Source organism: Telmatherina bonti, assembly GCF_933228915.1.
Source record: "Telmatherina bonti genome assembly, chromosome: 24".
NCBI lineage: Eukaryota > Metazoa > Chordata > Actinopteri > Atheriniformes > Telmatherinidae > Telmatherina > Telmatherina bonti.
Window position 1 is genome coordinate 31,827,183 of NC_136633.1, and position 72,089 is coordinate 31,899,271.

Here is a 72,089-nt window from a genome sequence, read left to right on the forward strand (position 1 = left end):
CAGAAGATCAACCAGCAGACTAACCAGCAGGTCAACCAGCAGACTAACCAGCAGATCAACCAGCAGACTAACCAGCAGGTCAACCAGCAGACTAACTAGCAGACTAACCAGCAGGTCAACCAGCAGATCAACCAGCAGACTAACCAGCAGGTCAACTAGCAGACTAACCAGCAGATCAACGAGCAGACTAACCAGAAGGTCAACTAGCAGACTAACCAGCAGATCAACCAGCAGACTAACCAGTAGGTCAACTAGCAGACTAACCAGCAGACTAACCAGCAGGTCAACCAGAAGACTAACCAGCACGTCAACCAGCAGACTAACCAGAAGATTAACCAGCAGACTAACCAGCAGGTCAACCAGCAGACTAACCAGCAGATCAACCAGCAGACTAACCAGCAGACTAACCAGCAGGTCAACTAGCAGACTAACCAGCAGACTAACCAGCAGGTCAACCAGCAGGTCAACCAGCAGACTAACAAGCAGACTAACCAGAAGATCAACCAGCAGACTAACCAGCAGGTCAACCAGCAGACAAACCAGAAGATCAACCAGCAGACTAACCAGCAGGTCAACCAGCAGACTAACCAGAAGATCAACCAGCAGACTAACCAGCAGGTCCACCAGCAGACTAACCAACAGGTCAACTAGCAGACTAACCAGCAGACTAACCAGCAGGTCAACTAGCAGACTAACCAGCAGGTCAACCAGCAGACTAACCAGCAGACTAACCAGCAGGTCAACCAGCAGACTAACAAGCAGACCAACCAGAAGATCAACCAGCAGACTAACCAGAAGATCAACCAGCAGACTAACCAGGAGGTCCACCAGCAGACTAACCAACAGGTCAACTAGCAGACTAACTAGCAGGTCAACTAGCAGAATAACCAGCAGGTCAACTAGCAGACTACCCAGCAGACTAACCAGCAGCTCAACTAGCAGACTAACCAGCAGGTCCACCAGCAGACTAACCAGCAGGTCAACTAGCAGACTAACCAGCAGATCAACCAGCAGACTAACCAGCAGACTTACAAGCAGACTAACCAGCAGATCAACCAGCAGATCAACCAGCAGACTAACCAGCAGACTAACCAGCAGATCAACCAGCAGACTAACCAGAAGATCAACCAGCAAACTAACCAGCAGGTCAACTAGCAGACTAACCAGCAGATCAACGAGCAGACTAGCCAGCAGGTCAACCAGCAGACTAACCGGCAGGTCAACTAGCAGACTAACCAGCAGGTCAACCAGCAGACTAACCAGAAGATCAACCAGCAGACTAACCAGCAGGTCAACTAGCAGACTAACCAGCAGACTAACCAGCAGGTCAACTGGCAGACTAACCAGCAGACTAACCAGCAGATCAACCAGCAGACTAACCGGAAGATCAACCAGCAGATCAACCAAGAGACTAACCAGCAGGTCAACCAAGAGACTAACCAGCAGACTAACCCGCAGGTCAACGAGCAGACAAACCAGCAGACTAACCAGCAGGTCCACCAGCAGACTAACCAACAGGTCAACTAGCAGACTAACCAGCAGACTAACCAGCAGGTCAACTAGCAGACTACCCAGCAGACTAACCAGCAGCTCAACTAGCAGACTAACCAGCAGGTCCACCAGCAGACTAACCAGCAGGTCAACTAGCAGACTAACCAGCAGATCAACCAGCAGACTTACAAGCAGACTAACCAGCAGATCAACCAGCAGACTAACCAGCAGGTCAACCAGCAGACTAACCAAAAGATCAACCAGCAGACTAACCAGCAGGTCAACTAGCAGACTAACCAGCAGGTCAACCAGCAGACTAACCAGAAGATCAACCAGCAGTCTAACCAGCAGGTCAACTAGCAGACTAACCAGAAGATCAACCAGCAGACTAACCAGCAGGTCCACCAGCAGACTAACCAACAGGTCAACCAGCAGACTAACCGGCAGATCAACCAGCAAAACTAACCAGCAGATCAACGAGCAGACTAACCAGCAGGTCAACCAGACGACTAACCAGCAGGTCAACTAGCAAACTGACCAACAGACTAACAAGCAGACTAACCAGCAGACTAACTAGCAGGTCAACTAGCAGACTAACCAGCAGACTAACCAGCAGATCAGCCAGCAGACTAACCAGCAGGTCAACCAGCAGATCAACCAGCAGACTAACCAGCAGATCAACCAGCAGACTAACCAAAAGATCAACCAGCAGACTAACCAGCAGGTCAACTAGCAGACTAACCAGCAGGTCAACCAGCAGACTAACCAGAAGATCAACCAGCAGGTCAACTAGCAGACTAACCAGCAGGTCAACCAGCAGACTAACCAGCAGATTAACCAGCAGGTCAACCAGCAGACTAACCAGCAGGTCAACCAGCAGACTAACCAAAAGATCAACCAGCAGACTAACAAGCAAACTAACCAGAAGATCAACCAGCAGGTCAACCAGCAGACTAACCAGAAGATCAACCAGCAGACTAACCAGCAGGTCCACCAGCAGACTAACCAACAGGTCAACTAGCAGACTAACCAGCAGACTAACCAGCAGGTCAACTAGCAGACTAACCAGCAGGTCAACCAGCAGACTAACCAGCAGACTAACCAGCAGGTCAACCAGCAGATCAACCAGCAGACTAACCAGCAGGTCAACTAGCAGACTAACCAGCAGATCAACGAGCAGACTAACCAGCAGGTCAACCAGCAGACTAACCAGAAGGTCAACTAGCAGACTAACCAGCAGATCAACCAGCAGACTAACCAGTAGACTAACCAGCAGGTCAACCAGAAGACTAACCAGCACGTCAACCAGCAGACTAACCAGAAGATTAACCAGCAGACTAACCAGCAGGTCAACCAGCAGACTAACCAGCAGATCAACCAGCAGACTAACCAGCAGGTCAACTAGCAGACAAACCAGCAGGTCATCCAGCAGACTAACCAGCATGTCAACCAGCAGACTAACAAGCAGACTAACCAGAAGATCAACCAGCAGACTAACCAGCAGGTCAACTAGCAGACTAACCAGAAGATCAACCAGCAGACTAACCAGCAGGTCCACCAGCAGACTAACCAACAGGTCAACCAGCAGACTAACTAGCAGACTAACCGGCAGATCAACCAGCAAAACTAACCAGCAGATCAACGAGCAGACTAACCAGCAGGTCAACCAGACGACTAACCAGCAGGTCAACTAGCAGACTAACCAGCAGACTAACCAGCAGGTCAACCAGAAGACTAACCAGCACGTCAACCAGCAGACTAACCAGAAGATTAACCAGCAGACTAACCAGCAGGTCAACCAGCAGACTAACCAGCAGATCAACCAGCAGACTAACCAGCAGACTAACCAGCAGGTCAACTAGCAGACTAACCAGCAGACTAACCAGCAGGTCAACCAGCAGGTCAACCAGCAGACTAACAAGCAGACTAACCAGAAGATCAACCAGCAGACTAACCAGCAGGTCAACCAGCAGACAAACCAGAAGATCAACCAGCAGACTAACCAGCAGGTCAACCAGCAGACTAACCAGAAGATCAACCAGCAGACTAACCAGCAGGTCCACCAGCAGACTAACCAACAGGTCAACTAGCAGACTAACCAGCAGACTAACCAGCAGGTCAACTAGCAGACTAACCAGCAGGTCAACCAGCAGACTAACCAGCAGACTAACCAGCAGGTCAACCAGCAGACTAACAAGCAGACCAACCAGAAGATCAACCAGCAGACTAACCAGAAGATCAACCAGCAGACTAACCAGCAGGTCCACCAGCAGACTAACCAACAGGTCAACTAGCAGACTAACCAGCAGGTCAACTAGCAGAATAACCAGCAGGTCAACTAGCAGACTACCCAGCAGACTAACCAGCAGCTCAACTAGCAGACTAACCAGCAGGTCCACCAGCAGACTAACCAGCAGGTCAACTAGCAGACTAACCAGCAGATCAACCAGCAGACTAACCAGCAGACTTACAAACAGACTAACCAGCAGATCAACCAGCAGACTAACCAACAGGTCAACTAGCAGACTAACCAGCAGGTCAACTAGCAGAATAACCAGCAGGTCAACTAGCAGACTACCCAGCAGACTAACCAGCAGCTCAACTAGCAGATTAACCAGCAGGTCCACCAGCAGACTAACCAGCAGGTCAACTAGCAGACTAACCAGCAGATCAACCAGCAGACTAACCAGCAGACTTACAAGCAGACTAACCAGCAGATCAACCAGCAGATCAACCAGCCGACTAACCAGCAGACTAACCAGCAGATCAACCAGCAGACTAACCAGTAGATCAACCAGCAAACTAACCAGCAGGTCAACTAGCAGACTAACCAGCAGACTAACCAGCAGATCAACGAGCAGACTAGCCAGCAGGTCAACCAGCAGACTAACCGGCAGGTCAACTAGCAGACTAACCAGCAGGTCAAGCAGCAGACTAACCAGAAGATCAACCAGCAGACTAACCAGCAGGTCAACTAGCAGACTAACCAGCAGACTAACCAGCAGGTCAACTGGCAGACTAACCAGCAGACTAACCAGCAGATCAACCAGCAGACAAACCGGAAGATCAACCAGCAGATCAACCAAGAGACTAACCAGCAGGTCAACCAAGAGACTAACCAGCAGACTAACCCGCAGGTCAACGAGCAGACAAACCAGCAGACTAACCAGCAGGTCCACCAGCAGACTAACCAACAGGTCAACTATCAGACTAACCAGCAGACTAACCAGCAGGTCAACTAGCAGACTACCCAGCAGACTAACCAGCAGCTCAACTAGCAGACTAACCAGCAGGTCCACCAGCAGACTAACCAGCAGATCAACCAGCAGATCAACCAGCCGACTAACCAGCAGACTAACCAGCAGATCAACCAGCAGACTAACCAGTAGATCAACCAGCAAACTAACCAGCAGGTCAACTAGCAGACTAACCAGCAGACTAACCAGCAGATCAACGAGCAGACTAGCCAGCAGGTCAACCAGCAGACTAACCGGCAGGTCAACTAGCAGACTAACCAGCAGGTCAAGCAGCAGACTAACCAGAAGATCAACCAGCAGACTAACCAGCAGGTCAACTAGCAGACTAACCAGCAGACTAACCAGCAGGTCAACTGGCAGACTAACCAGCAGACTAACCAGCAGATCAACCAGCAGACAAACCGGAAGATCAACCAGCAGATCAACCAAGAGACTAACCAGCAGGTCAACCAAGAGACTAACCAGCAGACTAACCCGCAGGTCAACGAGCAGACAAACCAGCAGACTAACCAGCAGGTCCACCAGCAGACTAACCAACAGGTCAACTATCAGACTAACCAGCAGACTAACCAGCAGGTCAACTAGCAGACTACCCAGCAGACTAACCAGCAGCTCAACTAGCAGACTAACCAGCAGGTCCACCAGCAGACTAACCAGCAGGTCAACTAGCAGACTAACCAGCAGATCAACCAGCAGACTTACAAGCAGACTAACCAGCAGATCAACCAGCAGACTAACCAGCAGGTCAACCAGCAGACTAACCAAAAGATCAACCAGCAGACTAACCAGCAGGTCAACTAGCAGACTAACCAGCAGGTCAACCAGCAGACTAACCAGAAGATCAACCAGCAGACTAACCAGCAGGTCAACTAGCAGACTAACCAGCAGGTCAACCAGCAGACTAACCAGCAGATCAACCAGCAGACTAACCAGCAGACTAACCAGCAGACTAACCAGCAGCTCAACCAGCAGACTAACCAGCAGATCAACCAGCAGACTAACCAACAGGTCAACCAGCGGACTAACCAGCAGGTCAACCAGCAGACTAACCAGAAGATCAACCAGCAGACTAACCAGCAGGTCAACTAGCAGACTAACCAGCAGACTAACCAGCAGGTCAACTGGCAGACTAACCAGCAGACTAACCAGCAGATCAACCAGCAGACTAACCGGAAGATCAACCAGCAGATCAAACAAGAGACTAACCAGCAGACTAACCCGCAGGTCAACGAGCAGACAAACCAGCAGACTAACCAGCAGGTCAACTAGCAGACTAACGAGCAGATCAACCAGCAGACTAACCAGCAGGTCAACCAGCAGACTAACCAGCAGGTCAACTAGCAGACTAACCAGCAGATCAACGAGCAGACTAGCCAGCGGGTCAACCAGCACACTAACCAACAGGTCACCTAGCAGACTAACCAGCAGACTAACCAGCAGATCAACCAGCAGACTAACCAGCAGGTCAACCAGCAGACTATCAAGCAGACTAACCAGCAGATCAACCAGCAGACTAACCAGCAGGTCAACCAGCAGACAAACCAGAAGATCAACCAGCAGACTAACCAGCAGGTCAACCAGCAGACTAACCAGCAGATCAACCAGCAGACTAACCAGCAGATCAACCAGCAGACTAACAAGCAGACTAACCAGCAGATCAACCAGCAGACTAACCAGCAGGTCAACCAGCAGACTAACCAGAAGATCAACCAGCAGACTAACCAGCAGGTCAACCAGCAGACTAACCAGCAGATCAACCAGCAGACTAACCAGCAGGTCAACCAGCAGACTAACTAGCAGACTAACCAGCAGGTCAACCAGCAGATCAACCAGCAGACTAACCAGCAGGTCAACTAGCAGACTAACCAGCAGATCAACGAGCAGACTAACCAGAAGGTCAACTAGCAAACTAACCAGCAGATCAACCAGCAGACTAACCAGTAGGTCAACTAGCAGACTAACCAGCAGGTCAACCAGAAGACTAACCAGCACGTCAACCAGCAGACTAACCAGAAGATTAACCAGCAGACTAACCAGCAGGTCAACCAGCAGACTAACCAGCAGATCAACCAGCAGACTAACCAGCAGGTCAACTAGCAGACTAACCAGCAGACTAACCAGCAGGTCAACCAGCAGGTCAACCAGCAGACTAACAAGCAGACTAACCAGAAGATCAACCAGCAGACTAACCAGCAGGTCAACCAGCAGACAAACCAGAAGATCAACCAGCAGACTAACCAGCAGATCAACCAGCAGACTAACCAGCAGATCAACCAGCAGACTAACAAGCAGACTAACCAGCAGATCAACCAGCAGACTAACCAGCAGGTCAACCAGCAGACTAACCAGAAGATCAACCAGCAGACTAACCAGCAGGTCAACCAGCAGACTAACCAGCAGATCAACCAGCAGACTAACCAGCAGGTCAACCAGCAGACTAACTAGCAGACTAACCAGCAGGTCAACAAGCAGATCAACCAGCAGACTAACCAGCAGGTCAACCAGAAGATTAACCAGCACGTCAACCAGCAGACTAACCAGAAGATTAACCAGCAGGTCAACCAGCAGACTAACCAGCAGGTCAACTAGCAGACTAACCAGCAGGTCAACCAGCAGACTAACCAGCAGACTAACCAGCAGGTCAACCAGCAGACTAACTAGCAGACTAACCAGCAGGTCAACCAGCAGATCAACCAGCAGACTAACCAGCAGGTCAACTGGAAGACTAACCAGCAGTCTAACTAGCAGATCAACCAGCAGACTAACCGGAAGATCAACCAGCAGATCAACCAAGAGACTAACCAGCAGGTCAACCAAGAGACTAACCAGCAGACTAACCCGCAGGTCAACGAGCAGACAAACCAGCAGACTAACCAGCAGGTCCACCAGCAGACTAACCAACAGGTCAACTAGCAGACTAACCAGCAGACTAACCAGCAGGTTAACTAGCAGACTACCCAGCAGACTAACCAGCAGCTCAACTAGCAGACTAACCAGCAGGTCCACCAGCAGACTAACCAGCAGGTCAACTAGCAGACTAACCAGCAGAACAACCAGCAGACTAACCAGCAGACTAACCAGCAGATCAACCAGCAGACTTACAAGCAGACTAACCAGCAGATCAACCAGCAGACTAACCAGCAGGTCAACCAGCAGACTAACCAAAAGATCAACCAGCAGACTAACCAGCAGGTCAACCAGCAGACTAACCAGAAGATCAACCAGCAGACTAACCAGCAGACTAACCAGCAGACTAACCAGCAGCTCAACCAGCAGACTAACCAGCAGATCAACCAGCAGACTAACCAACAGGTCAACCAGCGGACTAACCAGCAGGTCAACCAGCAGACTAACCAGAAGATCAACCAGCAGACTAACCAGCAGGTCAACTAGCAGACTAACCAGCAGACTAACCAGCAGGTCAACTGGCAGACTAACCAGCAGACTAACCAGCAGATCAACCAGCAGACTAACCGGAAGATCAACCAGCAGATCAAACAAGAGACTAACCAGCAGACTAACCCGCAGGTCAACGAGCAGACAAACCAGCAGACTAACCAGCAGGTCAACTAGCAGACTAACGAGCAGATCAACCAGCAGACTAACCAGCAGGTCAACCAGCAGACTAACCAGCAGATCAACCTGCAGACTAACCAGCAGGTCAACTAGCAGACTAACCAGCAGATCAACGAGCAGACTAGCCAGCGGGTCACCCAGCAGACTAACCAACAGGTCACCTAGCAGACTAACCAGCACATCAACCAGCAGACTAACCAGCAGGTCAACCAGCAGACTAACAAGCAGACTAACCAGCAGATCAACCAGCAGACTAACCAGCAGGTCAACCAGCAGACAAACCAGAAGATCAACCAGCAGACTAACCAGCAGGTCAACCAGCAGACTAACCAGCAGATCAACCAGCAGACTAACAAGCAGACTAACCAGCAGATCAACCAGCAGACTAACCAGCAGGTCAACCAGCAGACTAACCAGAAGATCAACCAGCAGACTAACCAGCAGGTCAACCAGCAGACTAACCAGCAGGTCAACCAGCAGACTAACCAGAAGATCAACCAGCAGACTAACCAGCAGGTCAACCAGCAGACTAACCAGCAGATCAACCAGCAGACTAACCAGCAGGTCAACCAGCAGACTAACTAGCAGACTAACCAGCAGGTCAACCAGGAGATCAACCAGCAGACTAACCAGCAGGTCAACTAGCAGACTAACCAGCAGATCAACGAGCAGACTAACCAGAAGGTCAACTAGCAGACTAACCAGCAGATCAACCAGCAGACTAACCAGTAGGTCAACTAGCAGACTAACCAGCAGACTAACCAGCAGGTCAACCAGAAGACTAACCAGCAGGTCAACCAGCAGACTAACCAGCAGACTAACCAGCAGGTCAACCAGCAGACTAACCAGAAGATCAACCAGCAGACTAACCAGCAGGTCAACTAGCAGACTAACCAGCAGACTAACCAGCAGCTCAACCAGCAGACTAACCACCAGATCAACCAGCAGACTAACCAACAGGTCAACCAGCAGACTAACCAGCAGGTCAACCAGCAGACTAACCAGCAGATCAACCAGCAGACTAACCAAGAGACTAACCAGCAGACTAACCAAGAGACTCACCACCAGACTAACCAGCAGATCAACGAGCAGACTAACCAGAAGATCAACCAGCAAACTAACCAGCAGGCCAACTAGCAGACTAACCAGCAGACTAACCAGCAGGTCAACCAGCAGACTAACCAGTAGGTCAACTAGCAGACTAACCAGCAGACTAACCAGCAGGTCAACCAGAAGACTAACCAGCACGTCAACCAGCAGACTAACCAGCAGGTCAACTAGCAGACTAACGAGCAGATCAACCAGCAGACTACCCAGCAGGTCAACCAGCAGACTAACCAGCAGATCAACCTGCAGACTAACCAGCAGGTCAACCAGCAGACTAACCAGCAGATCAACCAGCAGACTAACCAGCAGGTCAACTAGCAGACTACCCAGCAGACTAACCAGCAGATCAACCAGCAGACTAACCAGCAGGTCAACCAGCAGACTAATTAGCAGACAAACCAGCAGGTCAACCAGCAGATCAACCAGCAGACTAACCAGCAGGTCAACTAGCAGACTAACCAGCAGATCAACGAGCAGACTAACCAGAAGGTCAACTAGCAGACGAACCAGCAGATCAACCAGCAGACTAACCAGTAGGTCAACTAGCAGACTAACCAGCAGACTAACCAGCAGGTCAACCAGAAGACTAACCAGCACGTCAACCAGCAGACTAACCAGAAGATTAACCAGCAGACTAACCAGCAGGTCAACCAGCAGACTAACCAGCAGATCAACCAGCAGACTAACCAGCAGAATAACCAGCAGGTCAACTAGCAGACTACCCAGCAGACTAACCAGCAGCTCAACTAGCAGACTAACCAGCAGGTCCACCAGCAGACTAACCAGCAGGTCAACTAGCAGACTAACCAGCAGATCAACCAGCAGACTAACCAGCAGACTTACAAGCAGACTAACCAGCAGATCAACCAGCAGACTAACCAACAGGTCAACTAGCAGACTAACCAGCAGGTCAACTAGCAGAATAACCAGCAGGTCAACTAGCAGACTACCCAGCAGACTAACCAGCAGCTCAACTAGCAGATTAACCAGCAGGTCCACCAGCAGACTAACCAGCAGGTCAACTAGCAGACTAACCAGCAGATCAACCAGCAGACTAACCAGCAGACTTACAAGCAGACTAACCATCAGATCAACCAGCAGATCAACCAGCCGACTAACCAGCAGACTAACCAGCAGATCAACCAGCAGACTAACCAGTAGATCAACCAGCAAACTAACCAGCAGGTCAACTAGCAGACTAACCAGCAGACTAACCAGCAGATCAACGAGCAGACTAGCCAGCAGGTCAACCAGCAGACTAACCGGCAGGTCAACTAGCAGACTAACCAGCAGGTCAAGCAGCAGACTAACCAGAAGATCAACCAGCAGACTAACCAGCAGGTCAACTAGCAGACTAACCAGCAGACTAACCAGCAGGTCAACTGGCAGACTAACCAGCAGACTAACCAGCAGATCAACCAGCAGACAAACCGGAAGATCAACCAGCAGATCAACCAAGAGACTAACCAGCAGGTCAACCAAGAGACTAACCAGCAGACTAACCCGCAGGTCAACGAGCAGACAAACCAGCAGACTAACCAGCAGGTCCACCAGCAGACTAACCAACAGGTCAACTAGCAGACTAACCAGCAGGTCAACTAGCAGACTACCCAGCAGACTAACCAGCAGCTCAACTAGCAGACTAACCAGCAGGTCCACCAGCAGACTAACCAGCAGGTCAACTAGCAGACTAACCAGCAGATCAACCAGCAGACTTACAAGCAGACTAACCAGCAGATCAACCAGCAGACTAACCAGCAGGTCAACCAGCAGACTAACCAAAAGATCAACCAGCAGACTAACCAGCAGGTCAACTAGCAGACTAACCAGCAGGTCAACCAGCAGACTAACCAGAAGATCAACCAGCAGACTAACCAGCAGGTCAACTAGCAGACTAACCAGCAGGTCAACCAGCAGACTAACCAGCAGATCAACCAGCAGACTAACCAGCAGACTAACCAGCAGACTAACCAGCAGCTCAACCAGCAGACTAACCAGCAGATCAACCAGCAGACTAACCAACAGGTCAACCAGCGGACTAACCAGCAGGTCAACCAGCAGACTAACCAGAAGATCAACCAGCAGACTAACCAGCAGGTCAACTAGCAGACTAACCAGCAGACTAACCAGCAGGTCAACTGGCAGACTAACCAGCAGACTAACCAGCAGATCAACCAGCAGACTAACCGGAAGATCAACCAGCAGATCAAACAAGAGACTAACGAGCAGACTAACCCGCAGGTCAACGAGCAGACAAACCAGCAGACTAACCAGCAGGTCAACTAGCAGACTAACGAGCAGATCAACCAGCAGACTAACCAGCAGGTCAACCAGCAGACTAACCAGCAGGTCAACTAGCAGACTAACCAGCAGATCAACGAGCAGACTAGCCAGCGGGTCAACCAGCAGACTAACCAACAGTTCACCTAGCAGACTAACCAGCAGACTAACCAGCAGATCAACCAGCAGACTAACCAGCAGGTCAACCAGCAGACTAACAAGCAGACTAACCAGCAGATCAACCAGCAGACTAACCAGCAGGTCAACCAGCAGACAAACCAGAAGATCAACCAGCAGACTAACCAGCAGGTCAACCAGCAGACTAACCAGCAGATCAACCAGCAGACTAACAAGCAGACTAACCAGCAGATCAACCAGCAGACTAACCAGCAGGTCAACCAGCAGACTAACCAGAAGATCAACCAGCAGACTAACCAGCAGGTCAACCAGCAGACTAACCAGCAGATCAACCAGCAGACTAACCAGCAGGTCAACCAGCAGACTAACTAGCAGACTAACCAGCAGGTCAACCAGCAGATCAACCAGCAGACTAACCAGCAGGTCAACTAGCAGACTAACCAGCAGATCAACGAGCAGACTAACCAGAAGGTCAACTAGCAAACTAACCAGCAGATCAACCAGCAGACTAACCAGTAGGTCAACTAGCAGACTAACCAGCAGGTCAACCAGAAGACTAACCAGCACGTCAACCAGCAGACTAACCAGAAGATTAACCAGCAGACTAACCAGCAGGTCAACCAGCAGACTAACCAGCAGATCAACCAGCAGACTAACCAGCAGGTCAACTAGCAGACTAACCAGCAGACTAACCAGCAGGTCAACCAGCAGGTCAACCAGCAGACTAACAAGCAGACTAACCAGAAGATCAACCAGCAGACTAACCAGCAGGTCAACCAGCAGACAAACCAGAAGATCAACCAGCAGACTAACCAGCAGATCAACCAGCAGACTAACCAGCAGATCAACCAGCAGACTAACAAGCAGACTAACCAGCAGATCAACCAGCAGACTAACCAGCAGGTCAACAAGCAGACTAACCAGAAGATCAACCAGCAGACTAACCAGCAGGTCAACCAGCAGACTAACCAGCAGATCAACCAGCAGACTAACCAGCAGGTCAACCAGCAGACTAACTAGCAGACTAACCAGCAGGTCAACAAGCAGATCAACCAGCAGACTAACCAGCAGGTCAACCAGAAGACTAACCAGCACGTCAACCAGCAGACTAACCAGAAGATTAACCAGCAGGTCAACCAGCAGACTAACCAGCAGGTCAACTAGCAGACTAACCAGCAGGTCAACCAGCAGACTAACCAGCAGACTAACCAGCAGGTCAACCAGCAGACTAACTAGCAGACTAACCAGCAGGTCAACCAGCAGATCAACCAGCAGACTAACCAGCAGGTCAACTGGCAGACTAACCAGCAGTCTAACTAGCAGATCAACCAGCAGACTAACCGGAAGATCAACCAGCAGATCAACCAAGAGACTAACCAGCAGGTCAACCAAGAGACTAACCAGCAGACTAACCCGCAGGTCAACGAGCAGACAAACCAGCAGACTAACCAGCAGGTCCACCAGCAGACTAACCAACAGGTCAACTAGCAGACTAACCAGCAGACTAACCAGCAGGTTAACTAGCAGACTACCCAGCAGACTAACCAGCAGCTCAACTAGCAGACTAACCAGCAGGTCCACCAGCAGACAAACCAGCAGGTCAACTAGCAGACTAACCAGCAGAACAACCAGCAGACTAACCAGCAGACTAACCAGCAGATCAACCAGCAGACTTACAAGCAGACTAACCAGCAGATCAACCAGCAGACTAACCAGCAGGTCAACCAGCAGACTAACCAAAAGATCAACCAGCAGACTAACCAGCAGGTCAACCAGCAGACTAACCAGAAGATCAACCAGCAGACTAACCAGCAGACTAACCAGCAGACTAACCAGCAGCTCAACCAGCAGACTAACCAGCAGATCAACCAGCAGACTAACCAACAGGTCAACCAGCGGACTAACCAGCAGGTCAACCAGCAGACTAACCAGAAGATCAACCAGCAGACTAACCAGCAGGTCAACTAGCAGACTAACCAGCAGACTAACCAGCAGGTCAACTGGCAGACTAACCAGCAGACTAACCAGCAGATCAACCAGCAGACTAACCGGAAGATCAACCAGCAGATCAAACAAGAGACTAACCAGCAGACTAACCCGCAGGTCAACGAGCAGACAAACCAGCAGACTAACCAGCAGGTCAACTAGCAGACTAACGAGCAGATCAACCAGCAGACTAACCAGCAGGTCAACCAGCAGACTAACCAGCAGATCAACCTGCAGACTAACCAGCAGGTCAACTAGCAGACTAACCAGCAGATCAACGAGCAGACTAGCCAGCGGGTCAACCAGCAGACTAACCAACAGGTCACCTAGCAGACTAACCAGCAGATCAACCAGCAGACTAACCAGCAGGTCAACCAGCAGACTAACAAGCAGACTAACCAGCAGATCAACCAGCAGACTAACCAGCAGGTCAACCAGCAGACAAACCAGAAGATCAACCAGCAGACTAACCAGCAGGTCAACCAGCAGACTAACCAGCAGATCAACCAGCAGACTAACCAGCAGATCAACCAGCAGACTAACAAGCAGACTAACCAGCAGATCAACCAGCAGACTAACCAGCAGGTCAACCAGCAGACTAACCAGAAGATCAACCAGCAGACTAACCAGCAGGTCAACCAGCAGACTAACCAGCAGATCAACCAGCAGACTAACCAGCAGGTCAACCAGCAGACTAACTAGCAGACTAACCAGCAGGTCAACCAGGAGATCAACCAGCAGACTAACCAGCAGGTCAACTAGCAGACTAACCAGCAGATCAACGAGCAGACTAACCAGAAGGTCAACTAGCAGACTAACCAGCAGATCAACCAGCAGACTAACCAGTAGGTCAACTAGCAGACTAACCAGCAGACTAACCAGCAGGTCAACCAGAAGACTAACCAGCAGGTCAACCAGCAGACTAACCAGCAGACTAACCAGCAGGTCAACCAGCAGACTAACCAGAAGATCAACCAGCAGACTAACCAGCAGGTCAACTAGCAGACTAACCAGCAGACTAACCAGCAGCTCAACCAGCAGACTAACCACCAGATCAACCAGCAGACTAACCAACAGGTCAACCAGCAGACTAACCAGCAGGTCAACCAGCAGACTAACCAGCAGATCAACCAGCAGACTAACCAAGAGACTAACCAGCAGACTAACCAAGAGACTCACCACCAGACTAACCAGCAGATCAACGAGCAGACTAACCAGAAGATCAACCAGCAAACTAACCAGCAGGCCAACTAGCAGACTAACCAGCAGACTAACCAGCAGGTCAACCAGCAGACTAACCAGTAGGTCAACTAGCAGACTAACCAGCAGACTAACCAGCAGGTCAACCAGAAGACTAACCAGCACGTCAACCAGCAGACTAACCAGAATATTAACCAGCATACTAACCAGCAGGTCAACCAGCAGACTAACCAGCAGATCAACCAGCAGACTAACCAGCAGACTAACCAGCAGGTCAACCAGCAGACTAACCAGCAGACTAACTAGCAGGTCAACTAGCAGACTAACCAGCAGATCAACCAGCAGACTAACCGGAAGATCAACCAGCAGATCAACCAAGATACTAACCAGCAGGTCAACCAAGAGACAAACCAGCAGACTAACCAGCAGGTCAACTAGCAGACTAACGAGCAGATCAACCAGCAGACTAACCAGCAGGTCAACCAGCAGACTAACCAGCAGATCAACCTGCAGACTAACCAGCAGGTCAACTAGCAGACTAACCAGCAGATCAACGAGCAGAATAGCCAGCGGGTCAACCAGCAGACTAACCAGCAGGTCAACTAGCAAACTAACCAGCAGACTAACCAACAGGTCACCTAGCAGACTAACCAGCAGACTGACCAGCAGATCAACCAGCAGACTAACCAGCAGGTCAACCAGCAGACAAACAAGCAGACTAACCAGCAGATCAACCAGCAGACTAACCAGCAGGTCAACCAGCAGACTAACTAGCAGACTAACCAGCAGGTCAACCAGGAGATCAACCAGCAGACTAACCAGCAGGTCAACTAGCAGACTAACCAGCAGATCAACGAGCAGACTAACCAGAAGGTCAACTAGCAGACTAACCAGCAGATCAACCAGCAGACTAACCAGTAGGTCAACTAGCAGACTAACCAGCAGACTAACCAGCAGGTCAACCAGAAGACTAACCAGCAGGTAAACCAGCAGACTAACCAGCAGACTAACCAGCAGGTCAACCAGCAGACTAACCAGAAGATCAACCAGCAGACTAACCAGCAGGTCAACTAGCAGACTAACCAGCAGCTCAACCAGCAGACTAACCACCAGATCAACCAGCAGACTAACCAACAGGTCAACCAGCAGACTAACCAGCAGGTCAACCAGCAGACTAACCAGCAGATCAACCAGCAGACTAACCAAGAGACTAACCAGCAGACTAACCAAGAGACTCACCACCAGACTAACCAGCAGATCAACGAGCAGACTAACCAGAAGATCAACCAGCAAACTAACCAGCAGGCCAACTAGCAGACTAACCAGCAGACTAACCAGCAGGTCAACCAGCAGACTAACCAGTAGGTCAACTAGCAGACTAACCAGCAGACTAACCAGCAGGTCAACCAGAAGACTAACCAGCACGTCAACCAGCAGACTAACCAGAATATTAACCAGCATACTAACCAGCAGGTCAACCAGCAGACTAACCAGCAGATCAACCAGCAGACTAACCAGCAGGTCAACCAGCAGACTAACCAGCAGATCAACCTGCAGACTAACCAGCAGGTCAACTAGCAGACTAACCAGCAGATCAACGAGCAGAATAGCCAGCGGGTCAACCAGCAGACTAACCAGCAGGTCAACTAGCAAACTAACCAGCAGACTAACCAACAGGTCACCTAGCAGACTAACCAGCAGACTGACCAGCAGATCAACCAGCAGACTAACCAGCAGGTCAACCAGCAGACAAACAAGCAGACTAACCAGCAGATCAACCAGCAGACTAACCAGCAGGTCAACCAGCAGACTAACCAAGAGACTAACCAGCAGACTAACCAGCAGATCAACCAGCAGACTAACTAGAAGATCAACCAGCAAACTAACCAGCAGGTCAACTAACAGACTAACCAGCAGACTAACCAACAGGTCAACTGGCAGACTAACAAGCAGACTAACCAGCAGATCAACGAGCAGACTAGCCAGCAGGTCAACCAGCAGACTAACCAGAAAATCAACCATCAGACTAACCAGCAGGTCAACCAGCAGACTAACCAAGAGACTAACCAGCAGACTAACCAAGAGACTCACCACCAGACTAACCAGCAGATCAATGAGCAGACTAACCAGAAGATCAACCAGCAAACTAACCAGCAGGCCAACTAGCAGACTAACCAGCAGACTAAAAAGCAGACTAACCAGCAGATCAACGAGCAGACTAGCCAGCAGGTCAACCAGCAGACTAACCAGCAGATCAACCAGCAGACTAACCAGCAGGTCAACCAGCAGACTAACTAGCAGACTAACCGGCAGATCAACCAGCAAAACTAACCAGCAGATCAACGAGCAGACTAACCAGCAGGTCAACCAGACGACTAACCAGCAGGTCAACTAGCAAACTGACCAACAGACTAACAAGCAGACTAACCAGCAGACTAACCAGCAGGTCAACTAGCAGACTAACCAGCAGATCAACGAGCAGACTAACCAGCAGGTCAACCAGCAGACTAACCAGAAGGTCAACTAGCAGACTAACCAGCAGATCAACCAGCAGACTAACCAGAATATTAACCAGCATACTAACCAGCAGGTCAACCAGCAGACTAACCAGCAGATCAACCAGCAGACTAACCAGCAGACTAACCAGCAGGTCAACCAGCAGACTAACCAGCAGACTAACTAGCAGGTCAACTAGCAGACTAACCAGCAGATCAACCAGCAGACTAACTGGAAGATCAACCAGCAGATCAACCAAGAGACTAACCAGCAGGTCAACCAAGAGACAAACCAGCAGACTAACCAGCAGGTCAACCAGCAGACTAACCAGCAGATCAACCTGCAGACTAACCAGCAGGTCAACTAGCAGACTAACCAGCAGATCAACGAGCAGAATAGCCAGCGGGTCAACCAGCAGACTAACCAGCAGGTCAACTAGCAAACTAACCAGCAGACTAACCAACAGGTCATCTAGCAGACTAACCAGCAGACTGACCAGCAGATCAACCAGCAGACTAACCAGCAGGTCAACCAGCAGACTAACAAGCAGACTAACCAGCAGATCAACCAGCAGACTAACCAGCAGGTCAACCAGCAGACTAACCAAGAGACTAACCAGCAGACTAACCAGCAGATCAACCAGCAGACTAACCAGAAGATCAACCAGCAAACTAACCAGCAGGTCAACTAACAGACTAACCAGCAGACTAACCAACAGGTCAACTAGCAGACTAACAAGCAGACTAACCAGCAGATCAACGAGCAGACTAGCCAGCAGGTCAACCAGCAGACTAACCAGATGATCAACCAGCAGACTAACCAGAAAATCAACCATCAGACTAACCAGCAGGTCAACCAGCAGACTAACCAAGAGACTAACCAGCAGACTAACCAAGAGACTCACCACCAGACTAACCAGCAGATCAACGAGCAGACTAACCAGAAGATCAACCAGCAAACTAACCAGCAGGCCAACTAGCAGACTAACCAGCAGACTAACCAGCAGGTCAACCAGCAGACTAACCAGTAGGTCAACTAGCAGACTAACCAGCAGACTAACCAGCAGGTCAACCAGAAGACTAACCAGCACGTCAACCAGCAGACTAACCAGAATATTAACCAGCATACTAACCAGCAGGTCAACCAGCAGACTAACCAGCAGATCAACCAGCAGACTAACCAGCAGACTAACCAGCAGGTCAACCAGCAGACTAACCAGCAGACTAACTAGCAGGTCAACTAGCAGACTAACCAGCAGATCAACCAGCAGACTAACCAGCAGGTCAACCAGCAGACTAACCAGCAGATCAACCTGCAGACTAACCAGCAGGTCAACTAGCAGACTAACCAGCAGATCAACGAGCAGAATAGCCAGCGGGTCAACCAGCAGACTAACCAGCAGGTCAACTAGCAAACTAACCAGCAGACTAACCAACAGGTCACCTAGCAGACTAACCAGCAGACTGACCAGCAGATCAACCAGCAGACTAACCAGCAGGTCAACCAGCAGACTAACAAGCAGACTAACCAGCAGATCAACCAGCAGACTAACCAGCAGGTCAACCAGCAGACTAACCAAGAGACTAACCAGCAGACTAACCAGCAGATCAACCAGCAGACTAACTAGAAGATCAACCAGCAAACTAACCAGCAGGTCAACTAACAGACTAACCAGCAGACTAACCAACAGGTCAACTAGCAGACTAACAAGCAGACTAACCAGCAGATCAACGAGCAGACTAGCCAGCAGGTCAACCAGCAGACTAACCAGAAAATCAACCATCAGACTAACCAGCAGGTCAACCAGCAGACTAACCAAGAGACTAACCAGCAGACTAACCAAGAGACTCACCACCAGACTAACCAGCAGATCAACGAGCAGACTAACCAGAAGATCAACCAGCAAACTAACCAGCAGGCCAACTAGCAGACTAACCAGCAGACTAAAAGGCAGACTAACCAGCAGATCAACGAGCAGACTAGCCAGCAGGTCAACCAGCAGACTAACCAGCAGATCAACCAGCAGACTAACCAGCAGGTCAACCAGCAGACTAACTAGCAGACTAACCGGCAGATCAACCAGCAAAACTAACCAGCAGATCAACGAGCAGACTAACCAGCAGGTCAACCAGACGACTAACCAGCAGGTCAACTAGCAAACTGACCAACAGACTAACAAGCAGACTAACCAGCAGACTAACCAGCAGGTCAACTAGCAGACTAACCAGCAGATCAACGAGCAGACTAACCAGCAGGTCAACCAGCAGACTAACCAGAAGGTCAACTAGCAGACTAACCAGCAGATCAACCAGCAGACTAACCAGAATATTAACCAGCATACTAACCAGCAGGTCAACCAGCAGACTAACCAGCAGATCAACCAGCAGACTAACCAGCAGACTAACCAGCAGGTCAACCAGCAGACTAACCAGCAGACTAACTAGCAGGTCAACTAGCAGACTAACCAGCAGATCAACCAGCAGACTAACTGGAAGATCAACCAGCAGATCAACCAAGAGACTAACCAGCAGGTCAACCAAGAGACAAACCAGCAGACTAACCAGCAGGTCAACCAGCAGACTAACCAGCAGATCAACCTGCAGACTAACCAGCAGGTCAACTAGCAGACTAACCAGCAGATCAACGAGCAGAATAGCCAGCGGGTCAACCAGCAGACTAACCAGCAGGTCAACTAGCAAACTAACCAGCAGACTAACCAACAGGTCATCTAGCAGACTAACCAGCAGACTGACCAGCAGATCAACCAGCAGACTAACCAGCAGGTCAACCAGCAGACTAACAAGCAGACTAACCAGCAGATCAACCAGCAGACTAACCAGCAGGTCAACCAGCAGACTAACCAAGAGACTAACCAGCAGACTAACCAGCAGATCAACCAGCAGACTAACCAGAAGATCAACCAGCAAACTAACCAGCAGGTCAACTAACAGACTAACCAGCAGACTAACCAACAGGTCAACTAGCAGACTAACAAGCAGACTAACCAGCAGATCAACGAGCAGACTAGCCAGCAGGTCAACCAGCAGACTAACCAGATGATCAACCAGCAGACTAACCAGAAAATCAACCATCAGACTAACCAGCAGGTCAACCAGCAGACTAACCAAGAGACTAACCAGCAGACTAACCAAGAGACTCACCACCAGACTAACCAGCAGATCAACGAGCAGACTAACCAGAAGATCAACCAGCAAACTAACCAGCAGGCCAACTAGCAGACTAACCAGCAGACTAACCAGCAGGTCAACCAGCAGACTAACCAGTAGGTCAACTAGCAGACTAACCAGCAGACTAACCAGCAGGTCAACCAGAAGACTAACCAGCACGTCAACCAGCAGACTAACCAGAATATTAACCAGCATACTAACCAGCAGGTCAACCAGCAGACTAACCAGCAGATCAACCAGCAGACTAACCAGCAGACTAACCAGCAGATCAACCAGCAGACTAACCAGCAGACTAACTAGCAGGTCAACTAGCAGACTAACCAGCAGATCAACCAGCAGACTAACCAGCAGGTCAACCAGCAGACTAACCAGCAGATCAACCTGCAGACTAACCAGCAGGTCAACTAGCAGACTAACCAGCAGATCAACGAGCAGAATAGCCAGCGGGTCAACCAGCAGACTAACCAGCAGGTCAACTAGCAAACTAACCAGCAGACTAACCAACAGGTCACCTAGCAGACTAACCAGCAGACTGACCAGCAGATCAACCAGCAGACTAACCAGCAGGTCAACCAGCAGACTAACAAGCAGACTAACCAGCAGATCAACCAGCAGACTAACCAGCAGGTCAACCAGCAGACTAACCAAGAGACTAACCAGCAGACTAACCAGCAGATCAACCAGCAGACTAACTAGAAGATCAACCAGCAAACTAACCAGCAGGTCAACTAACAGACTAACCAGCAGACTAACCAACAGGTCAACTAGCAGACTAACAAGCAGACTAACCAGCAGATCAACGAGCAGACTAGCCAGCAGGTCAACCAGCAGACTAACCAGAAAATCAACCATCAGACTAACCAGCAGGTCAACCAGCAGACTAACCAAGAGACTAACCAGCAGACTAACCAAGAGACTCACCACCAGACTAACCAGCAGATCAACGAGCAGACTAACCAGAAGATCAACCAGCAAACTAACCAGCAGGCCAACTAGCAGACTAACCAGCAGACTAAAAAGCAGACTAACCAGCAGATCAACGAGCAGACTAGCCAGCAGGTCAACCAGCAGACTAACCAGCAGATCAACCAGCAGACTAACCAGCAGGTCAACCAGCAGACTAACTAGCAGACTAACCGGCAGATCAACCAGCAAAACTAACCAGCAGATCAACGAGCAGACTAACCAGCAGGTCAACCAGACGACTAACCAGCAGGTCAACTAGCAAACTGACCAACAGACTAACAAGCAGACTAACCAGCAGACTAACCAGCAGGTCAACTAGCAGACTAACCAGCAGATCAACGAGCAGACTAACCAGCAGGTCAACCAGCAGACTAACCAGAAGGTCAACTAGCAGACTAACCAGCAGACTGACCAGCAGGTCAACCAGAGGACTAGCCAGCACGTCAACCAGCAGATCAACCAGCAGGTCAACCAGCAGACTAACCAGAAGATCAACCAGCAGACTAACCTACAGGTCAACTAGCAGACTAACCAGCAGACTAACCAGCAGCTCAACCAGCAGACTAACCACCAGATCAACCAGCAGACTAACCAACAGGTCAACCAGCAGACTAACCAGCAGGTCAACCAGCAGACTAACCAGCAGATCAACCAGCAGACTAACCAAGAGACTAACCAGCAGACTAACCAAGAGACTCACCACCAGACTAACCAGCAGATCAACGAGCAGACTAACCAGAAGATCAACCAGCAAACTAACCAGCAGGCCAACTAGCAGACTAACCAGCAGACTAACCAGCAGGTCAACCAGCAGACTAACCAGTAGGTCAACTAGCAGACTAACCAGCAGACTAACCAGCAGGTCAACCAGAAGACTAACCAGCACGTCAACCAGCAGACTAACCAGAATATTAACCAGCATACTAACCAGCAGGTCAACCAGCAGACTAACCAGCAGATCAACCAGCAGACTAACCAGCAGACAAACCAGCAGGTCAACCAGCAGACTAACCAGCAGACTAACTAGCAGGTCAACTAGCAGACTAACCAGCAGATCAACCAGCAGACTAACCGGAAGATCAACCAGCAGATCAACCAAGATACTAACCAGCAGGTCAACCAAGAGACAAACCAGCAGACTAACCAGCAGGTCAACTAGCAGACTAACGAGCAGATCAACCAGCAGACTAACCAGCAGGTCAACCAGCAGACTAACCAGCAGATCAACCTGCAGACTAACCAGCAGGTCAACTAGCAGACTAACCAGCAGATCAACGAGCAGAATAGCCAGCGGGTCAACCAGCAGACTAACCAGCAGGTCAACTAGCAAACTAACCAGCAGACTAACCAACAGGTCACCTAGCAGACTAACCAGCAGACTGACCAGCAGATCAACCAGCAGACTAACCAGCAGGTCAACCAGCAGACAAACAAGCAGACTAACCAGCAGATCAACCAGCAGACTAACCAGCAGGTCAACCAGCAGACTAACCAAGAGACTAACCAGCAGACTAACCAGCAGATCAACCAGCAGACTAACTAGAAGATCAACCAGCAAACTAACCAGCAGGTCAACTAACAGACTAACCAGCAGACTAACCAACAGGTCAACTGGCAGACTAACAAGCAGACTAACCAGCAGATCAACGAGCAGACTAGCCAGCAGGTCAACCAGCAGACTAACCAGAAAATCAACCATCAGACTAACCAGCAGGTCAACCAGCAGACTAACCAAGAGACTAACCAGCAGACTAACCAAGAGACTCACCACCAGACCAACCAGCAGATCAACGAGCAGACTAACCAGAAGATCAACCAGCAAACTAACCAGCAGGCCAACTAGCAGACTAACCAGCAGACTAAAAAGCAGACTAACCAGCAGATCAACGAGCAGACTAGCCAGCAGGTCAACCAGCAGACTAACCAGCAGATCAACCAGCAGACTAACCAGCAGGTCAACCAGCAGACTAACTAGCAGACTAACCGGCAGATCAACCAGCAAAACTAACCAGCAGATCAACGAGCAGACTAACCAGCAGGTCAACCAGACGACTAACCAGCAGGTCAACTAGCAAACTGACCAACAGACTAACAAGCAGACTAATCAGCAGACTAACCAGCAGGTCAACTAGCAGACTAACCAGCAGATCAACGAGCAGACTAACCAGCAGGTCAACCAGCAGACTAACCAGAAGGTCAACTAGCAGACTAACCAGCAGATCAACCAGCAGACTAACCAGAATATTAACCAGCATACTAACCAGCAGGTCAACCAGCAGACTAACCAGCAGATCAACCAGCAGACTAACCAGCAGACTAACCAGCAGGTCAACCAGCAGACTAACCAGCAGACTAACTAGCAGGTCAACTAGCAGACTAACCAGCAGATCAACCAGCAGACTAACTGGAAGATCAACCAGCAGATCAACCAAGAGACTAACCAGCAGGTCAACCAAGAGACAAACCAGCAGACTAACCAGCAGGTCAACCAGCAGACTAACCAGCAGATCAACCTGCAGACTAACCAGCAGGTCAACTAGCAGACTAACCAGCAGATCAACGAGCAGAATAGCCAGCGGGTCAACCAGCAGACTAACCAGCAGGTCTACTAGAAAACTAACCAGCAGACTAACCAACAGGTCATCTAGCCGACTAACCAGCAGACTGACCAGCAGATCAACCAGCAGACTAACCAGCAGGTCAACCAGCAGACTAACAAGCAGACTAACCAGCAGATCAACCAGCAGACTAACCAGCAGGTCAACCAGCAGACTAACCAAGAGACTAACCAGCAGACTAACCAGCAGATCAACCAGCAGACTAACCAGAAGATCAACCAGCAAACTAACCAGCAGGTCAACTAACAGACTAACCAGCAGACTAACCAACAGGTCAACTAGCAGACTAACAAGCAGACTAACCAGCAGATCAACGAGCAGACTAGCCAGCAGGTCAACCAGCAGACTAACCAGATGATCAACCAGCAGACTAACCAGAAAATCAACCATCAGACTAACCAGCAGGTCAACCAGCAGACTAACCAAGAGACTAACCAGCAGACTAACCAAGAGACTCACCACCAGACTAACCAGCAGATCAACGAGCAGACTAACCAGAAGATCAACCAGCAAACTAACCAGCAGGCCAACTAGCAGACTAACCAGCAGACTAACCAGCAGGTCAACCAGCAGACTAACCAGTAGGTCAACTAGCAGACTAACCAGCAGACTAACCAGCAGGTCAACCAGAAGACTAACCAGCACGTCAACCAGCAGACTAACCAGAATATTAACCAGCATACTAACCAGCAGGTCAACCAGCAGACTAACCAGCAGATCAACCAGCAGACTAACCAGCAGACTAACCAGCAGGTCAACCAGCAGACTAACCAGCAGACTAACTAGCAGGTCAACTAGCAGACTAACCAGCAGATCAACCAGCAGACTAACCAGCAGGTCAACCAGCAGACTAACCAGCAGATCAACCTGCAGACTAACCAGCAGGTCAACTAGCAGACTAACCAGCAGATCAACGAGCAGAATAGCCAGCGGGTCAACCAGCAGACTAACCAGCAGGTCAACTAGCAAACTAACCAGCAGACTAACCAACAGGTCACCTAGCAGACTAACCAGCAGACTGACCAGCAGATCAACCAGCAGACTAACCAGCAGGTCAACCAGCAGACTAACAAGCAGACTAACCAGCAGATCAACCAGCAGACTAACCAGCAGGTCAACCAGCAGACTAACCAAGAGACTAACCAGCAGACTAACCAGCAGATCAACCAGCAGACTAACTAGACGATCAACCAGCAAACTAACCAGCAGGTCAACTAACAGACTAACCAGCAGACTAACCAACAGGTCAACTAGCAGACTAACAAGCAGACTAACCAGCAGATCAACGAGCAGACTAGCCAGCAGGTCAACCAGCAGACTAACCAGAAAATCAACCATCAGACTAACCAGCAGGTCAACCAGCAGACTAACCAAGAGACTAACCAGCAGACTAACCAAGAGACTCACCACCAGACTAACCAGCAGATCAACGAGCAGACTAACCAGAAGATCAACCAGCAAACTAACCAGCAGGCCAACTAGCAGACTAACCAGCAGACTAAAAAGCAGACTAACCAGCAGATCAACGAGCAGACTAGCCAGCAGGTCAACCAGCAGACTAACCAGCAGATCAACCAGCAGACTAACCAGCAGGTCAACCAGCAGACTAACTAGCAGACTAACCGGCAGATCAACCAGCAAAACTAACCAGCAGATCAACGAGCAGACTAACCAGCAGGTCAACCAGACGACTAACCAGCAGGTCAACTAGCAAACTGACCAACAGACTAACAAGCAGACTAACCAGCAGACTAACCAGCAGGTCAACTAGCAGACTAACCAGCAGATCAACGAGCAGACTAACCAGCAGGTCAACCAGCAGACTAACCAGAAGGTCAACTAGCAGACTAACCAGCAGATCAACCAGCAGACAAACCAGTAGGTCAACTAGCAGACTAACCAGCAGACTGACCAGCAGGTCAACCAGAGGACTAACCAGCACGTCAACCAGCAGACTAACCAGCAGGTCAACCAGCATACTAACCAGAAGATCAACCAGAAGATCAACCAGCAGACTAACCAGCAGGTCAACCAGCAGACTAACCAGCAGATCAACCAGAAGATCAACCAGCAGACTAACCAGCAGGTCAACCAGCAGACTAACCAGCAGATCAACCAGCAGACTAACCAGCAGATAAACCAGCAGACTAACCAAAAGATCAACCAGCAGACTAACCAGCAGGTCAACTAGCAGACTAACCAGCAGGTCAACCAGAAGACAAACCAGCAGGTCAACCAGCAGACTAACCAGAAGATCAACCAGCAGGTCAACTAGCAGACTAACCAGCAGGTCAACCAGCAGACTAACCAGCAGATCAACCAGCAGACTAACCAGCAGACTAACCAGCAGGTCAACCAGCAGACTAACCAGCAGGTCAACCAGCAGATCAACCAGCAGACTAACCAGCAGGTCAACCAGCAGACTAACAAGCAAACTAACCAGAAGATCAACCAGCAGACTAACCAGCAGGTCAACCAGCAGACTAACCAGAAGATCAACCAGCAGACTAACCAGCAGGTCCACCAGCAGACTAACCAACAGGTCAACTAGCAGACTAACCAGCAGACTAACCAGCAGGTCAACTAGCAGACTAACCAGCAGGTCAACCAGCAGACTAACCAGCAGGTCAACCAGCAGATCAACCAGCAGACTAACCAGCAGGTCAACCAGCAGACTAACAAGCAGACTAACCAGAAGATCAACCAGCAGACTAACCAGCAGGTCAACCAGCAGACTAACCAGAAGATCAACCAGCAGACTAACCAGCAGGTCCACCAGCAGACTAACCAACAGGTCAACTAGCAGACTAACCAGCAGACTAACCAGCAGGTCAACTAGCAGAATAACCAGCAGGTCAACTAGCAGACTAACCAGCAGGTCAACTAGCAGACTAACCAGCAGACTAACCAGCAGGTCCACCAGCAGACTAACCAGCAGGTCAACTAGCAGACTAACCAGCAGAACAACCAGCAGACTAACCAGCAGATCAACCAGCAGACTAACCAGCAGGTCAACTAGCAGACTAACCAGCAGACTAACCAGCAGGTCAACTGGCAGACTAACCAGCAGACTAACCAGCAGATCAACCAGTAGACTAACCGGAAGATCAACCAGCAGATCAAACAAGAGACTAACCAGCAGACTAACCCGCAGGTCAACGAGCAGACAAACCAGCAGACTTACCAGCAGGTCAACCTGCAGACTAACCAGCAGGTCAACTAGCAGACTAACCAGCAGATCAACGAGCAGACTAGCCAGCGGGTCAACCAGCAGACTAACCAACAGGTCACCTAGCAGACTAACCAGCAGATCAACCAGCAGACTAACCAGCAGGTCAACCAGCAGACTAACCAGCAGATCAACCAGCAGACTAACCAGCAGATCAACCAGCAGACTAACAAGCAGACTAACCAGCAGATCAACCAGCAGACTAACCAGCAGGTCAACCAGCAGACTAACCAGCAGGTCAACCAGCAGACTAACCAGCAGATCAACCAGCAGACTAACCAGCAGGTCAACCAGCAGACTAACCAGCAGGTCAACCAGCAGATCAACCAGCAGACTAACCAGCAGGTCAACTAGCAGACTAACCAGCAGATCAACGAGCAGACTAACCAGAAGGTCAACTAGCAGACTAACCAGCAGATCAACCAGCAGACTAACCAGTAGGTCAACTAGCAGACAAACCAGCAGACTAACCAGCAGGTCAACCAGAAGACTAACCAGCAGGTCAACCAGCAGACTAACCAGCAGACTAACCAGCAGGTCAACCAGCAGACTAACCAGAAGATCAACCAGCAGACTAACCAGCAGGTCAACTAGCAGACTAACCAGCAGACTAACCAGCAGCTCAACCAGCAGACTAACCACCAGATCAACCAGCAGACTAACCAACAGTTCAACCAGCAGACTAACCAGCAGGTCAACCAGCAGACTAACCAGCAGATCAACCAGCAGACAAACCAGTAGGTCAACTAGCAGACTAACCAGCAGACTAACCAGCAGGTCAACCAGAAGACTAACCAGCACGTCAACCAGCAGACTAACCAGAATATTAACCAGCATACTAACCAGCAGGTCAACCAGCAGACTAACCAGCAGATCAACCAGCAGACTAACCAGCAGACTAACCAGCAGGTCAACCAGCAGACTAACCAGCAGACTAACTAGCAGGTCAACTAGCAGACTAACCAGCAGGTCAACCAGCAGACTAAACAGCAGACTAACCAGCAGGTCAACCAGCAGACTAACAAGCAGACCAACCAGAAGATCAACCAGCAGACTAACCAGAAGATCAACCAGCAGACTAACCAGCAGGTCCACCAGCAGACTAACCAACAGGTCAACTAGCAGACTAACCAGCAGGTCAACTAGCAGAATAACCAGCAGGTCAACTAGCAGACTACCCAGCAGACTAACCAGCAGCTCAACTAGCAGACTAACCAGCAGGTCCACCAGCAGACTAACCAGCAGGTCAATTAGCAGACTAACCAGCAGATCAACCAGCAGACTAACCAGCAGACTTACAAGCAGACTAACCAGCAGATCAACCAGCAGATCAACCAGCAGACTAACCAGAAGATCAACCAGCAAACTAACCAGCAGGTCAACTAGCAGACTAACCAGCAGACTAACCAGCAGATCAACGAGCAGACTAGCCAGCAGGTCAACCAGCAGACTAACCGGCAGGTCAACTAGCAGACTAACCAGCAGGTCAAGCAGCAGACTAACCAGCAGGTCAACTAGCAGACTAACCAGCAGACTAACCAGCAGGTCAACTGGCAGACAAACCAGCAGACTAACCAGCAGGTCCACCAGCAGACTAACCAACAGGTCAACTAGCAGACTAACCAGCAGACTAACCAGCAGGTCAACTAGCAGACTACCCAGCAGACTAACCAGCAGCTCAACTAGCAGACTAACCAGCAGGTCAACTAGCAGACTAACCAGCAGATCAACCAGCAGACTTACAAGCAGGTCAACTAGCAGACTAACCAGCAGACTAACCAGCAGGTCAACTGGCAGACTAACCAGCAGACTAACTAGCAGATCAACCAGCAGACTAACCGGAAGATCAACCAGCAGATCAACCAAGAGACTAACCAGCAGGTCAACCAAGAGACTAACCAGCAGACTAACCCGCAGGTCAACGAGCAGACAAACCAGCAGACTAACCAGCAGGTCCACCAGCAGACTAACCAACAGGTCAACTAGCAGACTAACCAGCAGACTAACCAGCAGGTCAACTAGCAGACTACCCAGCAGACTAACCAGCAGCTCAACCAGCAGACTAACCAGCAGGTCAACTAGCAGACTAACCAGCAGATCAACCAGCAGACTTACAAGCAGACTAACCAGCAGATCAACCAGCAGACTAACCAGCAGGTCAACCAGCAGACTAACCAAAAGATCAACCAGCAGACTAACCAGCAGGTCAACTAGCAGACTAACCAGCAGGTCAACCAGCAGACTAACCAGAAGATAAACCAGCAGACTAACCAGCAGATCAACTAGCAGACTAACCAGCAGGTCAACCAGCAGACTAACCAGCAGATCAAACAGCAGACTAACCAGCAGACTAACCAGCAGCTCAACCAGCAGACTAACCAGCAGATCAACCAGCAGACTAACCAACAGGTCAACCAGCGGACTAACCAGCAGGTCAACCAGCAGACTAACCAGAAGATCAACCAGCAGACTAACCAGCAGGTCAACTAGCAGACTAACCAGCAGACTAACCAGCAGGTCAACTGGCAGACTAACCAGCAGACTAACCAGCAGATCAACCAGCAGACTAACCGGAAGATCAACCAGCAGATCAAACAAGAGACTAACCAGCAGACTAACCCGCAGGTCAACGAGCAGACAAACCAGCAGACTAACCAGCAGGTCAACTTGCAGACTAACGAGCAGATCAACCAGCAGACTAACCAGCAGGTCAACCAGCAGACATACCAGCAGGTCAACTAGCAGACTAACCAGCAGATCAACGAGCAGACTAGCCAGCGGGTCAACCAGCAGACTAACCAACAGGTCACCTAGCAGACTAACCAGCAGACTAACCAGCAGACTAACAAGCAGACTAACCAGCAGATCAACCAGCAGACTAACCAGCAGGTCAACCAGCAGACAAACCAGAAGATCAACCAGCAGACTAACCAGCAGGTCAACCAGCAGACTAACCAGCAGATCAACCAGCAGACTAACAAGCAGACTAACCAGCAGATCAACCAGCAGACTAACCAGCAGGTCAACCAGCAGACTAACCAGAAGATCAACCTGCAGACTAACCAGCAGGTCAACCAGCAGACTAACCAGCAGATCAACCAGCAGACTAACCAGCAGGTCAACCAGCAGACTAACTAGCAGACTAACCAGCAGGTCAACCAGCAGATCAACCAGCAGACTAACCAGCAGGTCAACTAGCAGACTAACCAGCAGATCAACGAGCAGACTAACCAGAAGGTCAACTAGCAGACTAACCAGCAGATCAACCAGCAGACTAACCAGTAGGTCAACTAGCAGACTAACCAGCAGACTAACCAGCAGGTCAACCAGAAGACTAACCAGCACGTCAACCAGCAGACTAACCAGAAGATTAACCAGCAGACTAACCAGCAGGTCAACCAGCAGACTAACCAGCAGATCAACCAGCAGACTAACCAGCAGACTAACCAGCAGGTCAACTAGCAGACTAACCAGCAGACTAACCAGCAGGTCAACCAGCAGGTCAACCAGCAGACTAACAAGCAGACTAACCAGAAGATCAACCAGCAGACTAACCAGCAGGTCAACCAGCAGACAAACCAGAAGATCAACCAGCAGACTACCCAGCAGATCAACCAGCAGACTAACCAGCAGATCAACCAGCAGACTAACAAGCAGACTAACCAGCAGATCAACTAGCAGACTAACCAGCAGGTCAACCAGCAGACTAACCAGCAGATCAACCAGCAGACTAACCAGCAGATCAACCAGCAGACTAACTAGCAGACTAACCAGCAGGTCAACCAGCAGATCAACCAGCAGACTAACCAGCAGGTCAACTAGCAGACTAACCAGCAGATCAACGAGCAGACTAACCAGAAGGTCAACTAGCAGACAAACCAGCAGGTCAACCAAGAGACTAACCAGCAGACTAACCCGCAGGTCAACGAGCAGACAAACCAGCAGACTAACCAGCAGGTCCACCAGCAGACTAACCAACAGGTCAACTAGCAGACTAACCAGCAGACTAACCAGCAGGTCAACTAGCAGACTACCCAGCAGACTAACCAGCAGCTCAACCAGCAGACTAACCAGCAGGTCAACTAGCAGACTAACCAGCAGATCAACCAGCAGACTTACAAGCAGACTAACCAGCAGATCAACCAGCAGACTAACCAGCAGGTCAACCAGCAGACTAACCAAAAGATCAACCAGCAGACTAACCAGCAGGTCAACTAGCAGACTAACCAGCAGGTCAACCAGCAGACTAACCAGAAGATAAACCAGCAGACTAACCAGCAGGTCAACTAGCAGACTAACCAGCAGGTCAACCAGCAGACTAACCAGCAGATCAACCAGCAGACTAACCAGCAGACTAACCAGCAGCTCAACCAGCAGACTAACCAGCAGATCAACCAGCAGACTAACCAACAGGTCAACCAGCGGACTAACCAGCAGGTCAACCAGCAGACTAACCAGAAGATCAACCAGCAGACTAACCAGCAGGTCAACTAGCAGACTAACCAGCAGACTAACCAGCAGGTCAACTGGCAGACTAACCAGCAGACTAACCAGCAGATCAACCAGCAGACTAACCGGAAGATCAACCAGCAGATCAAACAAGAGACTAACCAGCAGACTAACCCGCAGGTCAACGAGCAGACAAACCAGCAGACTAACCAGCAGGTCAACTAGCAGACTAACGAGCAGATCAACCAGCAGACTAACCAGCAGGTCAACCAGCAGACATACCAGCAGGTCAACTAGCAGACTAACCAGCAGATCAACGAGCAGACTAGCCAGCGGGTCAACCAGCAGACTAACCAACAGGTCACCTAGCAGACTAACCAGCAGACTAACCAGCAGACTAACAAGCAGACTAACCAGCAGATCAACCAGCAGACTAACCAGCAGGTCAACCAGCAGACAAACCAGAAGATCAACCAGCAGACTAACCAGCAGGTCAACCAGCAGACTAACCAGCAGATCAACCAGCAGACTAACAAGCAGACTAACCAGCAGATCAACCAGCAGACTAACCAGCAGGTCAACCAGCAGACTAACCAGAAGATCAACCTGCAGACTAACCAGCAGGTCAACCAGCAGACTAACCAGCAGATCAACCAGCAGACTAACCAGCAGGTCAACCAGCAGACTAACTAGCAGACTAACCAGCAGGTCAACCAGCAGATCAACCAGCAGACTAACCAGCAGGTCAACTAGCAGACTAACCAGCAGATCAACGAGCAGACTAACCAGAAGGTCAACTAGCAGACTAACCAGCAGATCAACCAGCAGACTAACCAGTAGGTCAACTAGCAGACTAACCAGCAGACTAACCAGCAGGTCAACCAGAAGACTAACCAGCACGTCAACCAGCAGACTAACCAGAAGATTAACCAGCAGACTAACCAGCAGGTCAACCAGCAGACTAACCAGCAGATCAACCAGCAGACTAACCAGCAGACTAACCAGCAGGTCAACTAGCAGACTAACCAGCAGACTAACCAGCAGGTCAACCAGCAGGTCAACCAGCAGACTAACAAGCAGACTAACCAGAAGATCAACCAGCAGACTAACCAGCAGGTCAACCAGCAGACAAACCAGAAGATCAACCAGCAGACTACCCAGCAGATCAACCAGCAGACTAACCAGCAGATCAACCAGCAGACTAACAAGCAGACTAACCAGCAGATCAACTAGCAGACTAACCAGCAGGTCAACCAGCAGACTAACCAGCAGATCAACCAGCAGACTAACCAGCAGATCAACCAGCAGACTAACTAGCAGACTAACCAGCAGGTCAACCAGCAGATCAACCAGCAGACTAACCAGCAGGTCAACTAGCAGACTAACCAGCAGATCAACGAGCAGACTAACCAGAAGGTCAACTAGCAGACTAACCAGCAGATCAACCAGCAGACTAACCAGTAGGTCAACTAGCAGACTAACCAGCAGACTAACCAGCAGGTCAACCAGAAGACTAACCAGCACGTCAACCAGCAGACTAACCAGAAGATTAACCAGCAGACTAACCAGCAGGTCAACCAGCAGACTAACCAGCAGATCAACCAGCAGACTAACCAGCAGACTAACCAGCAGGTCAACTAGCAGACTAACCAGAAGACTAACCAGCAGGTCAACCAGCAGGTCAACCAGCAGACTAACAAGCAGACTAACCAGAAGATCAACCAGCAGACTAACCAGCAGGTCAACCAGCAGACAAACCAGAAGATCAACCAGCAGACTAACCAGCAGATCAACCAGCAGACTAACCAGCAGATCAACCAGCAGACTAACCAGCAGACTAATCAGCAGATCAACTAGCAGACTAACCAGCAGGTCAACCAGCAGACTAACCAGAAGATCAACCAGCAGACTAACCAGCAGGTCAACCAGCAGACTAACCAGCAGATCAACCAGCAGACTAACCAGTAGGTCAACTAGCAGACTAACCAGCAGACTAACCAGCAGGTCAACCAGAAGACTAACCAGCACGTCAACCAGCAGACTAACCAGAAGATTAACCAGCAGACTAACCAGCAGGTCAACCAGCAGACTAACCAGCAGATCAACCAGCAGACTAACCAGCAGACTAACCAGCAGGTCAACTAGCAGACTAACCAGCAGGTCAACCAGCAGGTCAACCAGCAGACTAACAAGCAGACTACCCAGAAGATCAACCAGCAGACTAACCAGCAGGTCAACCAGCAGACAAACCAGAAGATCAACCAGCAGACTAACCAGCAGGTCAACCAGCAGACTAACCAGAAGATCAACCAGCAGACTAACCAGCAGGTCCACCAGCAGACTAACCAACAGGTCAACTAGCAGACTAACCAGCAGACTAACCAGCAGGTCAACTAGCAGACTAACCAGCAGGTCAACCAGCAGACTAACCAGCAGACTAACCAGCAGGTCAACCAGCAGACTAACAAGCAGACCAACAAGAAGATCAACCAGCAGACTAACCAGAAGATCAACCAGCAGACTAACCAGCAGGTCCACCAGCAGACTAACCAACAGGTCAACTAGCAGACTAACCAGCAGGTCAACTAGCAGAATAACCAGCAGGTCAACTAGCAGACTACCCAGCAGTCTAACCAGCAGCTAAACTAGCAGACTAACCAGCAGGTCCACCAGCAGACTAACCAGCAGGTCAACTAGCAGACTAACCAGCAGATCAACCAGCAGACTAACCAGCAGACTTACAAGCAGACTAACCAGCAGATCAACCAGCAGATCAACCAGCAGACTAACCAGCAGACTAACCAGCAGATCAACCAGCAGATCAACCAGCAGACTAACCAGCAGACTAACCAGCAGATCAACCAGCAGACTAACCAGAAGATCAACCAGCAAACTAACCAGCAGGTCAACTAGCAGACTAACCAGCAGATCAACGAGCAGACTAGCCAGCAGGTCAACCAGCAGACTAACCGGCAGGTCAACTAGCAGACTAACCAGCAGGTCAAGCAGCAGACTAACCAGCAGGTCAACCAGCAGACTAACCAGCAGGTCAACTAGCAGACTAACCAGCAGACTAACCAGCAGGTCAACTGGCAGACTAACCAGCAGACTAACCAGCAGATCAACCAGCAGACTAACCGGAAGATCAACCAGCAGATCAACCAAGAGACTAACCAGCAGGTCAACCAAGAGACTAACCAGCAGACTAACCCGCAGGTCAACGAGCAGACAAACCAGCAGACTAACCAGCAGGTCCACCAGCAGACTAACCAACAGGTCAACTAGCAGACTAACCAGCAGACTAACCAGCAGGTCAACTAGCAGACTACCCAGCAGACTAACCAGCAGCTCAACTAGCAGACTAACCAGCAGGTCCACCAGCAGACTAACCAGCAGGTCAACTAGCAGACTAACCAGCAGATCAACCAGCAGACTTACAAGCAGACTAACCAGCAGATCAACCAGCAGACTAACCAGCAGGTCAACCAGCAGACTAACCAAAAGATCAACCAGCAGACTAACCAGCAGGTCAACTAGCAGACTAACCAGCAGGTCAACCAGCAGACTAACCAGAAGATCAACCAGCAGACTAACCAGCAGGTCAACTAGCAGACTAACCAGCAGGTCAACCAGCAGACTAACCAGCAGATCAACCAGCAGACTAACCAGCAGACTAACCAGCAGACTAACCAGCAGCTCAACCAGCAGACTAACCAGCAGATCAACCAGTAGACTAACCGGAAGATCAACCAGCAGATCAAACAAGAGACTAACCAGCAGACTAACCCGCAGGTCAACGAGCAGACAAACCAGCAGACTTACCAGCAGGTCAACTAGCAGACTAACGAGCAGATCAACCAGCAGACTAACCAGCAGGTCAACCTGCAGACTAACCAGCAGATCAACCTGCAGACTAACCAGCAGGTCAACTAGCAGACTAACCAGCAGATCAACGAGCAGACTAGCCAGCGGGTCAACCAGCAGACTAACCAACAGGTCACCTAGCAGACTAACCAGCAGATCAACCAGCAGACTAACCAGCAGGTCAACCAGCAGACTAACCAGCAGATCAACCAGCAGACTAACAAGCAGATCAACCAGCAGATCAACCAGCAGACTAACCAGCAGGTCAACCAGCAGACTAACCAGCAGGTCAACCAGCAGACTAACCAGCAGATCAACCAGCAGACTAACCAGCAGGTCAACCAGCAGACTAACCAGCAGGTCAACCAGCAGATCAACCAGCAGACTAACCAGCAGGTCAACTAGCAGACTAACCAGCAGATCAACGAGCAGACTAACCAGAAGGTCAACTAGCAGACTAACCAGCAGATCAACCAGCAGACTAACCAGTAGGTCAACTAGCAGACAAACCAGCAGACTAACCAGCAGGTCAACCAGAAGACTAACCAGCAGGTCAACCAGCAGACTAACCAGCAGGTCAACCAGCAGACTAACCAGAAGATCAACCAGCAGACTAACCAGCAGGTCAACTAGCAGACTAACCAGCAGACTAACCAGCAGCTCAACCAGCAGACTAACCACCAGATCAACCAGCAGACTAACCAACAGTTCAACCAGCAGACTAACCAGCAGGTCAACCAGCAGACTAACCAGCAGATCAACCAGCAGACTAACCAGTAGGTCAACTAGCAGACTAACCAGCAGACTAACCAGCAGGTCAACCAGAAGACTAACCAGCACGTCAACCAGCAGACTAACCAGAATATTAACCAGCATACTAACCAGCAGGTCAACCAGCAGACTAACCAGCAGATCAACCAGCAGACTAACCAGCAGACTAACCAGCAGGTCAACCAGCAGACTAACCAGCAGACTAACTAGCAGGTCAACTAGCAGACTAACCAGCAGGTCAACCAGCAGACTAAACAGCAGACTAACCAGCAGGTCAACCAGCAGACTAACAAGCAGACCAACCAGAAGATCAACCAGCAGACTAACCAGAAGATCAACCAGCAGACTAACCAGCAGGTCCACCAGCAGACTAACCAACAGGTCAACTAGCAGACTAACCAGCAGGTCAACTAGCAGAATAACCAGCAGGTCAACTAGCAGACTACCCAGCAGACTAACCAGCAGCTCAACTAGCAGACTAACCAGCAGGTCCACCAGCAGACTAACCAGCAGGTCAATTAGCAGACTAACCAGCAGATCAACCAGCAGACTAACCAGCAGACTTACAAGCAGACTAACCAGCAGATCAACCAGCAGATCAACCAGCAGACTAACCAGAAGATCAACCAGCAAACTAACCAGCAGGTCAACTAGCAGACTAACCAGCAGACTAACCAGCAGATCAACGAGCAGACTAGCCAGCAGGTCAACCAGCAGACTAACCGGCAGGTCAACTAGCAGACTAACCAGCAGGTCAAGCAGCAGACTAACCAGCAGGTCAACTAGCAGACTAACCAGCAGACTAACCAGCAGGTCAACTGGCAGACAAACCAGCAGACTAACCAGCAGGTCCACCAGCAGACTAACCAACAGGTCAACTAGCAGACTAACCAGCAGACTAACCAGCAGGTCAACTAGCAGACTACCCAGCAGACTAACAAGCAGACTAGCCAGCAGGTCAACCAGCAGACTAACCGGCAGGTCAACTAGCAGACTAACCAGCAGGTCAAGCAGCAGACTAACCAGCAGGTCAACCAGCAGACTAACCAGCAGGTCAACTAGCAGACTAACCAGCAGACTAACCAGCAGGTCAACTGGCAGACTAACCAGCAGACTAACCAGCAGATCAACCAGCAGACTAACCGGAAGATCAACCAGCAGATCAACCAAGAGACTAACCAGCAGGTCAACCAAGAGACTAACCAGCAGACTAACCCGCAGGTCAACGAGCAGACAAACCAGCAGACTAACCAGCAGGTCCACCAGCAGACTAACCAACAGGTCAACTAGCAGACTAACCAGCAGACTAACCAGCAGGTCAACTAGCAGACTACCCAGCAGACTAACCAGCAGCTCAACTAGCAGACTAACCAGCAGGTCCACCAGCAGACTAACCAGCAGGTCAACTAGCAGACTAACCAGCAGATCAACCAGCAGACTTACAAGCAGACTAACCAGCAGATCAACCAGCAGACTAACCAGCAGGTCAACCAGCAGACTAACCAAAAGATCAACCAGCAGACTAACCAGCAGGTCAACTAGCAGACTAACCAGCAGGTCAACCAGCAGACTAACCAGAAGATCAACCAGCAGACTAACCAGCAGGTCAACTAGCAGACTAACCAGCAGGTCAACCAGCAGACTAACCAGCAGATCAACCAGCAGACTAACCAGCAGACTAACCAGCAGACTAACCAGCAGCTCAACCAGCAGACTAACCAGCAGATCAACCAGTAGACTAACCGGAAGATCAACCAGCAGATCAAACAAGAGACTAACCAGCAGACTAACCCGCAGGTCAACGAGCAGACAAACCAGCAGACTTACCAGCAGGTCAACTAGCAGACTAACGAGCAGATCAACCAGCAGACTAACCAGCAGGTCAACCTGCAGACTAACCAGCAGATCAACCTGCAGACTAACCAGCAGGTCAACTAGCAGACTAACCAGCAGATCAACGAGCAGACTAGCCAGCGGGTCAACCAGCAGACTAACCAACAGGTCACCTAGCAGACTAACCAGCAGATCAACCAGCAGACTAACCAGCAGGTCAACCAGCAGACTAACCAGCAGATCAACCAGCAGACTAACAAGCAGATCAACCAGCAGATCAACCAGCAGACTAACCAGCAGGTCAACCAGCAGACTAACCAGCAGGTCAACCAGCAGACTAACCAGCAGATCAACCAGCAGACTAACCAGCAGGTCAACCAGCAGACTAACCAGCAGGTCAACCAGCAGATCAACCAGCAGACTAACCAGCAGGTCAACTAGCAGACTAACCAGCAGATCAACGAGCAGACTAACCAGAAGGTCAACTAGCAGACTAACCAGCAGATCAACCAGCAGACTAACCAGTAGGTCAACTAGCAGACAAACCAGCAGACTAACCAGCAGGTCAACCAGAAGACTAACCAGCAGGTCAACCAGCAGACTAACCAGCAGGTCAACCAGCAGACTAACCAGAAGATCAACCAGCAGACTAACCAGCAGGTCAACTAGCAGACTAACCAGCAGACTAACCAGCAGCTCAACCAGCAGACTAACCACCAGATCAACCAGCAGACTAACCAACAGTTCAACCAGCAGACTAACCAGCAGGTCAACCAGCAGACTAACCAGCAGATCAACCAGCAGACTAACCAGTAGGTCAACTAGCAGACTAACCAGCAGACTAACCAGCAGGTCAACCAGAAGACTAACCAGCACGTCAACCAGCAGACTAACCAGAATATTAACCAGCATACTAACCAGCAGGTCAACCAGCAGACTAACCAGCAGATCAACCAGCAGACTAACCAGCAGACTAACCAGCAGGTCAACCAGCAGACTAACCAGCAGACTAACTAGCAGGTCAACTAGCAGACTAACCAGCAGGTCAACCAGCAGACTAAACAGCAGACTAACCAGCAGGTCAACCAGCAGACTAACAAGCAGACCAACCAGAAGATCAACCAGCAGACTAACCAGAAGATCAACCAGCAGACTAACCACCAGGTCCACCAGCAGACTAACCAACAGGTCAACTAGCAGACTAACCAGCAGGTCAACTAGCAGAATAACCAGCAGGTCAACTAGCAGACTACCCAGCAGACTAACCAGCAGCTCAACTAGCAGACTAACCAGCAGGTCCACCAGCAGACTAACCAGCAGGTCAATTAGCAGACTAACCAGCAGATCAACCAGCAGACTAACCAGCAGACTTACAAGCAGACTAACCAGCAGATCAACCAGCAGATCAACCAGCAGACTAACCAGAAGATCAACCAGCAAACTAACCAGCAGGTCAACTAGCAGACTAACCAGCAGACTAACCAGCAGATCAACGAGCAGACTAGCCAGCAGGTCAACCAGCAGACTAACCGGCAGGTCAACTAGCAGACTAACCAGCAGGTCAAGCAGCAGACTAACCAGCAGGTCAACTAGCAGACTAACCAGCAGACTAACCAGCAGGTCAACTGGCAGACAAACCAGCAGACTAACCAGCAGGTCCACCAGCAGACTAACCAACAGGTCAACTAGCAGACTAACCAGCAGACTAACCAGCAGGTCAACTAGCAGACTACCCAGCAGACTAACCAGCAGCTCAACTAGCAGACTAACCAGCAGGTCAACTAGCAGACTAACCAGCAGATCAACCAGCAGACTTACAAGCAGGTCAACTAGCAGACTAACCAGCAGACTAACCAGCAGGTCAACTGGCAGACTAACCAGCAGACTAACTAGCAGATCAACCAGCAGACTAACCGGAAGATCAACCAGCAGATCAACCAAGAGACTAACCAGCAGGTCAACCAAGAGACTAACCAGCAGACTAACCCGCAGGTCAACGAGCAGACAAACCAGCAGACTAACCAGCAGGTCCACCAGCAGACTAACCAACAGGTCAACTAGCAGACTAACCAGCAGACTAACCAGCAGGACAACTAGCAGACTACCCAGCAGACTAACCAGCAGCTCAACCACCAGACTAACCAGCAGGTCAACTAGCAGACTAACCAGCAGATCAACCAGCAGACTTACAAGCAGACTAACCAGCAGATCAACCAGCAGACTAACCAGCAGGTCAACCAGCAGACTAACCAAAAGATCAACCAGCAGACTAACCAGCAGGTCAACTAGCAGACTAACCAGCAGGTCAACCAGCAGACTAACCAGAAGATCAACCAGCAGACTAACCAGCAGGTCAACTAGCAGACTAACCAGCAGGTCAACCAGCAGACTAACCAGCAGATCAACCAGCAGACTAACCAGCAGACTAACCAGCAGCTCAACCAGCAGACTAACCAGCAGATCAACCAGCAGACTAACCAACAGGTCAACCAGCGGACTAACCAGCAGGTCAACCAGCAGACTAACCAGAAGATCAACCAGCAGACTAACCAGCAGGTCAACTAGCAGACTAACCAGCAGACTAACCAGCAGGTCAACTGGCAGACTAACCAGCAGACTAACCAGCAGATCAACCAGCAGACTAACCGGAAGATCAACCAGCAGATCAAACAAGAGACTAACCAGCAGACTAACCCGCAGGTCAACGAGCAGACAAACCAGCAGACTAACCAGCAGGTCAACTAGCAGACTAACGAGCAGATCAACCAGCAGACTAACCAGCAGGTCAACCAGCAGACATACCAGCAGGTCAACTAGCAGACTAACCAGCAGATCAACGAGCAGACTAGCCAGCGGGTCAACCAGCAGACTAACCAACAGGTCACCTAGCAGACTAACCAGCAGACTAACCAGCAGACTAACAAGCAGACTAACCAGCAGATCAACCAGCAGACTAACCAGCAGGTCAACCAGCAGACAAACCAGAAGATCAACCAGCAGACTAACCAGCAGGTCAACCAGCAGACTAACCAGCAGATCAACCAGCAGACTAACCAGCAGATCAACCAGCAGACTAACAAGCAGACTAACCAGCAGATCAACCAGCAGACTAACCAGCAGGTCAACCAGCAGACTAACCAGAAGATCAACCTGCAGACTAACCAGCAGGTCAACCAGCAGACTAACCAGCAGATCAACCAGCAGACTAACCAGCAGGTCAACCAGCAGACTAACTAGCAGATCAACCAGCAGACTAACCAGCAGACTAACCAGCAGGTCAACTAGCAGACTAACCAGCAGACTAACCAGCAGGTCAACCAGCAGGTCAACCAGCAGACTAACAAGCAGACTAACCAGAAGATCAACCAGCAGACTAACCAGCAGGTCAACCAGCAGACAAACCAGAAGATCAACCAGCAGACTACCCAGCAGATCAACCAGCAGACTAACCAGCAGATCAACCAGCAGACTAACAAGCAGACTAACCAGCAGATCAACTAGCAGACTAACCAGCAGGTCAACCAGCAGACTAACCAGCAGATCAACCAGCAGACTAACCAGCAGATCAACCAGCAGACTAACTAGCAGACTAACCAGCAGGTCAACCAGCAGATCAACCAGCAGACTAACCAGCAGGTCAACTAGCAGACTAACCAGCAGATCAACGAGCAGACTAACCAGAAGGTCAACTAGCAGACTAACCAGCAGATCAACCAGCAGACTAACCAGTAGGTCAACTAGCAGACTAACCAGCAGACTAACCAGCAGGTCAACCAGAAGACTAACCAGCACGTCAACCAGCAGACTAACCAGAAGATTAACCAGCAGACTAACCAGCAGGTCAACCAGCAGACTAACCAGCAGATCAACCAGCAGACTAACCAGCAGACTAACCAGCAGGTCAACTAGCAGACTAACCAGAAGACTAACCAGCAGGTCAACCAGCAGGTCAACCAGCAGACTAACAAGCAGACTAACCAGAAGATCAACCAGCAGACTAACCAGCAGGTCAACCAGCAGACAAACCAGAAGATCAACCAGCAGACTAACCAGCAGATCAACCAGCAGACTAACCAGCAGATCAACCAGCAGACTAACAAGCAGACTAATCAGCAGATCAACTAGCAGACTAACCAGCAGGTCAACCAGCAGACTAACCAGAAGATCAACCAGCAGACTAACCAGCAGGTCAACCAGCAGACTAACCAGCAGATCAACCAGCAGACTAACCAGTAGGTCAACTAGCAGACTAACCAGCAGACTAACCAGCAGGTCAACCAGAAGACTAACCAGCACGTCAACCAGCAGACTAACCAGAAGATTAACCAGCAGACTAACCAGCAGGTCAACCAGCAGACTAACCAGCAGATCAACCAGCAGACTAACCAGCAGACTAACCAGCAGGTCAACTAGCAGACTAACCAGCAGGTCAACCAGCAGGTCAACCAGCAGACTAACAAGCAGACTACCCAGAAGATCAACCAGCAGACTAACCAGCAGGTCAACCAGCAGACAAACCAGAAGATCAACCAGCAGACTAACCAGCAGGTCAACCAGCAGACTAACCAGAAGATCAACCAGCAGACTAACCAGCAGGTCCACCAGCAGACTAACCAACAGGTCAACTAGCAGACTAACCAGCAGACTAACCAGCAGGTCAACTAGCAGACTAACCAGCAGGTCAACCAGCAGACTAACCAGCAGACTAACCAGCAGGTCAACCAGCAGACTAACAAGCAGACCAACAAGAAGATCAACCAGCAGACTAACCAGAAGATCAACCAGCAGACTAACCAGCAGGTCCACCAGCAGACTAACCAACAGGTCAACTAGCAGACTAACCAGCAGGTCAACTAGCAGAATAACCAGCAGGTCAACTAGCAGACTACCCAGCAGGTCCACCAGCAGACTAACCAGCAGGTCAACTAGCAGACTAACCAGCAGATCAACCAGCAGACTAACCAGCAGACTTACAAGCAGACTAACCAGCAGATCAACCAGCAGATCAACCAGCAGACTAACCAGCAGACTAACCAGCAGATCAACCAGCAGATCAACCAGCAGACTAACCAGCAGACTAACCAGCAGATCAACCAGCAGACTAACCAGAAGATCAACCAGCAAACTAACCAGCAGGTCAACTAGCAGACTAACCAGCAGATCAACGAGCAGACTAGCCAGCAGGTCAACCAGCAGACTAACCGGCAGGTCAACTAGCAGACTAACCAGCAGGTCAAGCAGCAGACTAACCAGCAGGTCAACCAGCAGACTAACCAGCAGGTCAACTAGCAGACTAACCAGCAGACTAACCAGCAGGTCAACTGGCAGACTAACCAGCAGACTAACCAGCAGATCAACCAGCAGACTAACCGGAAGATCAACCAGCAGATCAACCAAGAGACTAACCAGCAGGTCAACCAAGAGACTAACCAGCAGACTAACCCGCAGGTCAACGAGCAGACAAACCAGCAGACTAACCAGCAGGTCCACCAGCAGACTAACCAACAGGTCAACTAGCAGACAAACCAGCAGACTAACCAGCAGGTCAACTAGCAGACTACCCAGCAGACTAACCAGCAGCTCAACTAGCAGACTAACCAGCAGGTCCACCAGCAGACTAACCAGCAGGTCAACTAGCAGACTAACCAACAGATCAACCAGCAGACTTACAAGCAGACTAACCAGCAGATCAACCAGCAGACTAACCAGCAGGTCAACCAGCAGACTAACCAAAAGATCAACCAGCAGACTAACCAGCAGGTCAACCAGCAGACTAACCAAAAGATCAACCAGCAGACTAACCAGCAGGTCAACTAGCAGACTAACCAGCAGGTCAACCAGCAGACTAACCAGAAGATCAACCAGCAGACTAACCAGCAGGTCAACTAGCAGACTAACCAGCAGGTCAACCAGCAGACTAACCAGCAGATCAACCAGCAGACTAACCAGCAGACTAACCAGCAGACTAACCAGCAGCTCAACCAGCAGACTAACCAGCAGATCAACCAGCAGACTAACCAACAGGTCAACCAGCGGACTAACCAGCAGGTCAACCAGCAGACTAACCAGAAGATCAACCAGCAGACTAACCAGCAGGTCAACTAGCAGACTAACCAGCAGACTAACCAGCAGGTCAACTGGCAGACTAACCAGCAGACTAACCAGCAGATCAACCAGCAGACTAACCGGAAGATCAACCAGCAGATCAAACAAGAGACTAACCAGCAGACTAACCCGCAGGTCAACGAGCAGACAAACCAGCAGACTAACCAGCAGGTCAACTAGCAGACTAACGAGCAGATCAACCAGCAGACTAACCAGCAGGTCAACCAGCAGACTAACCAGCAGGTCAACTAGCAGACTAACCAGCAGATCAACGAGCAGACTAGCCAGCGGGTCAACCAGCAGACTAACCAACAGGTCACCTAGCAGACTAACCAGCAGACTAACCAGCAGATCAACCAGCAGACTAACCAGCAGGTCAACCAGCAGACTAACAAGCAGACTAACCAGCAGATCAACCAGCAGACTAACCAGCAGGTCAACCAGCAGACAAACCAGAAGATCAACCAGCAGACTAACCAGCAGGTCAACCAGCAGACTAACCAGCAGATCAACCAGCAGACTAACCAGCAGATCAACCAGCAGACTAACAAGCAGACTAACCAGCAGATCAACCAGCAGACTAACCAGCAGGTCAACCAGCAGACTAACCAGAAGATCAACCAGCAGACTAACCAGCAGGTCAACCAGCAGACTAACCAGCAGATCAACCAGCAGACTAACCAGCAGGTCAACCAGCAGACTAACTAGCAGACTAACCAGCAGGTCAACCAGCAGATCAACCAGCAGACTAACCAGCAGGTCAACTAGCAGACTAACCAGCAGATCAACGAGCAGACTAACCAGAAGGTCAACTAGCAGACTAACCAGCAGATCAACCAGCAGACTAACCAGTAGGTCAACTAGCAGACTAACCAGCAGACTAACCAGCAGGTCAACCAGAAGACTAACCAGCACGTCAACCAGCAGACTAACCAGAAGATTAACCAGCAGACTAACCAGCAGGTCAACCAGCAGACTAACCAGCAGATCAACCAGCAGACTAACCAGCAGACTAACCAGCAGGTCAACTAGCAGACTAACCAGCAGACTAACCAGCAGGTCAACCAGCAGGTCAACCAGCAGACTAACAAGCAGACTAACCAGAAGATCAACCAGCAGACTAACCAGCAGGTCAACCAGCAGACAAACCAGAAGATCAACCAGCAGACTAACCAGCAGATCAACCAGCAGACTAACCAGCAGATCAACCAGCAGACTAACAAGCAGACTAACCAGCAGATCAACTAGCAGACTAACCAGCAGGTCAACCAGCAGACTAACCAGAAGATCAACCAGCAGACTAACCAGCAGATCAACCAGCAGACTAACCAGCAGGTCAACCAGCAGACTAACCAAAAGATCAACCAGCAGACTAACCAGCAGGTCAACTAGCAGACTAACCAGCAGGTCAACCAGCAGACTAACCAGAAGATCAACCAGCAGACTAACCAGCAGGTCAACTAGCAGACTAACCAGCAGGTCAACCAGCAGACTAACCAGCAGATCAACCAGCAGACTAACCAGCAGACTAACCAGCAGACTAACCAGCAGCTCAACCAGCAGACTAACCAGCAGATCAACCAGCAGACTAACCAGCAGGTCAACCAGCAGACTAACCAGAAGATCAACCAGCAGACTAACCAGCAGGTCAACTAGCAGACTAACCAGCAGACTAACCAGCAGGTCAACTGGCAGACTAACCATCAGACTAACCAGCAGATCAACCAGCAGACTAACCGGAAGATCAACCAGCAGATCAAACAAGAGACTAACCAGCAGACTAACCCGCAGGTCAACGAGCAGACAAACCAGCAGACTAACCAGCAGGTCAACTAGCAGACTAACGAGCAGATAAACCAGCAGACTAACCAGCAGGTCAACCAGCAGACTAACCAGCAGATCAACCTGCAGACTAACCAGCAGGTCAACTAGCAGACTAACCAGCAGATCAACGAGCAGACTAGCCAGCGGGTCAACCAGCAGACTAACCAACAGGTCACCTAGCAGACTAACCAGCAGACTAACCAGCAGATCAACCAGCAGACTAACCAGCAGGTCAACCAGCAGACTAACCAGAAGATCAACCAGCAGACTAACCAGCAGGTCAACCAGCAGACTAACCAGCAGATCAACCAGCAGACTAACCAGCAGGTCAACCAGCAGACTAACTAGCAGACTAACCAGCAGGTCAACCAGCAGATCAACCAGCAGACTAACCAGCAGGTCAACTAGCAGACTAACCAGCAGATCAACGAGCAGACTAACCAGAAGGTCAACTAGCAGACTAACCAGCAGATCAACCAGCAGACTAACCAGTAGGTCAACTAGCAGACTAACCAGCAGACTAACCAGCAGGTCAACCAGAAGACTAACCAGCACGTCAACCAGCAGACTAACCAGAAGATTAACCAGCAGACTAACCAGCAGGTCAACCAGCAGACTAACCAGCAGGTCAACCAGCAGACTAACAAGCAGACTAACCAGAAGATCAACCAGCAGACTAACCAGCAGGTCAACCAGCAGACAAACCAGAAGATCAACCAGAAGACTAACCAGCAGGTCAACCAGCAGACTAACCAGAAGATCAACCAGCAGACTAACCAGCAGGTCAACCAGCAGACTAACCAGAAGATCAACCAGCAGACTAACCAGCAGGTCAACCAGCAGACTAACTAGCAGACTAACCAGCAGGTCAACCAGCAGATCAACCAGCAGACTAACCAGCAGGTCAACCAGAAGACTAACCAGCACGTCAACCAGCAGACTAACCAGAAGATTAACCAGCAGGTCAACCAGCAGACTAACCAGCAGGTCAACTAGCAGACTAACCAGCAGGTCAACCAGCAGACTAACCAGCAGACTAACCAGCAGGTCAACCAGCAGACTAACTAGCAGACTAACCAGCAGGTCAACCAGCAGATCAACCAGCAGACTAACTAGCAGATCAACCAGCAGACTAACCGGAAGATCAACCAGCAGATCAACCAAGAGACTAACCAGCAGGTCAACCAAGAGACTAACCAGCAGACTAACCCGCAGGTCAACGAGCAGACAAACCAGCAGACTAACCAGCAGGTCCACCAGCAGACTAACCAACAGGTCAACTAGCAGACTAACCAGCAGACTAACCAGCAGGTCAACTAGCAGACTACCCAGCAGACTAACCAGCAGCTCAACTAGCAGACTAACCAGCAGGTCCACCAGCAGACTAACCAGCAGGTCAACTAGCAGACTAACCAGCAGAACAACCAGCAGACTAACCAGCAGACTAACCAGCAGATCAACCAGCAGACTTACAAGCAGACTAACCAGCAGATCAACCAGCAGACTAACCAGCAGGTCAACCAGCAGACTAACCAAAAGATCAACCAGCAGACTAACCAGCAGGTCAACCAGCAGACTAACCAGCAGGTCAACTAGCAGACTAACCAGCAGAACAACCAGCAGACTAACCAGCAGACTAACCAGCAGATCAACCAGCAGACTTACAAGCAGACTAACCAGCAGATCAACCAGCAGACTAACCAGCAGGTCAACCAGCAGACTAACCAAAAGATCAACCAGCAGACTAACCAGCAGGTCAACCAGCAGACTAACCAGCAGACTAACCAGCAGACTAACCAGCAGCTCAACCAGCAGACTAACCAGCAGATCAACCTGCAGACTAACCAGCAGGTCAACTAGCAGACTAACCAGCAGATCAACGAGCAGAATAGCCAGCGGGTCAACCAGCAGACTAACCAGCAGGTCAACTAGAAAACTAACCAGCAGACTAACCAACAGGTCATCTAGCAGACTAACCAGCAGACTGACCAGCAGATCAACCAGCAGACTAACCAGCAGGTCATCCAGCAGACTAACAAGCAGACTAACCAGCAGATCAACCAGCAGACTAACCAGCAGGTCAACCAGCAGACTAACCAAGAGACTAACCAGCAGACTAACCAGCAGATCAACCAGCAGACTAACCAGAAGATCAACCAGCAAACTAACCAGCAGGTCAACTAACAGACTAACCAGCAGACTAACCAACAGGTCAACTAGCAGACTAACAAGCAGACTAACCAGCAGATCAACGAGCAGACTAGCCAGCAGGTCAACCAGCAGACTAACCAGATGATCAACCAGCAGACTAACCAGAAAATCAACCATCAGACTAACCAGCAGGTCAACCAGCAGACTAACCAAGAGACTAACCAGCAGACTAACCAAGAGACTCACCACCAGACTAACCAGCAGATCAACGAGCAGACTAACCAGAAGATCAACCAGCAAACTAACCAGCAGGCCAACTAGCAGACTAACCAGCAGACTAACCAGCAGGTCAACCAGCAGACTAACCAGTAGGTCAACTAGCAGACTAACCAGCAGACTAACCAGCAGGTCAACCAGAAGACTAACCAGCACGTCAACCAGCAGACTAACCAGAATATTAACCAGCATACTAACCAGCAGGTCAACCAGCAGACTAACCAGCAGATCAACCAGCAGACTAACCAGCAGACTAACCAGCAGGTCAACCAGCAGACTAACCAGCAGACTAACTAGCAGGTCAACTAGCAGACTAACCAGCAGATCAACCAGCAGACTAACCAGCAGGTCAACCAGCAGACTAACCAGCAGATCAACCTGCAGACTAACCAGCAGGTCAACTAGCAGACTAACCAGCAGATCAACGAGCAGAATAGCCAGCGGGTCAACCAGCAGACTAACCAGCAGGTCAACTAGCAAACTAACCAGCAGACTAACCAACAGGTCACCTAGCAGACTAACCAGCAGACTGACCAGCAGATCAACCAGCAGACTAACCAGCAGGTCAACCAGCAGACTAACAAGCAGACTAACCAGCAGATCAACCAGCAGACTAACCAGCAGGTCAACCAGCAGACTAACCAAGAGACTAACCAGCAGACTAACCAGCAGATCAACCAGCAGACTAACTAGACGATCAACCAGCAAACTAACCAGCAGGTCAACTAACAGACTAACCAGCAGACTAACCAACAGGTCAACTAGCAGACTAACAAGCAGACTAACCAGCAGATCAACGAGCAGACTAGCCAGCAGGTCAACCAGCAGACTAACCAGAAAATCAACCATCAGACTAACCAGCAGGTCAACCAGCAGACTAACCAAGAGACTAACCAGCAGACTAACCAAGAGACTCACCACCAGACTAACCAGCAGATCAACGAGCAGACTAACCAGAAGATCAACCAGCAAACTAACCAGCAGGCCAACTAGCAGACTAACCAGCAGACTAAAAAGCAGACTAACCAGCAGATCAACGAGCAGACTAGCCAGCAGGTCAACCAGCAGACTAACCAGCAGATCAACCAGCAGACTAACCAGCAGGTCAACCAGCAGACTAACTAGCAGACTAACCGGCAGATCAACCAGCAGGTCAACCAGCAGATCAACGAGCAGACTAACCAGCAGGTCAACCAGACGACTAACCAGCAGGTCAACTAGCAAACTGACCAACAGACTAACAAGCAGACTAACCAGCAGACTAACCAGCAGGTCAACTAGCAGACTAACCAGCAGATCAACGAGCAGACTAACCAGCAGGTCAACCAGCAGACTAACCAGAAGGTCAACTAGCAGACTAACCAGCAGATCAACCAGCAGACAAACCAGTAGGTCAACTAGCAGACTAACCAGCAGACTGACCAGCAGGTCAACCAGAGGACTAACCAGCACGTCAACCAGCAGACTAACCAGCAGGTCAACCAGCATACTAACCAGAAGATCAACCAGAAGATCAACCAGCAGACTAACCAGCAGGTCAACCAGCAGACTAACCAGCAGATCAACCAGAAGATCAACCAGCAGACTAACCAGCAGGTCAACCAGCAGACTAACCAGCAGATCAACCAGCAGACTAACCAGCAGATAAACCAGCAGACTAACCAAAAGATCAACCAGCAGACTAACCAGCAGGTCAACTAGCAGACTAACCAGCAGGTCAACCAGAAGACAAACCAGCAGGTCAACCAGCAGACTAACCAGAAGATCAACCAGCAGGTCAACTAGCAGACTAACCAGCAGGTCAACCAGCAGACTAACCAGCAGATCAACCAGCAGACTAACCAGCAGACTAACCAGCAGGTCAACCAGCAGACTAACCAGCAGGTCAACCAGCAGATCAACCAGCAGACTAACCAGCAGGTCAACCAGCAGACTAACAAGCAAACTAACCAGAAGATCAACCAGCAGACTAACCAGCAGGTCAACCAGCAGACTAACCAGAAGATCAACCAGCAGACTAACCAGCAGGTCCACCAGCAGACTAACCAACAGGTCAACTAGCAGACTAACCAGCAGACTAACCAGCAGGTCAACTAGCAGACTAACCAGCAGGTCAACCAGCAGACTAACCAGCAGGTCAACCAGCAGATCAACCAGCAGACTAACCAGCAGGTCAACCAGCAGACTAACAAGCAGACTAACCAGAAGATCAACCAGCAGACTAACCAGCAGGTCAACCAGCAGACTAACCAGAAGATCAACCAGCAGACTAACCAGCAGGTCCACCAGCAGACTAACCAACAGGTCAACTAGCAGACTAACCAGCAGACTAACCAGCAGGTCAACTAGCAGAATAACCAGCAGGTCAACTAGCAGACTAACCAGCAGGTCAACTAGCAGACTAACCAGCAGACTAACCAGCAGGTCCACCAGCAGACTAACCAGCAGGTCAACTAGCAGACTAACCAGCAGAACAACCAGCAGACTAACCAGCAGATCAACCAGCAGACTAACCAGCAGGTCAACTAGCAGACTAACCAGCAGACTAACCAGCAGGTCAACTGGCAGACTAACCAGCAGACTAACCAGCAGATCAACCAGTAGACTAACCGGAAGATCAACCAGCAGATCAAACAAGAGACTAACCAGCAGACTAACCCGCAGGTCAACGAGCAGACAAACCAGCAGACTTACCAGCAGGTCAACCTGCAGACTAACCAGCAGGTCAACTAGCAGACTAACCAGCAGATCAACGAGCAGACTAGCCAGCGGGTCAACCAGCAGACTAACCAACAGGTCACCTAGCAGACTAACCAGCAGATCAACCAGCAGACTAACCAGCAGGTCAACCAGCAGACTAACCAGCAGATCAACCAGCAGACTAACCAGCAGATCAACCAGCAGACTAACAAGCAGACTAACCAGCAGATCAACCAGCAGACTAACCAGCAGGTCAACCAGCAGACTAACCAGCAGGTCAACCAGCAGACTAACCAGCAGATCAACCAGCAGACTAACCAGCAGGTCAACCAGCAGACTAACCAGCAGGTCAACCAGCAGATCAACCAGCAGACTAACCAGCAGGTCAACTAGCAGACTAACCAGCAGATCAACGAGCAGACTAACCAGAAGGTCAACTAGCAGACTAACCAGCAGATCAACCAGCAGACTAACCAGTAGGTCAACTAGCAGACAAACCAGCAGACTAACCAGCAGGTCAACCAGAAGACTAACCAGCAGGTCAACCAGCAGACTAACCAGCAGACTAACCAGCAGGTCAACCAGCAGACTAACCAGAAGATCAACCAGCAGACTAACCAGCAGGTCAACTAGCAGACTAACCAGCAGACTAACCAGCAGCTCAACCAGCAGACTAACCACCAGATCAACCAGCAGACTAACCAACAGTTCAACCAGCAGACTAACCAGCAGGTCAACCAGCAGACTAACCAGCAGATCAACCAGCAGACTAACCAGTAGGTCAACTAGCAGACTAACCAGCAGACTAACCAGCAGGTCAACCAGAAGACTAACCAGCACGTCAACCAGCAGACTAACCAGAATATTAACCAGCATACTAACCAGCAGGTCAACCAGCAGACTAACCAGCAGATCAACCAGCAGACTAACCAGCAGACTAACCAGCAGGTCAACCAGCAGACTAACCAGCAGACTAACTAGCAGGTCAACTAGCAGACTAACCAGCAGGTCAACCAGCAGACTAAACAGCAGACTAACCAGCAGGTCAACCAGCAGACTAACAAGCAGACCAACCAGAAGATCAACCAGCAGACTAACCAGAAGATCAACCAGCAGACTAACCAGCAGGTCCACCAGCAGACTAACCAACAGGTCAACTAGCAGACTAACCAGCAGGTCAACTAGCAGAATAACCAGCAGGTCAACTAGCAGACTACCCAGCAGACTAACCAGCAGCTCAACTAGCAGACTAACCAGCAGGTCCACCAGCAGACTAACCAGCAGGTCAATTAGCAGACTAACCAGCAGATCAACCAGCAGACTAACCAGCAGACTTACAAGCAGACTAACCAGCAGATCAACCAGCAGATCAACCAGCAGACTAACCAGAAGATCAACCAGCAAACTAACCAGCAGGTCAACTAGCAGACTAACCAGCAGACTAACCAGCAGATCAACGAGCAGACTAGCCAGCAGGTCAACCAGCAGACTAACCGGCAGGTCAACTAGCAGACTAACCAGCAGGTCAAGCAGCAGACTAACCAGCAGGTCAACTAGCAGACTAACCAGCAGACTAACCAGCAGGTCAACTGGCAGACAAACCAGCAGACTAACCAGCAGGTCCACCAGCAGACTAACCAACAGGTCAACTAGCAGACTAACCAGCAGACTAACCAGCAGGTCAACTAGCAGACTACCCAGCAGACTAACCAGCAGCTCAACTAGCAGACTAACCAGCAGGTCAACTAGCAGACTAACCAGCAGATCAACCAGCAGACTTACAAGCAGGTCAACTAGCAGACTAACCAGCAGACTAACCAGCAGGTCAACTGGCAGACTAACCAGCAGACTAACTAGCAGATCAACCAGCAGACTAACCGGAAGATCAACCAGCAGATCAACCAAGAGACTAACCAGCAGGTCAACCAAGAGACTAACCAGCAGACTAACCCGCAGGTCAACGAGCAGACAAACCAGCAGACTAACCAGCAGGTCCACCAGCAGACTAACCAACAGGTCAACTAGCAGACTAACCAGCAGACTAACCAGCAGGTCAACTAGCAGACTACCCAGCAGACTAACCAGCAGCTCAACCAGCAGACTAACCAGCAGGTCAACTAGCAGACTAACCAGCAGATCAACCAGCAGACTTACAAGCAGACTAACCAGCAGATCAACCAGCAGACTAACCAGCAGGTCAACCAGCAGACTAACCAAAAGATCAACCAGCAGACTAACCAGCAGGTCAACTAGCAGACTAACCAGCAGGTCAACCAGCAGACTAACCAGAAGATAAACCAGCAGACTAACCAGCAGGTCAACTAGCAGACTAACCAGCAGGTCAACCAGCAGACTAACCAGCAGATCAACCAGCAGACTAACCAGCAGACTAACCAGCAGCTCAACCAGCAGACTAACCAGCAGATCAACCAGCAGACTAACCAACAGGTCAACCAGCGGACTAACCAGCAGGTCAACCAGCAGACTAACCAGAAGATCAACCAGCAGACTAACCAGCAGGTCAACTAGCAGACTAACCAGCAGACTAACCAGCAGGTCAACTGGCAGACTAACCAGCAGACTAACCAGCAGATCAACCAGCAGACTAACCGGAAGATCAACCAGCAGATCAAACAAGAGACTAACCAGCAGACTAACCCGCAGGTCAACGAGCAGACAAACCAGCAGACTAACCAGCAGGTCAACTAGCAGACTAACGAGCAGATCAACCAGCAGACTAACCAGCAGGTCAACCAGCAGACATACCAGCAGGTCAACTAGCAGACTAACCAGCAGATCAACGAGCAGACTAGCCAGCGGGTCAACCAGCAGACTAACCAACAGGTCACCTAGCAGACTAACCAGCAGACTAACCAGCAGACTAACAAGCAGACTAACCAGCAGATCAACCAGCAGACTAACCAGCAGGTCAACCAGCAGACAAACCAGAAGATCAACCAGCAGACTAACCAGCAGGTCAACCAGCAGACTAACCAGCAGATCAACCAGCAGACTAACCAGCAGATCAACCAGCAGACTAACAAGCAGACTAACCAGCAGATCAACCAGCAGACTAACCAGCAGGTCAACCAGCAGACTAACCAGAAGATCAACCTGCAGACTAACCAGCAGGTCAACCAGCAGACTAACCAGCAGATCAACCAGCAGACTAACCAGCAGGTCAACCAGCAGACTAACTAGCAGACTAACCAGCAGGTCAACCAGCAGATCAACCAGCAGACTAACCAGCAGGTCAACTAGCAGACTAACCAGCAGATCAACGAGCAGACTAACCAGAAGGTCAACTAGCAGACTAACCAGCAGATCAACCAGCAGACTAACCAGTAGGTCAACTAGCAGACTAACCAGCAGACTAACCAGCAGGTCAACCAGAAGACTAACCAGCACGTCAACCAGCAGACTAACCAGAAGATTAACCAGCAGACTAACCAGCAGGTCAACCAGCAGACTAACCAGCAGATCAACCAGCAGACTAACCAGCAGACTAACCAGCAGGTCAACTAGCAGACTAACCAGCAGACTAACCAGCAGGTCAACCAGCAGGTCAACCAGCAGACTAACAAGCAGACTAACCAGAAGATCAACCAGCAGACTAACCAGCAGGTCAACCAGCAGACAAACCAGAAGATCAACCAGCAGACTACCCAGCAGATCAACCAGCAGACTAACCAGCAGATCAACCAGCAGACTAACAAGCAGACTAACCAGCAGATCAACTAGCAGACTAACCAGCAGGTCAACCAGCAGACTAACCAGCAGATCAACCAGCAGACTAACCAGCAGATCAACCAGCAGACTAACTAGCAGACTAACCAGCAGGTCAACCAGCAGATCAACCAGCAGACTAACCAGCAGGTCAACTAGCAGACTAACCAGCAGATCAACGAGCAGACTAACCAGAAGGTCAACTAGCAGACTAACCAGCAGATCAACCAGCAGACTAACCAGTAGGTCAACTAGCAGACTAACCAGCAGACTAACCAGCAGGTCAACCAGAAGACTAACCAGCACGTCAACCAGCAGACTAACCAGAAGATTAACCAGCAGACTAACCAGCAGGTCAACCAGCAGACTAACCAGCAGATCAACCAGCAGACTAACCAGCAGACTAACCAGCAGGTCAACTAGCAGACTAACCAGAAGACTAACCAGCAGGTCAACCAGCAGGTCAACCAGCAGACTAACAAGCAGACTAACCAGAAGATCAACCAGCAGACTAACCAGCAGGTCAACCAGCAGACAAACCAGAAGATCAACCAGCAGACTAACCAGCAGATCAACCAGCAGACTAACCAGCAGATCAACCAGCAGACTAACCAGCAGACTAATCAGCAGATCAACTAGCAGACTAACCAGCAGGTCAACCAGCAGACTAACCAGAAGATCAACCAGCAGACTAACCAGCAGGTCAACCAGCAGACTAACCAGCAGATCAACCAGCAGACTAACCAGTAGGTCAACTAGCAGACTAACCAGCAGACTAACCAGCAGGTCAACCAGAAGACTAACCAGCACGTCAACCAGCAGACTAACCAGAAGATTAACCAGCAGACTAACCAGCAGGTCAACCAGCAGACTAACCAGCAGATCAACCAGCAGACTAACCAGCAGACTAACCAGCAGGTCAACTAGCAGACTAACCAGCAGGTCAACCAGCAGGTCAACCAGCAGACTAACAAGCAGACTACCCAGAAGATCAACCAGCAGACTAACCAGCAGGTCAACCAGCAGACAAACCAGAAGATCAACCAGCAGACTAACCAGCAGGTCAACCAGCAGACTAACCAGAAGATCAACCAGCAGACTAACCAGCAGGTCCACCAGCAGACTAACCAACAGGTCAACTAGCAGACTAACCAGCAGACTAACCAGCAGGTCAACTAGCAGACTAACCAGCAGGTCAACCAGCAGACTAACCAGCAGACTAACCAGCAGGTCAACCAGCAGACTAACAAGCAGACCAACAAGAAGATCAACCAGCAGACTAACCAGAAGATCAACCAGCAGACTAACCAGCAGGTCCACCAGCAGACTAACCAACAGGTCAACTAGCAGACTAACCAGCAGGTCAACTAGCAGAATAACCAGCAGGTCAACTAGCAGACTACCCAGCAGTCTAACCAGCAGCTAAACTAGCAGACTAACCAGCAGGTCCACCAGCAGACTAACCAGCAGGTCAACTAGCAGACTAACCAGCAGATCAACCAGCAGACTAACCAGCAGACTTACAAGCAGACTAACCAGCAGATCAACCAGCAGATCAACCAGCAGACTAACCAGCAGACTAACCAGCAGATCAACCAGCAGATCAACCAGCAGACTAACCAGCAGACTAACCAGCAGATCAACCAGCAGACTAACCAGAAGATCAACCAGCAAACTAACCAGCAGGTCAACTAGCAGACTAACCAGCAGATCAACGAGCAGACTAGCCAGCAGGTCAACCAGCAGACTAACCGGCAGGTCAACTAGCAGACTAACCAGCAGGTCAAGCAGCAGACTAACCAGCAGGTCAACCAGCAGACTAACCAGCAGGTCAACTAGCAGACTAACCAGCAGACTAACCAGCAGGTCAACTGGCAGACTAACCAGCAGACTAACCAGCAGATCAACCAGCAGACTAACCGGAAGATCAACCAGCAGATCAACCAAGAGACTAACCAGCAGGTCAACCAAGAGACTAACCAGCAGACTAACCCGCAGGTCAACGAGCAGACAAACCAGCAGACTAACCAGCAGGTCCACCAGCAGACTAACCAAACGGTCAACTAGCAGACTAACCAGCAGACTAACCAGCAGGTCAACTAGCAGACTACCCAGCAGACTAACCAGCAGCTCAACTAGCAGACTAACCAGCAGGTCCACCAGCAGACTAACCAGCAGGTCAACTAGCAGACTAACCAGCAGATCAACCAGCAGACTTACAAGCAGACTAACCAGCAGATCAACCAGCAGACTAACCAGCAGGTCAACCAGCAGACTAACCAAAAGATCAACCAGCAGACTAACCAGCAGGTCAACTAGCAGACTAACCAGCAGGTCAACCAGCAGACTAACCAGAAGATCAACCAGCAGACTAACCAGCAGGTCAACTAGCAGACTAACCAGCAGGTCAACCAGCAGACTAACCAGCAGATCAACCAGCAGACTAACCAGCAGACTAACCAGCAGACTAACCAGCAGCTCAACCAGCAGACTAACCAGCAGATCAACCAGTAGACTAACCGGAAGATCAACCAGCAGATCAAACAAGAGACTAACCAGCAGACTAACCCGCAGGTCAACGAGCAGACAAACCAGCAGACTTACCAGCAGGTCAACTAGCAGACTAACGAGCAGATCAACCAGCAGACTAACCAGCAGGTCAACCAGCAGACTAACCAGCAGATCAACCTGCAGACTAACCAGCAGGTCAACTAGCAGACTAACCAGCAGATCAACGAGCAGACTAGCCAGCGGGTCAACCAGCAGACTAACCAACAGGTCACCTAGCAGACTAACCAGCAGATCAACCAGCAGACTAACCAGCAGGTCAACCAGCAGACTAACCAGCAGATCAACCAGCAGACTAACCAGCAGGTCAACCAGCAGACTAACCAGCAGGTCAACCAGCAGATCAACCAGCAGACTAACCAGCAGGTCAACTAGCAGACTAACCAGCAGATCAACGAGCAGACTAACCAGAAGGTCAACTAGCAGACTAACCAGCAGATCAACCAGCAGACTAACCAGTAGGTCAACTAGCAGACAAACCAGCAGACTAACCAGCAGGTCAACCAGAAGACTAACCAGCAGGTCAACCAGCAGACTAACCAGCAGACTAACCAGCAGGTCAACCAGCAGACTAACCAGAAGATCAACCAGCAGACTAACCAGCAGGTCAACTAGCAGACTAACCAGCAGACTAACCAGCAGCTCAACCAGCAGACTAACCACCAGATCAACCAGCAGACTAACCAACAGTTCAACCAGCAGACTAACCAGCAGGTCAACCAGCAGACTAACCAGCAGATCAACCAGCAGACTAACCAGTAGGTCAACTAGCAGACTAACCAGCAGACTAACCAGCAGGTCAACCAGAAGACTAACCAGCACGTCAACCAGCAGACTAACCAGAATATTAACCAGCATACTAACCAGCAGGTCAACCAGCAGACTAACCAGCAGATCAACCAGCAGACTAACCAGCAGACTAACCAGCAGGTCAACCAGCAGACTAACCAGCAGACTAACTAGCAGGTCAACTAGCAGACTAACCAGCAGGTCAACCAGCAGACTAAACAGCAGACTAACCAGCAGGTCAACCAGCAGACTAACAAGCAGACCAACCAGAAGATCAACCAGCAGACTAACCAGAAGATCAACCAGCAGACTAACCAGCAGGTCCACCAGCAGACTAACCAACAGGTCAACTAGCAGACTAACCAGCAGGTCAACTAGCAGAATAACCAGCAGGTCAACTAGCAGACTACCCAGCAGACTAACCAGCAGCTCAACTAGCAGACTAACCAGCAGGTCCACCAGCAGACTAACCAGCAGGTCAACCAGCAGACTAACAAGCAGACTAACCAGCAGATCAACTAGCAGACTAACCAGCAGGTCAACCAGCAGACTAACCAGCAGATCAACCAGCAGACTAACCAGCAGGTCAACTAGCAGACTAACCAGCAGGTCCACCAGCAGACTAACCAGCAGGTCAACCAGCAGACTAACCAGCAGATCAACCAGCAGACTAATCAGCAGACTAACCAGCAGGTCAACTAGCAGACTAACCAGCAGACTAACCAGCAGGTCAACCAGCAGGTCAACCAGCAGACTAACAAGCAGACTAACCAGAAGATCAACCAGCAGACTAACCAGCAGGTCAACCAGCAGACAAACCAGAAGATCAACCAGCAGACTACCCAGCAGATCAACCAGCAGACTAACCAGCAGATCAACCAGCAGACTAACAAGCAGACTAACCAGCAGATCAACTAGCAGACTAACCAGCAGGTCAACCAGCAGACTAACCAGCAGATCAACCAGCAGACTAACCAGCAGATCAACCAGCAGACTAACTAGCAGACTAACCAGCAGGTCAACCAGCAGATCAACCAGCAGACTAACCAGCAGGTCAACTAGCAGACTAACCAGCAGATCAACGAGCAGACTAACCAGAAGGTCAACTAGCAGACTAACCAGCAGATCAACCAGCAGACTAACCAGTAGGTCAACTAGCAGACTAACCAGCAGACTAACCAGCAGGTCAACCAGAAGACTAACCAGCACGTCAACCAGCAGACTAACCAGAAGATTAACCAGCAGACTAACCAGCAGGTCAACCAGCAGACTAACCAGCAGATCAACCAGCAGACTAACCAGCAGGTCAACTAGCAGACTAACCAGAAGACTAACCAGCAGGTCAACCAGCAGGTCAACCAGCAGACTAACAAGCAGACTAACCAGAAGATCAACCAGCAGACTAACCAGCAGGTCAACCAGCAGACAAACCAGAAGATCAACCAGCAGACTAACCAGCAGATCAACCAGCAGACTAACCAGCAGATCAACCAGCAGACTAACCAGCAGACTAATCAGCAGATCAACTAGCAGACTAACCAGCAGGTCAACCAGCAGACTAACCAGAAGATCAACCAGCAGACTAACCAGCAGGTCAACCAGCAGACTAACCAGCAGATCAACCAGCAGACTAACCAGTAGGTCAACTAGCAGACTAACCAGCAGACTAACCAGCAGGTCAACCAGAAGACTAACCAGCACGTCAACCAGCAGACTAACCAGAAGATTAACCAGCAGACTAACCAGCAGGTCAACCAGCAGACTAACCAGCAGATCAACCAGCAGACTAACCAGCAGACTAACCAGCAGGTCAACTAGCAGACTAACCAGCAGGTCAACCAGCAGGTCAACCAGCAGACTAACAAGCAGACTACCCAGAAGATCAACCAGCAGACTAACCAGCAGGTCAACCAGCAGACAAACCAGAAGATCAACCAGCAGACTAACCAGCAGGTCAACCAGCAGACTAACCAGAAGATCAACCAGCAGACTAACCAGCAGGTCCACCAGCAGACTAACCAACAGGTCAACTAGCAGACTAACCAGCAGACTAACCAGCAGGTCAACTAGCAGACTAACCAGCAGGTCAACCAGCAGACTAACCAGCAGACTAACCAGCAGGTCAACCAGCAGACTAACAAGCAGACCAACAAGAAGATCAACCAGCAGACTAACCAGAAGATCAACCAGCAGACTAACCAGCAGGTCCACCAGCAGACTAACCAACAGGTCAACTAGCAGACTAACCAGCAGGTCAACTAGCAGAATAACCAGCAGGTCAACTAGCAGACTACCCAGCAGTCTAACCAGCAGCTAAACTAGCAGACTAACCAGCAGGTCCACCAGCAGACTAACCAGCAGGTCAACTAGCAGACTAACCAGCAGATCAACCAGCAGACTAACCAGCAGACTTACAAGCAGACTAACCAGCAGATCAACCAGCAGATCAACCAGCAGACTAACCAGCAGACTAACCAGCAGATCAACCAGCACGTCAACCAGCAGACTAACCAGAATATTAACCAGCATACTAACCAGCAGGTCAACCAGCAGACTAACCAGCAGATCAACCAGCAGACTAACCAGCAGACTAACCAGCAGGTCAACCAGCAGACTAACCAGCAGACTAACTAGCAGGTCAACTAGCAGACTAACCAGCAGGTCAACCAGCAGACTAAACAGCAGACTAACCAGCAGGTCAACCAGCAGACTAACAAGCAGACCAACCAGAAGATCAACCAGCAGACTAACCAGAAGATCAACCAGCAGACTAACCAGCAGGTCCACCAGCAGACTAACCAACAGGTCAACTAGCAGACTAACCAGCAGGTCAACTAGCAGAATAACCAGCAGGTCAACTAGCAGACTACCCAGCAGACTAACCAGCAGCTCAACTAGCAGACTAACCAGCAGGTCCACCAGCAGACTAACCAGCAGGTCAATTAGCAGACTAACCAGCAGATCAACCAGCAGACTAACCAGCAGACTTACAAGCAGACTAACCAGCAGATCAACCAGCAGATCAACCAGCAGACTAACCAGAAGATCAACCAGCAAACTAACCAGCAGGTCAACTAGCAGACTAACCAGCAGACTAACCAGCAGATCAACGAGCAGACTAGCCAGCAGGTCAACCAGCAGACTAACCGGCAGGTCAACTAGCAGACTAACCAGCAGGTCAAGCAGCAGACTAACCAGCAGGTCAACTAGCAGACTAACCAGCAGACTAACCAGCAGGTCCACCAGCAGACTAACCAACAGGTCAACTAGCAGACTAACCAGCAGACTAACCAGCAGGTCAACTAGCAGACTACCCAGCAGACTAACCAGCAGCTCAACTAGCAGACTAACCAGCAGGTCAACTAGCAGACTAACCAGCAGATCAACCAGCAGACTTACAAGCAGGTCAACTAGCAGACTAACCAGCAGACTAACCAGCAGGTCAACTGGCAGACTAACCAGCAGACTAACTAGCAGATCAACCAGCAGACTAACCGGAAGATCAACCAGCAGATCAACCAAGAGACTAACCAGCAGGTCAACCAAGAGACTAACCAGCAGACTAACCCGCAGGTCAACGAGCAGACAAACCAGCAGACTAACCAGCAGGTCCACCAGCAGACTAACCAACAGGTCAACTAGCAGACTAACCAGCAGACTAACCAGCAGGTCAACTAGCAGACTACCCAGCAGACTAACCAGCAGCTCAACCACCAGACTAACCAGCAGGTCAACTAGCAGACTAACCAGCAGATCAACCAGCAGACTTACAAGCAGACTAACCAGCAGATCAACCAGCAGACTAACCAGCAGGTCAACCAGCAGACTAACCAAAAGATCAACCAGCAGACTAACCAGCAGGTCAACTAGCAGACTAACCAGCAGGTCAACCAGCAGACTAACCAGAAGATCAACCAGCAGACTAACCAGCAGGTCAACTAGCAGACTAACCAGCAGGTCAACCAGCAGACTAACCAGCAGATCAACCAGCAGACTAACCAGCAGACTAACCAGCAGCTCAACCAGCAGACTAACCAGCAGATCAACCAGCAGACTAACCAACAGGTCAACCAGCGGACTAACCAGCAGGTCAACCAGCAGACTAACCAGAAGATCAACCAGCAGACTAACCAGCAGGTCAACTAGCAGACTAACCAGCAGACTAACCAGCAGGTCAACTGGCAGACTAACCAGCAGACTAACCAGCAGATCAACCAGCAGACTAACCGGAAGATCAACCAGCAGATCAAACAAGAGACTAACCAGCAGACTAACCCGCAGGTCAACGAGCAGACAAACCAGCAGACTAACCAGCAGGTCAACTAGCAGACTAACGAGCAGATCAACCAGCAGACTAACCAGCAGGTCAACCAGCAGACATACCAGCAGGTCAACTAGCAGACTAACCAGCAGATCAACGAGCAGACTAGCCAGCGGGTCAACCAGCAGACTAACCAACAGGTCACCTAGCAGACTAACCAGCAGACTAACCAGCAGACTAACAAGCAGACTAACCAGCAGATCAACCAGCAGACTAACCAGCAGGTCAACCAGCAGACAAACCAGAAGATCAACCAGCAGACTAACCAGCAGGTCAACCAGCAGACTAACCAGCAGATCAACCAGCAGACTAACCAGCAGATCAACCAGCAGACTAACAAGCAGACTAACCAGCAGATCAACCAGCAGACTAACCAGCAGGTCAACCAGCAGACTAACCAGAAGATCAACCTGCAGACTAACCAGCAGGTCAACCAGCAGACTAACCAGCAGATCAACCAGCAGACTAACCAGCAGGTCAACCAGCAGACTAACTAGCAGACTAACCAGCAGGTCAACCAGCAGATCAACCAGCAGACTAACCAGCAGGTCAACTAGCAGACTAACCAGCAGATCAACGAGCAGACTAACCAGAAGGTCAACTAGCAGACTAACCAGCAGATCAACCAGCAGACTAACCAGTAGGTCAACTAGCAGACTAACCAGCAGACTAACCAGCAGGTCAACCAGAAGACTAACCAGCACGTCAACCAGCAGACTAACCAGAAGATTAACCAGCAGACTAACCAGCAGGTCAACCAGCAGACTAACCAGCAGATCAACCAGCAGACTAACCAGCAGACTAACCAGCAGGTCAACTAGCAGACTAACCAGCAGACTAACCAGCAGGTCAACCAGCAGGTCAACCAGCAGACTAACAAGCAGACTAACCAGAAGATCAACCAGCAGACTAACCAGCAGGTCAACCAGCAGACAAACCAGAAGATCAACCAGCAGACTACCCAGCAGATCAACCAGCAGACTAACCAGCAGATCAACCAGCAGACTAACAAGCAGACTAACCAGCAGATCAACTAGCAGACTAACCAGCAGGTCAACCAGCAGACTAACCAGCAGATCAACCAGCAGACTAACCAGCAGATCAACCAGCAGACTAACTAGCAGACTAACCAGCAGGTCAACCAGCAGATCAACCAGCAGACTAACCAGCAGGTCAACTAGCAGACTAACCAGCAGATCAACGAGCAGACTAACCAGAAGGTCAACTAGCAGACTAACCAGCAGATCAACCAGCAGACTAACCAGTAGGTCAACTAGCAGACTAACCAGCAGACTAACCAGCAGGTCAACCAGAAGACTAACCAGCACGTCAACCAGCAGACTAACCAGAAGATTAACCAGCAGACTAACCAGCAGGTCAACCAGCAGACTAACCAGCAGATCAACCAGCAGACTAACCAGCAGACTAACCAGCAGGTCAACTAGCAGACTAACCAGAAGACTAACCAGCAGGTCAACCAGCAGGTCAACCAGCAGACTAACAAGCAGACTAACCAGAAGATCAACCAGCAGACTAACCAGCAGGTCAACCAGCAGACAAACCAGAAGATCAACCAGCAGACTAACCAGCAGATCAACCAGCAGACTAACCAGCAGATCAACCAGCAGACTAACAAGCAGACTAATCAGCAGATCAACTAGCAGACTAACCAGCAGGTCAACCAGCAGACTAACCAGAAGATCAACCAGCAGACTAACCAGCAGGTCAACCAGCAGACTAACCAGCAGATCAACCAGCAGACTAACCAGTAGGTCAACTAGCAGACTAACCAGCAGACTAACCAGCAGGTCAACCAGAAGACTAACCAGCACGTCAACCAGCAGACTAACCAGAAGATTAACCAGCAGACTAACCAGCAGGTCAACCAGCAGACTAACCAGCAGATCAACCAGCAGACTAACCAGCAGACTAACCAGCAGGTCAACTAGCAGACTAACCAGCAGGTCAACCAGCAGGTCAACCAGCAGACTAACAAGCAGACTACCCAGAAGATCAACCAGCAGACTAACCAGCAGGTCAACCAGCAGACAAACCAGAAGATCAACCAGCAGACTAACCAGCAGGTCAACCAGCAGACTAACCAGAAGATCAACCAGCAGACTAACCAGCAGGTCCACCAGCAGACTAACCAACAGGTCAACTAGCAGACTAACCAGCAGACTAACCAGCAGGTCAACTAGCAGACTAACCAGCAGGTCAACCAGCAGACTAACCAGCAGACTAACCAGCAGGTCAACCAGCAGACTAACAAGCAGACCAACAAGAAGATCAACCAGCAGACTAACCAGAAGATCAACCAGCAGACTAACCAGCAGGTCCACCAGCAGACTAACCAACAGGTCAACTAGCAGACTAACCAGCAGGTCAACTAGCAGAATAACCAGCAGGTCAACTAGCAGACTACCCAGCAGTCTAACCAGCAGCTAAACTAGCAGACTAACCAGCAGGTCCACCAGCAGACTAACCAGCAGGTCAACTAGCAGACTAACCAGCAGATCAACCAGCAGACTAACCAGCAGACTTACAAGCAGACTAACCAGCAGATCAACCAGCAGATCAACCAGCAGACTAACCAGCAGACTAACCAGCAGATCAACCAGCAGATCAACCAGCAGACTAACCAGCAGACTAACCAGCAGATCAACCAGCAGACTAACCAGAAGATCAACCAGCAAACTAACCAGCAGGTCAACTAGCAGACTAACCAGCAGATCAACGAGCAGACTAGCCAGCAGGTCAACCAGCAGACTAACCGGCAGGTCAACTAGCAGACTAACCAGCAGGTCAAGCAGCAGACTAACCAGCAGGTCAACCAGCAGACTAACCAGCAGGTCAACTAGCAGACTAACCAGCAGACTAACCAGCAGGTCAACTGGCAGACTAACCAGCAGACTAACCAGCAGATCAACCAGCAGACTAACCGGAAGATCAACCAGCAGATCAACCAAGAGACTAACCAGCAGGTCAACCAAGAGACTAACCAGCAGACTAACCCGCAGGTCAACGAGCAGACAAACCAGCAGACTAACCAGCAGGTCCACCAGCAGACTAACCAACAGGTCAACTAGCAGACTAACCAGCAGACTAACCAGCAGGTCAACTAGCAGACTACCCAGCAGACTAACCAGCAGCTCAACTAGCAGACTAACCAGCAGGTCCACCAGCAGACTAACCAGCAGGTCAACTAGCAGACTAACCAGCAGATCAACCAGCAGACTTACAAGCAGACTAACCAGCAGATCAACCAGCAGACTAACCAGCAGGTCAACCAGCAGACTAACCAAAAGATCAACCAGCAGACTAACCAGCAGGTCAACTAGCAGACTAACCAGCAGGTCAACCAGCAGACTAACCAGAAGATCAACCAGCAGACTAACCAGCAGGTCAACTAGCAGACTAACCAGCAGGTCAACCAGCAGACTAACCAGCAGATCAACCAGCAGACTAACCAGCAGACTAACCAGCAGACTAACCAGCAGCTCAACCAGCAGACTAACCAGCAGATCAACCAGCAGACTAACCAACAGGTCAACCAGCGGACTAACCAGCAGGTCAACCAGCAGACTAACCAGAAGATCAACCAGCAGACTAACCAGCAGGTCAACTAGCAGACTAACCAGCAGACTAACCAGCAGGTCAACTGGCAGACTAACCAGCAGACTAACCAGCAGATCAACCAGCAGACTAACCGGAAGATCAACCAGCAGATCAAACAAGAGACTAACCAGCAGACTAACCCGCAGGTCAACGAGCAGACAAACCAGCAGACTAACCAGCAGGTCAACTAGCAGACTAACGAGCAGATCAACCAGCAGACTAACCAGCAGGTCAACCAGCAGACTAACCAGCAGGTCAACTAGCAGACTAACCAGCAGATCAACGAGCAGACTAGCCAGCGGGTCAACCAGCAGACTAACCAACAGGTCACCTAGCAGACTAACCAGCAGACTAACCAGCAGATCAACCAGCAGACTAACCAGCAGGTCAACCAGCAGACTAACAAGCAGACTAACCAGCAGATCAACCAGCAGACTAACCAGCAGGTCAACCAGCAGACAAACCAGAAGATCAACCAGCAGACTAACCAGCAGGTCAACCAGCAGACTAACCAGCAGATCAACCAGCAGACTAACCAGCAGATCAACCAGCAGACTAACAAGCAGACTAACCAGCAGATCAACCAGCAGACTAACCAGCAGGTCAACCAGCAGACTAACCAGAAGATCAACCAGCAGACTAACCAGCAGGTCAACCAGCAGACTAACCAGCAGATCAACCAGCAGACTAACCAGCAGGTCAACCAGCAGACTAACTAGCAGACTAACCAGCAGGTCAACCAGCAGATCAACCAGCAGACTAACCAGCAGGTCAACTAGCAGACTAACCAGCAGATCAACGAGCAGACTAACCAGAAGGTCAACTAGCAGACTAACCAGCAGATCAACCAGCAGACTAACCAGTAGGTCAACTAGCAGACTAACCAGCAGACTAACCAGCAGGTCAACCAGAAGACTAACCAGCACGTCAACCAGCAGACTAACCAGAAGATTAACCAGCAGACTAACCAGCAGGTCAACCAGCAGACTAACCAGCAGATCAACCAGCAGACTAACCAGCAGACTAACCAGCAGGTCAACTAGCAGACTAACCAGCAGACTAACCAGCAGGTCAACCAGCAGGTCAACCAGCAGACTAACAAGCAGACTAACCAGAAGATCAACCAGCAGACTAACCAGCAGGTCAACCAGCAGACAAACCAGAAGATCAACCAGCAGACTAACCAGCAGATCAACCAGCAGACTAACCAGCAGATCAACCAGCAGACTAACAAGCAGACTAACCAGCAGATCAACTAGCAGACTAACCAGCAGGTCAACCAGCAGACTAACCAGAAGATCAACCAGCAGACTAACCAGCAGATCAACCAGCAGACTAACCAGCAGGTCAACCAGCAGACTAACCAAAAGATCAACCAGCAGACTAACCAGCAGGTCAACTAGCAGACTAACCAGCAGGTCAACCAGCAGACTAACCAGAAGATCAACCAGCAGACTAACCAGCAGACTAACCAGCAGACTAACCAGCAGCTCAACCAGCAGACTAACCAGCAGATCAACCAGCAGACTAACCAGCAGGTCAACCAGCAGACTAACCAGAAGATCAACCAGCAGACTAACCAGCAGGTCAACTAGCAGACTAACCAGCAGACTAACCAGCAGGTCAACTGGCAGACTAACCAGCAGACTAACCAGCAGATCAACCAGCAGACTAACCGGAAGATCAACCAGCAGATCAAACAAGAGACTAACCAGCAGACTAACCCGCAGGTCAACGAGCAGACAAACCAGCAGACTAACCAGCAGGTCAACTAGCAGACTAACGAGCAGATAAACCAGCAGACTAACCAGCAGGTCAACCAGCAGACTAACCAGCAGATCAACCTGCAGACTAACCAGCAGGTCAACTAGCAGACTAACCAGCAGATCAACGAGCAGACTAGCCAGCGGGTCAACCAGCAGACTAACCAACAGGTCACCTAGCAGACTAACCAGCAGACTAACCAGCAGATCAACCAGCAGACTAACCAGCAGGTCAACCAGCAGACTAACCAGAAGATCAACCAGCAGACTAACCAGCAGGTCAACCAGCAGACTAACCAGCAGATCAACCAGCAGACTAACCAGCAGGTCAACCAGCAGACTAACTAGCAGACTAACCAGCAGGTCAACCAGCAGATCAACCAGCAGACTAACCAGCAGGTCAACTAGCAGACTAACCAGCAGATCAACGAGCAGACTAACCAGAAGGTCAACTAGCAGACTAACCAGCAGATCAACCAGCAGACTAACCAGTAGGTCAACTAGCAGACTAACCAGCAGACTAACCAGCAGGTCAACCAGAAGACTAACCAGCACGTCAACCAGCAGACTAACCAGAAGATTAACCAGCAGACTAACCAGCAGGTCAACCAGCAGACTAACCAGCAGGTCAACCAGCAGACTAACAAGCAGACTAACCAGAAGATCAACCAGCAGACTAACCAGCAGGTCAACCAGCAGACAAACCAGAAGATCAACCAGAAGACTAACCAGCAGGTCAACCAGCAGACTAACCAGAAGATCAACCAGCAGACTAACCAGCAGGTCAACCAGCAGACTAACCAGAAGATCAACCAGCAGACTAACCAGCAGGTCAACCAGCAGACTAACTAGCAGACTAACCAGCAGGTCAACCAGCAGATCAACCAGCAGACTAACCAGCAGGTCAACCAGAAGACTAACCAGCACGTCAACCAGCAGACTAACCAGAAGATTAACCAGCAGGTCAACCAGCAGACTAACCAGCAGGTCAACTAGCAGACTAACCAGCAGGTCAACCAGCAGACTAACCAGCAGACAAACCAGCAGGTCAACCAGCAGACTAACTAGCAGACTAACCAGCAGGTCAACCAGCAGATCAACCAGCAGACTAACTAGCAGATCAACCAGCAGACTAACCGGAAGATCAACCAGCAGATCAACCAAGAGACTAACCAGCAGGTCAACCAAGAGACTAACCAGCAGACTAACCCGCAGGTCAACGAGCAGACAAACCAGCAGACTAACCAGCAGGTCCACCAGCAGACTAACCAACAGGTCAACTAGCAGACTAACCAGCAGACTAACCAGCAGGTCAACTAGCAGACTACCCAGCAGACTAACCAGCAGCTCAACTAGCAGACTAACCAGCAGGTCCACCAGCAGACTAACCAGCAGGTCAACTAGCAGACTAACCAGCAGAACAACCAGCAGACTAACCAGCAGACTAACCAGCAGATCAACCAGCAGACTTACAAGCAGACTAACCAGCAGATCAACCAGCAGACTAACCAGCAGGTCAACCAGCAGACTAACCAAAAGATCAACCAGCAGACTAACCAGCAGGTCAACCAGCAGACTAACCAGCAGGTCAACTAGCAGACTAACCAGCAGAACAACCAACAGACTAACCAGCAGACTAACCAGCAGATCAACCAGCAGACTTACAAGCAGACTAACCAGCAGATCAACCAGCAGACTAACCAGCAGGTCAACCAGCAGACTAACCAAAAGATCAACCAGCAGACTAACCAGCAGGTCAACCAGCAGACTAACCAGCAGACTAACCAGCAGACTAACCAGCAGCTCAACCAGCAGACTAACCAGCAGATCAACCAGCAGACTAACCAACAGGTCAACCAGCGGACTAACCAGCAGGTCAACCAGCAGACTAACCAGAAGATCAACCAGCAGACTAACCAGCAGGTCAACTAGCAGACTAACCAGCAGACTAACCAGCAGGTCAACTGGCAGACTAACCAGCAGACTAACCAGCAGATCAACCAGCAGACTAACCGGAAGATCAACCAGCAGATCAAACAAGAGACTAACCAGCAGACTAACCCGCAGGTCAACGAGCAGACAAACCAGCAGACTAACCAGCAGGTCAACTAGCAGACTAACGAGCAGATCAACCAGCAGACTAACCAGCAGGTCAACCAGCAGACTAACCAGCAGGTCAACTAGCAGACTAACCAGCAGATCAACGAGCAGACTAGCCAGCGGGTCAACCAGCAGACTAACCAACAGGTCACCTAGCAGACTAACCAGCAGACTAACCAGCAGATCAACCAGCAGACTAACCAGCAGGTCAACCAGCAGACTAACAAGCAGACTAACCAGCAGATCAACCAGCAGACTAACCAGCAGGTCAACCAGCAGACAAACCAGAAGATCAACCAGCAGACTAACCAGCAGGTCAACCAGCAGACTAACCAGCAGATCAACCAGCAGACTAACCAGCAGATCAACCAGCAGACTAACAAGCAGACTAACCAGCAGATCAACCAGCAGACTAACCAGCAGGTCAACCAGCAGACTAACCAGAAGATCAACCAGCAGACTAACCAGCAGGTCAACCAGCAGACTAACCAGCAGATCAACCAGCAGACTAACCAGCAGGTCAACCAGCAGACTAACTAGCAGACTAACCAGCAGGTCAACCAGCAGATCAACCAGCAGACTAACCAGCAGGTCAACTAGCAGACTAACCAGCAGATCAACGAGCAGACTAACCAGAAGGTCAACTAGCAGACTAACCAGCAGATCAACCAGCAGACTAACCAGTAGGTCAACTAGCAGACTAACCAGCAGACTAACCAGCAGGTCAACCAGAAGACTAACCAGCACGTCAACCAGCAGACTAACCAGAAGATTAACCAGCAGACTAACCAGCAGGTCAACCAGCAGACTAACCAGCAGATCAACCAGCAGACTAACCAGCAGACTAACCAGCAGGTCAACTAGCAGACTAACCAGCAGACTAACCAGCAGGTCAACCAGCAGGTCAACCAGCAGACTAACAAGCAGACTAACCAGAAGATCAACCAGCAGACTAACCAGCAGGTCAACCAGCAGACAAACCAGAAGATCAACCAGCAGACTAACCAGCAGATCAACCAGCAGACTAACCAGCAGATCAACCAGCAGACTAACAAGCAGACTAACCAGCAGATCAACTAGCAGACTAACCAGCAGGTCAACCAGCAGACTAACCAGAAGATCAACCAGCAGACTAACCAGCAGATCAACCAGCAGACTAACCAGCAGGTCAACCAGCAGACTAACCAAAAGATCAACCAGCAGACTAACCAGCAGGTCAACTAGCAGACTAACCAGCAGGTCAACCAGCAGACTAACCAGAAGATCAACCAGCAGACTAACCAGCAGGTCAACTAGCAGACTAACCAGCAGGTCAACCAGCAGACTAACCAGCAGATCAACCAGCAGACTAACCAGCAGACTAACCAGCAGACTAACCAGCAGCTCAACCAGCAGACTAACCAGCAGATCAACCAGCAGACTAACCAGCAGGTCAACCAGCAGACTAACCAGAAGATCAACCAGCAGACTAACCAGCAGGTCAACTAGCAGACTAACCAGCAGACTAACCAGCAGGTCAACTGGCAGACTAACCAGCAGACTAACCAGCAGATCAACCAGCAGACTAACCGGAAGATCAACCAGCAGATCAAACAAGAGACTAACCAGCAGACTAACCCGCAGGTCAACGAGCAGACAAACCAGCAGACTAACCAGCAGGTCAACTAGCAGACTAACGAGCAGATAAACCAGCAGACTA